This window comes from Pecten maximus, chromosome 2 (assembly GCF_902652985.1).
Source record: "Pecten maximus chromosome 2, xPecMax1.1, whole genome shotgun sequence".
Taxonomy (NCBI): domain Eukaryota; kingdom Metazoa; phylum Mollusca; class Bivalvia; order Pectinida; family Pectinidae; genus Pecten; species Pecten maximus.
The window spans coordinates 19,966,387-20,038,475 of NC_047016.1; the positions used below are offsets into that span (position 1 = coordinate 19,966,387).

At 34.4% G+C, this 72,089-nt stretch overlaps 1 protein-coding gene across 2 annotated transcripts; it reads right to left on the bottom strand.

The window, feature by feature from the left end:
* Nucleotides 1-13,730: 13,730 nt before the first annotated feature.
* On the bottom strand, nt 13,731-30,280 carry LOC117321215 (homeobox protein Dlx6a-like). Of its 2 annotated transcripts, none has more exons than XM_033875683.1 (3): nt 29,651-30,280; nt 26,805-27,019; nt 13,731-14,982 (listed from the first exon to the last, which is right to left on the bottom strand). In XM_033875683.1, the coding sequence occupies exons 1-3, from the start codon at nt 29,946-29,948 to the stop codon at nt 14,527-14,529; spliced, it is 969 nt and encodes a 322-aa protein (XP_033731574.1). In that variant the 5' UTR covers nt 29,949-30,280; the 3' UTR covers nt 13,731-14,526. The 2 variants fall into 2 exon arrangements, with proteins under 2 accessions (XP_033731574.1, XP_033731580.1); XM_033875689.1 differs by having other exon boundaries at nt 14,527-14,982; nt 26,805-26,983; nt 29,651-29,948.
* Between the last annotated feature and the right edge of the window lie 41,809 nt (nt 30,281-72,089).

The window sequence follows — 72,089 nt, forward strand, 5'->3', positions numbered from 1 at the left end:
AAACTGTGTGAATATCTGGACTTAGTGACGAATGACATTTTGTGAGGAAAAGTATGAAAAAAAATCGCTTGGTTGCTGATGACGTCATGATTTTAATTTCCCTAATGTTAATTTTCAAATACATTTATCTAGATAGAAACACGCTTCCCTTACCTACCTTATTACATGTTCCAAGTGATTAAAAATTCATCGACATTTGCCCATTATTTTCGTGATGTTGTGGCTAAATTTATTTTTCGAGAGATCCAGGTTGAAGATCACCAGGATTTTTTACAGGCTACATTTTGATACCATGTTTGGTTATATTTCTACGTTCAATGTTGATATATCAAGTGATGCCATTGTCACCACCTTAGTTCTCATTGTAGTTTAATGCGGACCTAAAAGCGAAAGACGTTTACTCATTCTGAACACCTTGTCCTATTTTCCGTGTATCTGTGTATGAGTTTCCATGTACATGTAAATCTATATTTCGTTTGTACTTTGCTCCCGTTTTGTTGATTTAGAATTACGGTTTCGTGTTAATATCGGCATTCTCTTCATAGATGATGTAGATTACACTCTATAGGACATAAGATTAGTCAAGTCATAAATTATATATATAAACGCTGCTTCTAGTGTAAACAGCAGTTGTATATGGTTTGTCTTTTAAAGCATTACTGGCAACCCTGTGCTATCGCACAAATATGCGAAATAGAAATTTACCTAGATGACAATGCATCTTATCTAAATCAAAAGTAATGAGCACATTATAACTCTTCGAGAACATTTGACATGAGATTAGGTACCATTGGAGTGAGGTAACAGATAGCTCGCCATTTATTACTGAGGATCTCTCACAGTGCTAGCATTGTACACGAATAGTTCAACCATCGACAACAGGCATGATGTACTCCGCCATGTTACATTGAGATAAATTCAATAATTTCCATGTTGATTAAAATAATTCTTACATGTTTTAAAATGGTTTCTTCATAGGCACATTAACCGTCAAGGCTTATACGGTTCGTATGTAAAGTAAATCTGCTTTGTTTTTCGTGTTCAGTACAAACACCAACCATTACATGTTTACGTTCATTACGCATTTAACCATTTTGAAATTCGGGACATCTATGAATGGAAATCGGACATTAATGATATTTTTTCATTACCAATGCAGTCATGATTTATGCTTAATATGATATTCGAGTAACCACCATATTGAGTTTGGATATATAATAAAACCATGAGACGCTTACATTTTAAAATTGTGTCAATCTCGAGTGAATGGATTTCAATAGTCATCATTATTGATGACTATTTCAAAATTCATGTGGCGACGTATTAATGAAAATAACGTAAAACAAAGTATTCGTCAAAGTAGGAATAAAATTCTTGGTTTCTATTATCAAATCTGGTTAAACAGTGATGTGTTATATACAGGAAATAAGTAATAAAACAAGACTGGGTTCTGAGTATCCTCGGTTAGTCATGAGGCATAAGCAACTTGGTTCAAATGGTCTTCTTTTGAATGTTACATTAACAAAAACCTCAGGCTGATATCAGACCTGTGCAATATCTGATGAAGCTATTATGTATAATCTTGTACGAAATTCAATAATTTCCATATTGAAAGATAAACCTCTATGGCGCGGAGGACAATACACTATAAATGATATGTTCTATTTTAGCCGCAAGGAATGGCCTGCTTCCTAGCAATACATAGAGTCTGCCGCGCGTGGAGCGACCAGAGACGTGTGCGGAGCGCAGTAAGGTAGCAATTTTACATTGATCGCTGGAGGCTAATTTTCCCAGAGGAAACGAACGGTAATTTCAGCCGCTGCAGCAGAACAAACAGTGAGTGAACGCAGGATGTATGGGCACTTGACTTAGTATTTTTCTACGAGATGGAAATGTCATTTGGTTTTGACGCCACGTAGTAAATCTCCTCAGTCGTTTATACCGGCACTTTATTGTTTTCCTGTAGTAGGCCAGTATGAACGTTCCTGCGCTGCCACAATAGTTTCTCCGCACACGCTTGTGTCCTTTATTGAATTGTAAATAAAGTTAAAATGACTTCTGATATTCCAACTTCCGAGGTTGAAACATCGGCAATTTCCGCAAGGTTGAATGGTTGGTTGAACGTACATAATACAAACATTGTTAAAGTACTGGCTATTCCAATGACCGTCCTTTCGTTACTTTTGAACCGTAATGTGTAATACTCAATTAATTTCCAACAGTTCTCCACATAATTACAGTTAATTTACAGCATCATAAAGACCATAGCTTTGACTTTTATGACATTTTATTATTTTGTCAATTTGTTTTTGAGATAAATATCAGAAACTAATCAAAAGCTATTACGGAATTAGCCTTTATTTGAATTCAAATGGGATATCTTCTACCTCATATAGGCAGCTTATTCCAGAAACATACGGCAACAGTCTTAGGCCGTATTGTGTTATGTTGGGGTTTTATTTAAGAAATTGTGAAGTACTCATCCGGCCATGCAGACTTTCAATGGACGTGAGCAAGTGAGAATAGCTGATATAAATCTCGTTGAAATAATATTTTGTTAATATTCAAAACACTTAAATGGTTCCTACATTTGAAAGGGATTTCGAAAAGAGATCATGCAGATATAATATCACGCAATGAAAACATGAATTTTCATTAACTTTACACATTTCAAAAGCGTACCTCTGCCAATCAGAAACATGCCTCGCCTTTTGTTGTATCCAGTATCTTCTTTACGATACATATTCACGGGAGTGTCGCTTTACTGATCCACTTACATTGTATATATATTGATATCTTTTTGTCAAATGTATGTATTTATTATATTTCAAGTTCCCCACTAATAAATAGTCATTACTATTTTTTCATCTCTGTATTGTTTAAATAAAAGTCTAAAATGGAGGATAATTATATGTTATCATTTTAGTTTTGGCAACTGATTGAATGTTTTAAACTGGCTAATTTCATTTGTTTTTAAATCATCGCAAATGTAATTTTTGAATAAAATAAAGTGTTGGGAGATAAAAGAGCCTACATTTGTTCCTTCAATCCTGTATTATATTAAATTATGTACTGTTTATATGAAAATAAGATATTGTTTAAACCATATAAAGCGTTTTTCTAGTCGTCAAATTAAGATAGCGAATGGATTTAAACGATTCGCCAATACACCATAATCATGATGATATGATTGTATACATTGTGGAGTATGTATACATGATGCATGACGTAGTATAATCCATTCTCCTAATAAAAGTATCAATAAGCTAATGTCAAAATACCGTGCTATATTGTCCGTTATAGTTTATTTTATTATCAGGTATAGTTCGAGTAAGTTTATTTTATTGTCAGCTATAGTTCGAGTGAGTTTATTTTATTATCAGATAAAGTTCGACTTCGTGGTTTGAGCTTTCAAATTATTTGTTGGTAGAATCTTTCATGGTTTGAGCTATCAAATTATTTTGTTGGTAGAATCTTTCATTGTTTTAGCTTTCAAGTAATTTTATTGGTAGAATCTTTCTTGGTTTTGAGCTTTAAAATTATTTTGTTGGTAGAATCTTTCGTGGTTAGGCCTTGCAACATAACATAACAATAACACATACAACAATGTTCGTTGTATTTATTTTCTTGGTTCCATAGCAGTCACGAAAACAAGATTGTTCACAAGGAATGTTTCGTGTTATACAGTATGCTAAAAGTTTTTTTAAACGCTGAACAGACAGATATTTTACCTATTGTATTTTACGTATATATATCATCAACAGATTTATTTCAAAAACATTACGCATATCAACAAAATGATATTGACCAAGGTATAAATGATGACGCAACCATAATCAATATGTCAGCAGAAAAAGCGATTCATTCAAAAGTAAAACAGTGGTCTTTATTGGACATATCTACAATGAATACACAGGAAAATAAACAGTATGTCTGTATAGTGAAATATGTACACGAAAAAACAGACAATAATATCTGTACAATATATAGCAGAATATTGCATACAAAACATAGCCAATAAAGCTTACCAGAAATGTGGTACACTGCAAAATAAAAACAAAGATTTCATGTATAAGAATTTTATCACTTTAAAAACATCATTTTAATTTCCCGTAAATACTGAAATCAAACGCATCTTATATCATGGCAGCTGTATAATCTACATGATTTGAACATAACATTGTCACAAAAACATAACAAAGAAGTTGGAGGTAGTAAGATCAATGTCTCAGGCCACTGAAACGCAGATGTAGGAAGGCTTGTTTTATACTAACATTACTACAGCAGAATAGTTTTCGCCAGTTCTAAGGTCGTAAACTAAGGTTTATGACTTGGCTTACGGCGAATCTGATATATCTATGCTTATAACATTTCTATAATAAATATTTTAGTCATAATAGCTGCACTAAGAATTGACAGTAAAATTCTTAATCAATTTGGAAAATATGGCGGAAATGTATCAAGTGTATTATGAATACGTGCCGCTGTATTTATATTTTTGTTCAGTCAGGACTGAACATTGAACTACAATTTGGAAAACAAATAAATCTCGATTCTAATTTTATAAGAAACCGACATTGTCCCGGTAAATGAAGAAGTCTTCATATAGTAGTTAACTATTTTCTACAGAATGTGCTCCCCATATCTATATGTTAACTTCGGCATGACGCAATATTAGATTATTACTAGATGTTGACTTTATTTAAATACAATAGATTTTTGTGATGATTCAAGGTTTGTTTATTAAGTTTACAGTTCAGTTTGTTTTATCACCGCTGAATTTCTATATTGTTATTCGCCTAACATCTCGTATTCTCAGATCACATGTGAGAACAAAAATAGAAAGATAAAGAGAATTTCAAATCAAAGAGAATTATTTAGTAGTAACTAGTCATTAAAAACGTGTCTCAAAAAAACGGTCAGGTAAACTACCTCTAAAATAAAACTGGTCGAAACCAATTTATTTTGAAGGAAATATTCGGTTCATTGACTATGGTTATGTCAACACCTCTATTTTGAAAATGTATCCAAAACGTTCTTTGAAACAAACGTAAACAATTTGATATATACCCTTCGCCTTTCAGTCATCAAAGATATATACTTTACTATATAGCTAGTGATGTCCCATTTTGCATCATTGTCTCTGTTTTGCAGTTGTTTTATCTTGGTTTACTTAAAACAGGATGGGCTACCGAAATAGTTTCCCTATGTTTTAACATTGTAATCAATTTTATCTTAACAATTTCCTCTTTCTGTTATAAATATAGACCCATTATAAATGCGCACGAATGAATGTTGTGTTTTTCAGAACCAATATTTATGTTACACAATACTTTCATTATAACATAAAAACCTTTTTGAGATGTTGCCGAGATTAACATCCATATATACTTGATGTTATCAACTAATTTAGTTTTATAGGTACACTGTATAGATATTGACATGGAGATATTTCTTTACAAATAGTCTGTAACATTCCCATTACAATAGTCTTTGATATTCCCATTACAATAGTCTTTGATATTTCCATTACAATAATAGTCTTTGATATTCCCATTACAATAGTCTTTAATATTCCCATTACAATAGTCTTTAATATTCCCATTACAATAGTCGTTGATATTCCCATTACAATAGTCTTTGATATTCCCATTACAATAGTCTTTAATATTCCCATTACAATAGTCTTTAATATTCCCATTACAATAGTCTTTGATATTCCCATTACAATAGTCTTTGATATTCCCATTACAATAGTCTTTAATATTCCCATTACAATAGTCTTTAATATTCCCATTACAATAGTCGTTGATATTCCCATTACAATAGTCTTTAATATTCCCATTACAATAGTCTTTAATATTCCCATTACAATAGTCTTTGATATTCCCATTACAATAGTCGTTTATATTCCCATTACAATTACGATATTTAACAAATATTGCATGGCACTGAGGGCAATATGGGAGTTTATGGACTGGTCAGTCACCCAAATATATGTATATGGACCGAAGCGAAGCTGAGGTCCATATACATATATTTGGGTGACTGACCAGTCCATAAACTCCCATATTGCCCGAAGTGACATGCAATATTTGTTATATTATACCGAATATGACCAACATGACATGGAAAAAATAAACAACAAGTTTCTATCACTGCCAGACGCCATTTCGCTCAGTGTCTGAAATGATGACGTCATAATATGACGACGTCAACTTGGTATTATGACGTCATTTTCATATAGCGTCGGCCCGGAGTCAAGGACTTCGGCCCTTGACTCCGGGCCATATACTATATATGGACCGGAGCAACTACTAGACTCAAATAGGCACTTAAATGAATGAGGTATAATATATATATATATGTAATGTCATGGTAATTTTTTTCCTCCCAACTATAACAATGTGGTACTGGTTTTGATATAAATACGTAATCCCAGTTCCATCTTTATGTGGTACTCATTTTTTCCATTTTTATGTTGTACTCGTTTTACAATCCAAATGTGGTACTCATTTTTTCCATCTATATGTGTCACTCGTTTTTCCATCTTTGTGTTGTACTCGTTTTACCATCTATATGCGGTATTCGTTTTTCCATCTTTGTGTTGTACTCGTTTTTCCATCTTTGTGTTGTACTCGTTTTACCATCTATATGTGATACTCTGTCATCCATCTCATGTAATCGCGTTGGTATATGTATTTAGTTTGTAATTTTCCAGTTGTTTGTATATAAAGGTCCCTCTGTTTAGATTTTTCTTTGCATTGCTTTTTTTTCTGGTAAAACTTGATTAAGCCGTCCTATTGTTGACATTTGCATTGGATTGTCACGTTGTTGACAGTATGTACCTGCATTGTACAGGTAAAATTTCACAGTTGAATCATCACGGCTCTAACTCGTAAACCCATAGCCATTCTAGTTCACGTAACCTATAAGGCTTTTCGAAGGAACAACTTCATATATACAAATTAATATGTAAATTAAAATCTACGCATCGTTAGGAAAACTTTCAAGACTCAAACGGTTACTGCCTTTAAGGAAATGTGATGAAGAGATAGATCCTCGACATGTTTTCTTCATGACGATATATTTTTTTTACATGGTCCTGGTGGTTATAAATTCATATGTCATACTTATCTCGGGTTACCATCTCGGAGTTTTTAAACGCCTAAATTTTGTGTAGACAAACAAACACAGCTACCTGAAATACTGAGCAAATATTAGCGCACAGGTAGCGAGTTAGTGATAGCCTGGATTAGAACAATAAATCACAGTTGTGTTCTACCCGTCTATCTAGACGATTATTATGAGGATTATCTTGTATTTCACGCTTTCATATTGAAACAAAATAGCACAGTAAGTAAGCTTGTTTTTTACCGTTCCTTTGTGTCTTGTGTCGGTTTAACAGGACAGCGTGACGTGCTGTCAGCGTATTATATGATACTCTTGATTCGACGTTATTAATGAGATATACTATCGCTTCAGATGCTATAGACAGACATATAATTCAAGTCGTTTGCTAAGCTTTTCAAGTCTGCATTCCAAGATTATTTTACCGAAAAAGTGCTCCAGTACAGCGTTCCCTATTGTCTTACCATCCAGCTGTGATATCATCAGCGGGTTTATAAGTATAACTTAATAGACAACTACATGTATTACCCAACTGATAACATAGAGAGCTTCATTAATATCAATGTAATTATGTAGATATTTTGTTTTGAATAATACGTTTATGTTGAATTAAAACGAAAAAGTACAATAAATGTTTTAATGACAATAGAAGAACTGATATGAGCGAAACAACAATAAGTATCCCGAACATTTACAAAGATACGTGACAAATGTTCAATATGGAGTACCTACATAATGATCTACCAAGCCAATCCCTAGAACAAATACCATTTATTTTCATTCTGATAGGGTATCATATTTCTACGAAAATTACGGAAACATCACATATACGTATATAAATATCTATGATACCTAATTAAGCGAATAATAACGATATGAAATGACCGGTTTAATTTGTTGTTTTAATGTCGAAATGAAGAGGTATAGCAGTAAAGAGTGCCAAACAAGCACACACCTTGTAGTTAAGTGTTAATTAGGTTACAATAAAGAATGCGTATGTTGACAGCGTTTATTAGGATCTAATTAGAGTAATTATACTATGATCTTACGTATAATGATGAGTGAGAACTCCTCATGTGTTTAATGACTGCCCAACCTGATATAATAATGAAAATATGTTCATCAGCACGCCTTTTATGACTTGAATTATACGCAAAAAAAATTATATTGGTTCATACATTTCCGAATTTTATTCCGAAGTATACCATAAAATACACTCCGGCAAAGGATCTTCCTCTTTGATCTGTATGGTCCTATAATATTGTATTACGTATGTGATCGAAGTGTTGAGGAGAAAGTGTTATAAAATATTAGTCAGTTACCTATTCATTAGGATTCAACAAATTGAGAAAAAAAAAATGAAAATCAGGTAGATTCTTAAGAACATTCAGATGCTAGAAATGATACAAATAAAAATATTAAAAGTCTCCTATCTAATTAAACAAACGTCAATATTGTTATGTGAATTAATTCCGACAGAATCGCTAGCCATAATGAAATAATAAGAGAGAAACAAAAATACACCAAAGCTAAATTAATGGTCACTCCTAAATAAAATGAAGCAGAGATTTGTACATATCCACATCACAGAACGGAAAATTAAAGCGTTAAAGTTGGAGGAGAAGAAAACAAATCATTATTAGTTTGGTTGAGCTGCTGTTACAATGTAGAAATGACAAAGTACTTTAGAATATGAATTGAGCAATATATAATGTACATGCCTATTAATGAGTAAACCCGCTCTATACAGTGGTACACTGATATCTTTTTTCGAATTGTCGTAGATATTAATTGATAGTCTATATTTACTAAAACCATAATTAACCGATAGTTGGTACTTATGGAGATATTATCGGTGATAATTATATTTTATCATACGTATTTTAATTGATCGACTTTACTCTATTCAGACTTCTATTTCACTGGAAGATTTCTATGTTTGCACTTTCATTCGATCTAATTCATATCCAAAGAATCCCAATGCAACCAGTTAGAATGTAATAATTATATTATAACATTATATAATTGCATTTTGTGTGTTACTTGTACTATTGAATCAGTCGCAAATCTCTTTCACAGAACAAAAATACATTTTGTATGTTACAAATTTTTTTCATTTTATAACTTTCATATAGTAAAATATAATTATACTTTTCCTAACAACGACCTAATGATTACAGTGAAAGGCGATTGTAACATTGTACGGGTAAGCACATAGAGCACGTCACCTTGATTTAAAGCAATTTGATGGAGTTAAATAGAAAAATATGTATCGTATCCCAAATACACTAGAACGTTACAAATTCGAATCGATAGCACAGAATTATACTTTGATGATTTCTAATGGAAGTGTATTAATTAATAACTAATATTGCCAATGGAATAAATGGATACAAATTTAGATCGGACATGTTAAAGCATCAATTAAAGCATATGAGACGTAAAAACCTTTTTTATATTTATTTATTTTTATATGCAAGCGATAAACTATTCTGGATTTCCGACATCAACTCTTATTTGATATACATAAACTTCCAACAGATAAGCTCTGAATACATTGTGTAGCTACCATACCCCATACTAAATTCTTCAACCTTCTAAAATATAAACATATGCATATTCACAAAATAACTCGCAAATGCTTCGTGGAGAATCAAATGTACTAAGCATGCTTCCATTGGATGGATGGTATCCCTTGCTGATAAATCTTTGTTCATTAATTTCCCTGTAACTACATGGTGATGATTTTCCCTCAGTCGACAATTTGCTTTCCAAATGAGATTGCATATAGAAGAGTTCAGGATAGAAGTATTGAACACCTTGCCATGTCCTTCTTGAAATCAGGCTTACTGTAATTTTTCTGAGTAATAGGGTTGTCAAGCTAGCCTGTTACTTGGAAAATAATCCGTGGCTATTTTCTAATGTGTGAGAAAAGGAATTTAGGAAATGCTCTGTTTCCTTTTCTCACAATGAAATAGATTGGATAACTTTAAGGATTGTACCATAAGATAACAGCACCTTTCAGTACAAACTGAAAGTCAGATAAAGTAGTGCCAAAACTGAATGTTGACATTATAACGAAACCATAATTCCAATTCATAACCGATAAAACAAGGGGAAATATTAACAAAAGTGTATGTTTGAATAGAGAAACCTGCTAACAGGGAGAATAAGATAAATGTGGTCCGAATAGGTGATGATCGCAACATCCCGTTTATCCAAGGACTGTCAAATTTAGTTCGAGATTGGGATGTCACTGTTACTGTTGTGATTGGCGCAGACGACGAAAATGGCTAACGTTGACAGGCCCTCCAGTGGTAGAATATTCAGTTAAATATTGAAATTAGTAAATGTGGGTATGATGTACTAACAAGTTATTGCTTTCTAATTATTGTGCCTTGTGAACTCTTTGTTACTGACACGCTTCTCTCTTTGAAGGACTGACACTACGTTTATATTGTGGGTGCAGATGATGGATCACCCAAACTTATACTCTTTATGTGTTTTTTTGTTTTGTTTTTGTTTTGTTAATATTTATTTATTTGGCTTGATACATTTTCCTTTATTCATAGTTTCCCTTATTTCCCCCTTGTTTAAGAACTTGTAATTACATTTCGCTATTGTTTTCTCTATATATCCTCTTTCTATTAACCAATACTCATTTGGAATATATAATGTTATCCTGATATTGTTATCTGTATAATACCGTACTACTGTATTGTTTGGCATGCTACAACCTTAAGAACTCGACCCATATTTCCCGCATTAGCGATTCTAGTCCAGTGGCGGGATATAAGTGCTCTGTCGGCCTGAGACGTTTTCTATATCTTGGGAATATGTAAATGATCCTCTGGAATAGTGGTTTGGTGTTACGTAATTGACGGGTTCTATTTGTACACGGAGCACTCTGTGAGCAAGCCGTTTTGAATATAAGTGATACGTTACTTAAATGTTAAAACCCAGTGAATCAGTGTGTTGATAATTCTAAGGTTTAGGATATATTTTAATTTGAATAAACACGTATTATATACTTTCTATTTATCTCCTTGTTTTATGATACCGTGACCAATTAACAGTAAATCACCATAAAGATAGACTGGGGATATTTTTGTTTTTCCATAGAACATTTATATGTGTCCTAACTAAAAATATTGTAAGCATTCTGACACGTATGTTTAAAGAAAACTTAAGATTATATTCTGGATTTTAGAATTTTCAATTTATTAAGATAATAGTTGCTACTTCAATTAAATCTATGCAGAAATTGTAAGTACATGTAGCTACTTTTTAACATTTCGTCTGGCAGTACACTAAGTAGATTGTGTGATTTCTCTACAGTAGAACAATCAAGAAAATGAGCGTTGTTTCTTTTGAGTGCTACATCATATATTCTGTAGCTTTAATAGTTTCGTTTTATTTAATTGCTGAAATATTAGCAAAGCATATATACATCAACGAACTTACGGCATTTATTTATTTATTTATTTATTTATTTATTTATTTGTATGTTTATTTATTTGTATATTTATGTAGAATGTTATACCAAACAATGAGAGTAACCGCTATAAAATATAATACCAAACAATGAGAATAATCACTGTAGAATATCATATCAAACAATGAGAATAACAGCTATAGAATGTTATATTAAACAATGTGAGTAACCGCTATAGAATCTTTTATCAAACAATGTGAGTAACCGCTAAAGAATGTTATATCAAACAATGAGAATAATCGCTATATTTGTTATACCACACAAAGAGAGTAACCGCTATAGAATGTTATATCAAACAATGATAACCGTTATAATTGTTATATCAAACAATGAGAATAATCGCTATATTTGTTATACCACACAAAGAGAGTAACCGCTATAGAATGTTTTATCAATCAATGATAACCGTTATAATTGTTATATCAAACAATGAGATTAACCGCTATGGAATGTTATATCAAACAATGACCCATAAGAGAAGAACCAGTATAGATCATTGTACCATCACGTGACCTTTTTGAGAGTAACAAGTATAGGATGCTGCATCAAAACGTGACATTTGCAAGAGTACCAGTATAGATTGTTATATTTGACCTTTGTGAGAGTATCACAATGAATTGTTGTATCTAAAAGTGGCATTTGTGAGAGTACCCAATATGGATTGTTGTACCAAAACGTGATCTTTGTGAGAGTACCCAATATGGATTGTTGTACCAAAACGTGATCTTTGTGAGAGTACCGGTATAGATTGTTGTACAAAAAAGTGGCCGGTGTGAGAATATTCAATATAGATTATTGTACAGAAACATGTCTGTTTTGTCTCAATACAATTCTTATTATACAAATGTGTATTTCTGGTATATACACCATGTAAGTGTATACCGTTTGGCATTTTCCATTGCTGAAGTGTTTAATAAGGACAGCCATATTATGCGGTTTATATTCATTACTCTGCACGTACATTACATAATCAAATTCATCTCTAAATGTATCTGCTTGTCTCTCTCACAATCTTCCGAAAAAAGATTGAAATAAAACTAAAAATGAAAATATTTTTGTGCAAGCAATGACACTGAACACGACGAAGAAAACTACTTTTTTCTTATTGTTTTAGTTTAATTTGACTTGCTAAAATGTTAATGTTTATACGCATACTCCGAAGACCATCAATGGTCTTCCATCAAAACGTCCTGGCAATAATGATATGTGATTTTGTTTAACTCCATATGTTACGAGCTAAATGTTATGTGGATATCTTTGACGTTGTCTGTTTCCTTCTGGTTTTTTTCTGGTCCATTTTTACCAGATAGTTTTATATTTGTGCGACTCTTAGCAATGTTCTTTCACTTTCGTTTTCAGAAGCTTCACAAAAAATGGACATTAGTACATATTTGCATTATGTTATTTTGCTGTTTTTCGGTTATACTGTCGTTTCATGTCTGTACAGTGGACCCTTTATTTTGTCGTGTCGTTAGAGTGGGCCCTTTATTTTGTCGTGTCGTTAGAGTGGACCCTTTATTTTGTCGTGTCGTTAGAGTGGACCCTTTATTTTGTCGTGTCGTTAGAGTGGACCCTTTATTTTGTCGTGTCGTTAGAGTGGACCCTTTATTTTGTCGTGTCGTTAGAGTGGACCCTTTATTCTGTCGTGTCGTAGAGTGGACCCTTTATTTTGTCGTGTCGTTAGAGTGAACCTTTATTCTGTCGTGTCGTTAGAGCGCACCCTTTATTTTGTCGTGTCGTTAGAATGCACCCTTTATTCTGTCGTGTCCTGTCTCTACAGCGATATTCGTCATAGATTTGTTGCATACTTTATAACATATTAAGTATGTACTATGTCACGTGTGTATGTTAACCAGTAGCTCATCCGGTTAGAAAGTTTTGCGATCAAACAAGTTTGGATGCCTGAATCCCTGCGGTTGTACCCGATTTAGTGACGTCAATATATCAATATCAAAGATGATTCAAAAAATCAAAGTGATGGTCCCCCTGTGATTACTCAGCCTTCACATACATACAATTTCATTACTTAGATGTACATATGGCGAAATATATATTCTTCATTGATGTATAGTGTAGCGAAGAAAAAAACACATGAAAGCACAGGATGTTTGTGTTTGAACATATGAACATTTAATGGGACTAATAAAAATCAAGTTTGTTCAAATTATAAATAAATCATATTGGTTACAGGCAGACGAAACATACTCACGAACAATGATTTGTCATGTGTACCAAATATACACCAAACACGGTACCACTAAGTGAAATACAGAACACTGCTGTACGCTTACAATATTATCACATTATTTTCTTATTGAAATTATTTACTTATTTCGTCTGTCTGTTTCCGTTATTGCATGTAGATATAAACAATAGTAAAATGCTTTGTTCATTATATAACCATATGCCATCTATTTTGAGCATTTTCATAACTCACATCAAAACAATAGTTACTTTTAAACATTAACTTAAAACATAAATTATATTTATATTTACACATGGCAAAAGTTTGTCAGTGGCTGACCGCGCATGCGCACAAATTCATTCACATATATTACACAAATATACCACTGAATCAATTGGTCCTGAGGCGGTTTAGAGAGTTCGGGGCATGCGTAGTTTGCATGGGAGTTTCACGTGATTTTAAGACACATCCAGGTGTTTGGCAACATGCTTAAATAATTGACCCGTGACCTTCAGGCGAAGTTTGAACAGTTCCAAAGCGCACGCCTTGACAAACTTCTGAAGGAAATGAGACATATGATGCCCAGGTCACAAAGTCATATGATCACGCTAACATTTGCGCCTTTTCAGTTGGCTAGCTCTCGCTGATTTGGCTGGTCATTTGTAAACCAATACCGGAAGTGACATATATAGAACTATGAGTAATTTGAAGCACGTTATGTGAGACACGACTGTTGATTCATGGGAGGCTGTGCGTACCAGGAGTGGTAATGAGACATGGCTCCGGCTGGCATACCCGTAGACATGGCGGACATTGAAGACATCGCCATATAAGAGTTCGTGGAGGTTTGATTGTTGACTGCATCCATTTCTGTCCATGTAGGTTGTGGACTGACAGAGGACGATGGAGGTGATAACATAACTGAGGATTGTTGTCCATTGTGTGATTGTCCATTTTGTTGAGACGCGGGGTGCGCGTGAGGTGTTGGTGTCTGTGGAGGATGTCGAGGCGCGGGAGGTGAAGATTGTTGAGGAGGGTGTGTTGTTGGCGAAGTTGTCACTGGCGCCTGACCTTGAGGCTGACCGGAAGTTGGGTTGACCTGGCCGGGATTTACAGGAGACTTCATCACCTTCTTGTACTTGGAACGCCTGTTCTGGAACCAGATTTTCACCTACAACATATGAAAAAATGAAAAACATTAAACAATGCTGAAATTCATGTTTGAAATGGCCCAGAGAAACCTTAGTATAAATGCATATACAGTCAGGCTGTTTGTGAGAATCGATATAGGCAGACAGATTTGTTTTCGCCGGTAATGCTTAGGTTCTTGTCTGAAGAGGTTTGGTTCGTGTATATTACTTATCGTGAACGCGCAAAGGTTAGAAAAAGAAGTCATCAGAAATAGGAAACAGATAGCAGCTGTCTGTCGGTCTATTGAACAGTAAAATTGAGAGATGGAGAACAGGGTACAGTTGTTTGTCTGTCCAACTCTCTCATCCAGACTTTTAATTTTCTTTCCAAACCATACTAAGATTGTCCTCAATATAATGACAGCATTTGGTAGTTACGGATATATTAACATATAAAATAAAAGATTATTATGTTATATAGCTCTGTATAGTATTGTATTCTGTGTGGCATGCAGAATCATTTCATTCTTTATTGGACTGGATAACTTGTCACTTTGCGTATGAAATCTGATTTATTAAACAGACTAAATTCTAATATCCACTACATATCTTAACTAGTCCTATAATTCGTCCTTACAACTAACACAAAGTGACTATCATTCTCAATGTTTTAACAAAAAGACCATCAGAGAAGGAATGGTATACAGGCTGACATATTTCACCTTTACAGGCTCTGTAATAGGCAATTGAATTTAAAGGTCTTTGTGCTGTTTGAATGAGGCTCGGCTTGAGTACATTTCCTAAGCACGGGTATAAACCCTCTATTACGAAGTATTGAGTAAACGCCATAGAATTGCCCATGCTTGTGGTGACTGGTGAGAGAGTGGGCGTGACCACCAAGACTTGACACAGATAGAACACAGTGTAGGACTATCTGGCTACTCAAAGCTGAGGTTGTACATTTCAAATTTAAAAATCTGAGGAGAAGAAATGTAATTGAATATTGTAGGTTTCTTTTGATAAAAACAATAAGAAAAAGGAATAATAAATAACTGTTTTAAAAAGTCAGTTTTTTTGCCGTGAATGGGTAGGAAATGTGAATGCAAGCTTTATCCTGCTTCCTTCGTCAGATAGGCATTGTTAATGTGTCACTATCTCCGTGTGTATATAAATAGTATCAAAGAAGGTCAAAGTATTGGATTTATTATACCTATCTTAATTATTAAAACACTTGTTCGTGAAACAAGTTATCTATGTATAACATTTTATTGTGACAGTTCACGGTAGGTAATACATGGATCGCTTTTAAAATGCGCTGTATTCAAAATGATATCCAACTATTTCGTATTAGCTATTAACAGAATACTTTCATGTCCGTACTTTGGTGTTTAAGAAAAAATATCTGCAACATGCTACACCCAAACGAAGTGAATAATATAATACTACGGCCACACAAGGAAAAATAATGACGAAACCTATTGCCAATCAGTTTCGTTTACGCCTATTTCACCACAGTGACTTTTGCTTTTAGGGAAGAAGAAAGCGGTTGGTTGAGAAAGGGGTAACGAGGAGGCCACAGACCGTCATTAGATTTTATCAGCAAAGTGAAGGCAGTCCTCTGCGACAGTGATCACACGTTTTATAGAACTTTCCTCAAAGTTCAGAGCTGACAAATCTATCAGAGCAACAATCGCGTTCGCCCAAGTGCAGTGAAGTATGTGGCCATCGGTAGCCCGAGGCAGTATGTAGCTGTGTAGGCAGAGCATGTAGAATCATTGTGTATGTCTTGTTAGGAAAATTTTGTTTCAATTTTAAAGTTTGAGTAGCTTAATGTTGAAGCAAAAATTACAATTATTAATTGTTTAATTGCTTGATTTTATGTATTTGACATCTGTTTATTATTGCATTATGATCTTCGTAGGATAATATATTGATATATAAGACTATAATAACACATTTCTGTTAGTGAAGCTGTTTCTATAATAGTAAGCACCTTAGCTGCAGGTTATAGATATTTTCCCTGAGAACTATCATCATATACCACATAGGTATACCCAGTTCGTAACTCTGTTGTCATGGGTCCCTGCTCATTTACACCTATCTAAAACGTATTTCACACTGAACAGACTGAGGTGTATTCTAGGTAAGGTGTAATGTATCTGTACCCGACTCACAAGGAACACAATATATATCACCACAACAAAGCGTTTTACACAACCAGATGGCTGAATCTACCTATTTTCGGTATCGACAGCGACACAAACATGACGTCATACTTTTACTTCGGTATTTCATTCAGTGTAATATTGAGAATGATTTTGATGAGACTTTAGATTTGATACATCTATTTGTTCCTTTAATGAAACATGATTTTCTGCTGTTTACTTATTTTCACCTATAATCTATATCGGCAGTGTTTACAAGTGTGACGTCATGACAAGTCTACGTGTTATACGTTAAAGGCGTGAAGTGGTTGTGTAGAGATTTCTATATTACCCCTATATTAGCCATACAGATCCGACACTTCAACAAAGTGGCCATCCTACATTGTGTTTGAATTGTCAGACGTCTATGGAAAATGTGTTTCTCTCGACAAACATATATAATTATGTAGCCAATCTTATCCCGGCGATGCACGTACTAGTGCGTAGTAAACACACTTATTAATGAAATATTAAAATGAGGAGATGGTAGCCGATCACTGACTACCCCGATAAAACGGTAGTTAGCCCCATTCAAACCTACCCGTGATAAGTGTCCTTTAGCAAGGCTTGCCTAATCGTCATGTCAATACCAACACACATTTTAATATGTGGTTGTATTAATCTCATCTGTCGAAGAAGGTCATTTTACGCTGGTTTCGGCAATTTTTCAATTTGATTCGCTAGGCATCCAATTAGCAATGGAGAACCCCACTTGCTCTTTTTATGTGTGAAACTGATACACTTAATTCTAGACTTTAGCTGGTAATAAGAAACAATTTGAGGAGCATTTCAATACATTCAGCACTAACCGGGCCAGTCTGTATCTGTATAAGAACGGTTGTTGTAAAGAGTAGCCGACATTGAAGGTGGTTAAATCCTGCAGGTTCATGAGGAGTAGTGTTCTGATATTTCTGCTACAAGCTGAGTTTTGTTTATCAAACTGAAGCGATTCGATTGCCAATCATATGATTGAGGATAGCGTAGCAGTGTTTTACCATGATATTTGGCAAGCATGAAACGTCTTTAATTCGCAACCATTCGAATAGATGTGACATATTCAAGAAAATCTATGACAGCTAAGCAGTCTTCATGTAAACCAGACAAATGGATTTCTTGTGTGGAACATAATCCAACATGATATGGTAGATTGGTTGAAGTTTCTTATGCAGTAAATATTCAAGAAATAAGGCGTCTATGAAGAGGATACCAAGCAGATTCGAGAGAGGATGATGGTGGAGGGTTGGCCATGTTGTCTGGGGGGTTGTGTGTGGTTTTCAACTGGAGAAGTCGTTACATTGTAGACAATGGACTTTGCCCAGTCACAAAGGAAGGGCTACAATTACACGTTACAATGTTCATCAGCGCTAACGGGACGGAGCAGACGATATTATTTTAGGTTCGTCACGTGGCGCTAGGACTCTGCGTGGGCTCCAGGCGAACGAAGGCGACATCTATGGAGGAGGGAGGGACCGAACGGCTTCCTGCCTCAAAACTCAATGACAACGACTCCGCCCCGACGTCAGAGCAAGAGAGGCGCCCTTGGGGAATCCATTTGTTCCATTTCACAATGAATGAACATTGTAAAGTATATGGATACCATCAAATGAGCAGAATACATTTTCACAAGGGAAGAGAAACTATAAAAACAGGAAGTTTGGGTGTTGTTGATAGTACCCTACTCCTTGAAGTGTATAGTGACTATGTGGTAGTCATTGTCACTGTAAACTGTGACACTAGTACACGTTGTGAAGGTTTACATGAGAGTAAAGTCATGAACTGTTCATTTTTAACAAGCCGCCACTGCTAAGACATCGAAGCCCGCCAGACCGGCGCCACAGTTCGCGGAGTAGGAACGTCCCATTTTACATCGTCTAGCTTTGCCCCAAAATAAACTAAAAGGTGATAGCTGTAAGAGATATATACACCGGGTACGCTTGTAACGATGTTCCTCCGTTGAACAATACCTCTACAAGGAAAGCTCTTAATCCTCTACAGTGATTTGGTAATGAAACCAATGGTCCTGATAATGTTGTGTATCTATCGGCCGATACGACGGATCATGTTAACACTAGGTGTCCACACACAGTTGATGAACAGATAGCTAAACAATTAAAACACTCGTGCCAGAGAATAACTGATCATTTAATTGTAAATACGTTTAAGCGTGTAAACGTTACACCAAGTCAACATGGCTGTCGTTTATAGTCATCGGGGGAATTGATTTGAAATCTATTAACGTGAAATATGACCAAATGGAGAGAAAAAGCTTAGCTTTACAGCACAAACGTTCACCGTGTCAATGTAATGCACTTTATAGATTGTTTTACAAATTGTTTATTTAAATCAAATACAGAATTCAAATTCTGGGAAGATACTTTATGTATTTCGTCATATATTTGGAACATTCCTTTAACAAAAAATGGCTTTCCATAACAAAGAATGCAGGTCTTTATCATAGCATTGTACACAAAGAATTTGTTAAACATCGCCGTCACTGTCAGACGAATATATGGTAATGAAGCGAGCCGGTTTCTGTACTGTACCCGGTTGCCTCGTTATCACTGAGTACTTTAACAAGTGAAAGATAGTTCATCTAATTTGTCTGATACAATCAACAGATCTGTCAGATAGTACCCCAAGGTTAGGGGGGTCGTACAACCCAACATTTTCATATTCCTCAATAACTTTTTCATTTCATCTCCGTGCAATAAGAGAAGTGTGTGACGAGCATCATCACGTGCGTTTAATATCACTTAATGTTTAGGAAAGTAAAATCCGGGTGTTCAGGTTCATATATTGAAAGTAACGCTGATTGCATCAGAGTTGTTAAAATGTTTTAATGCGAGCTGCCGAAATGTAAAGAAATCTAGGAGATATTTGAGAAGGTTGAAGAAGAAAATGAAAAAGTGTAAAATTCTACATTATCTTGATTTTTAGAAAGATGTTGCAGGTGTGCGTTTTTAGACGTTGATGGAAAGCGTTTTATTCTAGGACACAACCCTGTAACAGTGTCGATTATATCTGTACATAGACATCACTTCTGGTAGCGTGGGCCACATTTTAGATTCGTTGGGGTATCATACATATCCAATATAATACCAGAAAAAGTCCACGGCAAAAACATAATAAGCTTCTCGAAAAGGCAACTGCATTGATTGCTATTCTGTTCGTAATTTACACGTTTCTTGTGTAATTAACTTACTTGACTAATTTATAATAAAAGTCATTTGATTCTATTACAGGAGTCATTTAATTCCGATGTTTAGTTTCATTCATTTTTATACTGATATAATCTTATCTCGCACAATATCTAACCTTGTTAGTAAATGATAATAACTATATAAAGAAAAAAATATCATAATTCCTTTGTATAACAATTTGAATGTGTAGTTTTGTCTTATGAGTGACTGCTTTACAGATATTATTGTATAATTAGTAAATATTTGATTGAACTATCTGGGTCACCATGTGAATTTTGTTAGACGCGATATGTAAATAAGGTTAAATCTGGCAGTGTGTTTTTGTGTGTCGACATTGTATGTTAATTCCTATGGTGTGTTTGTAGTTGGGGTGTGAGAGACGACGGGAGTGTACAACTCGACACCCACCGTAGCTATATTCACAAGCTAGAGTCCTGTGTAATGCTAGACCCTCTCTATTGTTGTAGATAGTAACCATCTTATACAAAAGCTTAATAATAAAAACTAATTTCTGTACGGAGATTGTAAATGGGAAACGTTAGCCGCCAGGTAGAGTTACACCGGACAAGACCCAACCTCCGGGCACTTCATCTCTGGGAATTTAGCAGTTTCTACGCTGGAACTATGTCAATAGGAAAATGACTGATTTATTTACTCAAAACTATTATTTGCTTTAGAATGTTTTCATTTTAGAAGTGAAGTTAGAAAGAATATTATGTAATACAACGAAACAGTGGAAAACCCCATACAGCACATTGTGGCCAGTCCTTCAATAGTGTTTAAACTCGTAAGAAATAGAGCAATATACAGAGAAAGAAACGAAAACATCACATTTGAAAATGACTTCAAATGAAGTTATAACATTACACAAATATTAAGATGGATATTATTTCAAGATTTCCAAGACGAATGTGAAGTAAACATTTCTTTCACGTATATGAACTGAACCTACGAAATCCTGAGACTACAGCTTGTGTGGTATTAAGCTTACACTCTCGTGTTTTCATTGATAAATGAGGTGATGGATGTTTTGGCAGATAAAATATTACATTGTTATCCGCGTGAAGAGTGTAGCCATTTGGATATTAATTTAGCCCCTAGAGATGTCCCTTGAGCGTCTGATTGACGTTGAGAAGTCCCGTGACGCTCGTATCAATTATATGATTAAGTGTTCGTTGTGTTCCCACTAACACTGCTAAATTAATTATTTACACAAAACACATTATCAATTAACAATGCATTAAATTGATATTATCAGTGGTCACAACTTTTGTGGTAAAAAGAGAACAAATAAACTTGTAAACAAAAAGGCGAGAGAAAACCAGTAAATGTGTTTAAACAGACTATTATTTAATATTTAATTAGCAGCCCTATCTGTAGAAATATTAATAAACCACTTATGTTTAAAGTTGAAACGTTTAAAAGTTAATTAAAAACATATAATATAATATGTGCAATGAGTTATGATGTCTGCTTTCCATAAATTATCAATATGATAATAATCAAATATGAAACGAAAAATGAGTGAAAAAAATGTTAAAAGAACAGTAGCAATATCTAAGATCAGAAAGTAAGCAACACCTATTATAACACTGGTAATTTGTTTGATGTGTGCACTTAATAGAGTTAAGGCGATAATCTGTTAAACAAACAAAGCAATTAGCGTCACGTTCAATCATTCCATTGTCCGCTAGTGGACCAACAGGCGTCATCAACCAAACAACTTATACTTCAAAGAAAGCGTAATTATTTTTTGATATTTTTTTCACAGATACTTGACCGCTTTCAAGCATGTCGACATACTTTTAACTTCTTGCGCGCAAATTAAATTAAATTCTAGCGCGCAAATTAATACAAACTTGTAATAGCATTTTTGTTCTTTTAACTTATTTCTAAAAAAAAAGGCATTATGTTGGAAAAGGAAATGTATAACATAAACCTCACTGCAGTTCTGTTCAATTAAAATACGAGGTTGTATTAGAGTTAGAGAATTCTAGTATTTTACAAATTCTGACAATTTTATCGCGCGTGTAGGTGAATTAACAGTAAGATCTAATTTCTCGTGACTAACGGTTCTGATACATTTACGATATTCGGCTCCACTGAAAGTTATGTACACTTATTTTATTGTAAAATAAATAGATTGTAAAATATTAAATATTTAAAAGTACTTGATAAGATCTTGCTGTATAATTTTGATCACACACAAGGAAATGCATCATATAAATCTTAATTGAAATAAATTGGGAGTAGTGTTTAAATTGGACGACAAACTCAATAGAGCTACGGAATATTAAATAGGATACACATTGTCATACAGTAGTTATTAGATGTATCTATACGAATAATTTTAAATGTTTTGTATGCACGCAGATTGTATGTTTTGCGGGGTGTATGACAAGTGTATTCGCCTCTGACTTAGTTAAGTTTGTGATTTATGTTACCTGTGCAAGAAATTTGAATAAATAAACTGATAAATCTGAAGTTTACAATCGTTCAATGTGTTCATTGAGTACGATGTCTAAAACTCGTCAGATTTCATAACTAAATTTAGAATATGTAAATAGCTGAAATGCATTAGTAGCGCTTCTCCGCGGACTGTATCCGTGATCCTACTTCTAGAAGATTGCGTTATCGGGCCATATCGTTCACCTTCACTGCTATCAAGGAAGATTTATGCATTCTATGTTTTTATATGTATGTATGTGTGTGTTGCTGTATTGACATGTAGGACGTTCTCTGTTTTCTGTCGGTGTTTATGAAATATTCTAGGCTTGAATTTAGTATCTTTCCTAACAGACCACCAAACCTGCTGTCCGCCCGTCCCTCCCACACCTCTATAAACTATCCCGATATACTTCACACCATGACACCACATGTCCTTGGCTCCCAGCTGCCAGTAAAATTTTCCTTCTGCAGGAAAATATGAAATTTATCAAAATGAAATGTAATATGGGATCGGTGTAGCCTTCCCTGGTTCCTATAACGGGTGTAAGGGCTCGAGTTTCACGAGAAGGGACTTCTCGTCTCTGACACGGGTAGACACCAGGACCATCGAGCCCTTTAGGGCTTTGTAAGGGGTACACGAGATAACATCTCTCATATCTCGCTACAGAGAGGTCAGCATGCGTGTTAACTAGAGCCGTAAACACGGCGACAATATAAATTCACCGACTGACAGAGAAGATCAGAAAACTATTTCATTGTTTTCATCTATAACTGAGAGTGTGTAGGTGCCCGGTATTCACGTGGTATTCGTGTACACGGGTAAAACGCTGGTGGTTTGGCTATGAATTTTAATGTTTTGCTACAATTTGTGTATACATTAAAATCTGGAAAAAAAACTGACAACAATAAACCGCAGTACATGTACATGATATCAGTGTTCGGATGAAGACAAAATCAGATGGAATCTTCGGTTGTGAAAACAATCTCAATCAAGAAGCGCTAAACTAATTGCCCACCTCAAAGTGAGAATATATATTCTTGGGAACTGGGGAATGTTTTCACATCTAACCGTTTATCCTATACACTAACACCTTAGCATAATGTTTGCGTTATGTTTCAAAGCCGAATTACAAGATATACTATCTATTTTACCTGAAGGTTCTACCTGTGTAATATCTCAATCAGAAGGACTACCTCACCTACGGCTAACTGTTTCCGTGCCTCAATAGACAGGTGGCAGAACGAAAACCAGATAACCAAACTTGTATAATTAATTTATCGTTACAAAAAGCATACCCGACGATACATGGCCAGTGTCGAACCAGTATTGGTCACTCTCAACGTGTCCCTAACACCCTGAACAAGATAACGAGATGTTTGACCATGTATGGCTGCAGGCTCTGATTAACTGATACTTGTGTTCCACACGTTTATCGTATTCCAAATCTAAGGTTAGAGTCCCATTGACCCGGTCGAATTGTCCGGAGTCCAACAGAACATTCTGTACGGTCAGTATAATGTCGATGTCAATAGATGGACAAAAGAATTCAGAAACATATTTTATTGTTACAAATAGAAAAGACTTTAAGGTGACCCAGGGTATATGTAAAGGGGCGTATAAAGTTGAAGAGTTCTAAAGCTATCTGCTATTTATCGCGTTTTCAAATACTGAAATACAGGGGGGAAGTTTTTGGGAAAAAGCGTCACAGAAAACTTAGAAATTTAGAATCAATACATGCTGGTTGGTTTATGAACTTCAAAATGCCATCATTTCACAAAGTTCTGAATAGTTAGGAAAGAAAACTTTTGAAGATTGTGCTTATACAAAGGATTGTCATTTATGAGAGGAAAACTATATAGAAGGTTAGGAAACCCGTCATGCAATCCCGCCCTAACGTCTTGTACCACGAAATTTGTTCTAAAACGAATCAGAGAAGAAGAGATTGGTACGTCAAAATCCTACTGTTGCCTCTCCATCACTAGGATACGGTATGCTATAATGTTAAAGCCGACCTCCGGATCGAGGACTGGCGCCTGACGGTAATCACGTGTTATGTGGACCACGTAATGTATGACAGAGTGATATAACTGCGAAGATAATTCTACAAAAATGGCGAATTATTTCTAATTTCCTAATCAATAACACACGAGGTATTACAATCGATAAACACTGGTAGCCGTTATACAACTATGCACCAGCTTCCGCTTCCATTGATTCTATGAAATCACATCTGAAAAACCGATATTCGATAAAATGAATGAAAATAACACTTAATTTGCCCAAATTCCCTATCATTACTAAAAACCTCCCAATTTTCTGCAAAAATCAATGCGTGTATTGTAGGATAAACCGTTATTTGTCTCGATTCCACGGTAAATACCCCCTCTTTTAGGTCCCGTAGCCTGGTCTCTTGTCAAATAAATTAACTATGAAATGTTAAAACAAGTAATCAGGGTCTATTACGAAATTTTAAGCCTTGGCATTGTAGAAAATTGCATATAATCAAGCAAAATTTTGCTGTTGACAAAAGTAATAGTTTTGGTGTAATCGAAAATGCTAAGTATCGGCTGCCTGTTGAAAATAAGCGTTCTGAGGTAAATTGGCCAATTTTAGTCTAAGATATAAAGAGTTGGGGCCTAGTCCAAACCTGCATCGGGACCAGTGCACGGTCTGGGTACTACACGCGCCCTTCCGCGCGGTCTACATTCCTAAAGCACCCTTATCGCCTACCTGTGCATGCCTCTTGGATGTTTGATATTCTAAGCACTGAGGAATTTGTATTCTGTCTACGTAATTATTTATTCTAAAATCTTAAGGATTAAAGTACATATGTGAAAAATACATCACAAAAGTTTGGTGAAAAAACACATTGGAATATTGTGTGAAAGCTGGATAGAATATTCATTTTTGGAATTTATTTCAACCTGACTACCTGAGCTTTCTTCAAAAAATGTGGTTTACATAATGAAATGTTCCCAATTTGGATAACGGCAGTAAAGGAACCAATGGGATTTCTCCATTTCATAAGTTAATTTAAAATACGGAATGTGCCCTGAGGGATTTTCTGTGGTACGATCAATTTTGTTGCGTTTCGCACGTTGTGTTCTCATGCTGTCTCCGAGATTTTGTAATTGTATTGAATAGGTAAGATAAACAGATTGTTATGTGTATGGGAACGTTTTATCAAAGCGAACATCAATTTAGTTGGTGAATATAATTAAGTGTATGAGTAATGCGAATTTTTTGTCAATTGTTTCTGTTATTTTCCAATTGTTGGTTTTTATGAATGTATTCATAGACCTTTACATGCATAGATTACAATTTTATATCTTAAATATCGCTGTTATAAAAAGTTAAAACTCTACAAAATTCTCTGCGGAGAATATTCCTTGAGTTGAATTGTACACTATACACAATATTGAGAAGAAAATCCTTTCAAAAGGCTATTCTTTTATTCAAAACCTTAAGTGAGCTTTGTGTACATTGCGGAAATATTTCTATTCTTTAAATTCAAAGAATTGTGCATCAAAAGATTTTCTTTTAGCCAACATTTTGAAAAGAATATTTGAACAATTTTTGAAAAGATTATAGATACACATTATGAGCATTACCTGATGGGAAATTATACAGTAGACCAATATAATCTGTATTATTAATTAACATGTATTTAACGAATTTTATGTATAATTTTTAATCATTTAATACAAATGAAATTACTTAATTGTTTAAAAATTCAGTATCTATCGGTAAATTATATACAAGATGAATATCAACTGAATAAATAATGTTTTAATGAATGGAGAGAATATCTTAGTCCTAAACTGTCAAAAATCAAATAAAAATATTAAATGAAATAATGAAAAACATTAATTAATAAAAATGAAGGAAAATGCTCATGCTAGGTCGATGGGTGGATAGACAGTGAAAATATTGTTAATGGAAAATGTTCCATTATTATTTCAACTCGAATGTTAGTAAAGTTTATTAAGTTGATAATAAGTGGTGCCTACCTGTGTCTGGGTTAAACCTAAAGAGGCGGCCAGTTCTGCCCTCTCGGGAAGAGCTAGGTACTGTGTCCGCTGGAATCGCCTGTTCAGCTGCTGTAGCTGAAGGCTAGAGTATATGGTCCTTGGCTTTCTCATTTTCTTTCCTTTGCCATTTATTCTGAGTTCCTCCATTTGTGACTTATCTGTAATGTACAATGACACCATATCGCCGTAAAAATCTGACAAGAGAAAAGAAAAAAGATATGATTAGATATAGGTACACACAACAGTCAGGGTACAAAGTGGGGTAGAGGCCACGGAGGGACAACGGTGAACATGGGAATCGCTCAGCTGTGGACGACATCCCGGAAAATCTTGAGATTAAATTATGTACAAGTGAAATAAACACTACAAACAAAACAAACTACAAATATAATGTATAAAACAGGGCAAAACAATTATATTACTGAGGTTTTACTAAAATATAAAGCAGCATCTAATATCGAAACAAATGTTTAAGTTTCCCATATATACTCGATTGTTGTTTTTTTTTAATTTGTATTTAGTTATTTTCTCTGAATTATTGAGAATAGTAAATTGATAAATAGGTTATATATCCATCAACACCCGTGAACTGTTTTTTGATAAATTCCTTTAATTGGTAGACATCTGGATATTTATGTAATTATTGTTTCCTGTAGCATTCATGCCTTACTTCTTCTCAATTTATTACTTGACTTGATGGCAATGCCGTGAAAATTAATTGTTGGCGTAATATATATATACTTAAATATTGTATAGGTATGGATCTAGCTAAGAAGTTACTTAGTTCAACAATGGCATATTAAAATGACATTTATCTCTTATGTAGATATTTATGTAAAAAGTAATCTCAACAAGCATATGTATTTATGAGACTTAAAGAAATATATCACATAGAATTGTTTATCAATATAATTAATGAATTCAAAGAAAGTTGAAACTTAAACTTGGTGATTTCCTATTATTACAATTATTACTATTAACCCTAAGGAAGGTTGTCAAATGTTAGAGTAATGTGTAAACGTTACAATTAAACATTATTTCATGATTGTTTTGTATTCATTATTTAAATAAGTAATTTAGCGATCTATATAAAAGCAGTATTAATCACGATTATTTATTCAAAGAAGTAGAATACGGCACTTGTTTTTAAATACCCGTTCAAAACTAATTAAGTATTCATTTAATGAATTAATAATTACTGATTGAATCGTACAAACACCGACAAGTAAAAAGTCGTTAATATTTCATTGGTAGATTAAAAACACATATGTTGGACTTGTGCACGCGATGTTATTATCTTATCAGTTTTAAAAGAACACGTAAATTTATTCAAATTGGGACCAAAAAAGAAAGTTCCACGTGCGAATGAAATATTTAAAAACATCATGATTGGTATGTTTATGGCCGAATTTTGAAAATGAATTTTCTGATAAAAATCCTGTGAAATTTTTTAAGTGATTGTTCAACGTATTACCGGGAGAGACTTTCGATTGACAGAGTTATTTAGTTTAAATTTTAGTGGCGGTTGGTGTTTAATGTCCTTATATGTCTAAAATAAGTTATTTTACTCAATAAGAAAGAATGTTTCACTTCCGCCAAGACTAGGAGTTGGGGACATTTCTGTGTGGGATCATTTGATACCGGATTCAGCATGTGCGCCTTTACTATAAATGTGTTCACTGATCGTTTTAACCTCATACAGTTCCTGGGCTGTCAACATGTCAGAATTTCACGGTGTTTGTATTACTGTGTGAAACTTGAGTTAAGTTTCACAGGCCAGGAAAGTATCCGTGTATCTCACACAATCCTTATAAAAATACAGTAGGCAGGCAAGTGATCAAAGAATGAGTTTTAAAAGAAGTCTGGCGTTTCCGAACATATACAGCTGTTTCCGTCAATGTTTATTGTCAATTCATTGATTCAAATATGAAATTATTGTACGCTTTATAAATTAATGTCGTGTAACTTTTAAACTGTCTACCCGGATCGGCTGCGGTTATAGATAGGGTGCAGTGACGGGTCAAGTTATGATATAAATAAAACCTACCCTATGCAGAATGTCATCTTGAATAATTTTTAAGGCAATATATCTTGCGGAAAAAACACCAGTATCTAATATATACTTGTAAAAGATAGTGATAATTTTATGTGAAAGTCTAACACACGTACTACCCGAGGGGAAACATTCGTACAGGATCTAATCTTCATTGACATACTAGTAGGTAAAAACTTGGTATTCACTTAAAAGCAGGGAAAACATCTTATCGCGGAAGAGATCTGAACCAGCAGTCCTCCTAAATGTGGCTTTTTGTTGTCGCACGAAGTAAACATAGTAAACGATACAGTCATACAACCTCTAGCCGACTGCTGTTAAATTATTGTAGTTGAGGCGAGGGAGACAAAGAACCAGGTACCCGAGTTACAATAGTAAGGGTTAAAAACTAAAGCCCCCTATCCATCGGATGGGTACCCATCAATAAAAAACGTGAGCTTAAGGTAGTAGGGCAAAAAAGGGTTACTATAGATAAGAAAAATACCTGGTGAACATTTAAACAACGGCGTGAATATTTAAACAGGTAAATCTACATTTGTTGTTATAATAATTTATTTTGAGGATATCAGGAAGGATTATGACGATCAATTTGATTGGATTATGATTACCGATTAAGACCTACTGGTGTGGTATAACTGTATCGGAGACCTGTTCAGTAGTAATCGGCATAATTAGCTAATTAACGAATCATATAGATCAATGTGAAATAGGATAATTACGGAACAAAAACACGTAAAAAATAATAATAATAATCGGTAATAATCGGACTTACCTTCCCTTGTCGGTGAGGGGCTCTGGTACGGTGGCATGGGGAAGGGGTGAGCCGCGGGGGGCTGGTAGGACGAGGGGGACATGGTGTTCATATGGAAGGGGTAGAGGGGTCGACCTTGGGAGTTACTGAAGACACTGTCTCCGTGCTGGCCGCCATGGTGATGTTGATAAGACGAACGGATGGGGTAGGCCGGGTGTCCCATTCCGGGAGGCATACCCGCCTGCTGCTGTAGCTCCATGAAGGCTGATTTTCCAGACATGTCCTGTTCTAGTCCGTCCACTCCACCAACATTCAACATTTTCAGGTTGTAGGGTTGTTGAACTTGAAAATCCAGAATTGCAGTTTTGGTAGGTCCGTGAAGTAAAATAATAGGCTAGAAACCTTCTTTCAACACAAAATCAAACCAACATTAGAAATATTGTCTGTAAATGTTTTCAAGTTGATAAAAAATTAAGTATATCAATCACACATCGATCTAGTACTGTAGTTTCCTGTCAAAGGTCCAATAGTCTCCTTTACAAACGATTAAAGGTAATTTAGAGATAATACAGGGGAAGCCGTGATCATGTGCTCGCACTCTCTCCAACTCACTATTTAACTGCGATTACCGTCAGTCATAACCCTACAGTTAAATCAACAGACGGTCTCTAAACACAGCAATACATACATCAACTCAGATAAGCCCCGCCCCCACCCTCAATACCTCACTCCGATTGGCCAGTTACGGTCGAGTTGACGTTCACGGTGACAGAGAAGTGTGAAAGGACAATAGCGACTCCGTCTGACACAAGGTACTCAGGATTAAAGTCCTCGTTATGAATAAAAAAATACTCGGGTATCAAACTGTGATTTTAAATAATGATTTCTGCCCGTTTCACTTATTAGGACTCCAGTTTGAAGTACTCTTTAACGGCACCCAAGCTCGGGGAAGAGGGTGTTGTTATTATTATACACTTCTCATAGTGATGAGCTAGTTATGTTTTGATCAATCATATGCTAGATGATTCAAGTGTGCAACTTCAGCATACGAGTTTACACAAATTAGCCAGACTAAATGTGTGTAGATCGGTCTCCACCGATACTTTATTGAAGGTCGACATTTTAAAAGTTGTGTTTTTGGAGTATGTAACAAGGTCAACATTACAAGTAGACTCAGGCCAACAAGGAAAAGTTAGATTTGTCAAAGTAGACAGAATGTTGAGGCGACGAAAGGGTTCATTTCTTTTGTTGTTTTCAGTGTGACATAGCTGATACCCGCCTCAGCAGACGTACATTCACGCTGGCGTGGCGCCACAGCCCACAAACCTTCCTCCTGATCAGAGAGTTACACGCGATACGAAGGTACGGCCAGTGTACGACTGGCTAGCTCTAGCCGAATTTTCACATTTTTATGTCTGTAGAAATACCGCGTGCGCCAATCTGCCTTTTCTGTCTGGATACCTAACGGGTATTTGAAGTCATAAAACAAATACGGGTGGCTTTTCACACACAAATCCTAAAGAAAAGGGAAAAAAATATTTAAAATCCCTGTCGTTTATTTGATTGATAAAAGGTTACGGCTTTAGAGGAAACGTTCCATAGAACTTTCTATCATAGCTCCTACACGCACTGTCCAATCCGTAACATGCTTCTTAGAGAACTTCACATAGGCATGACTGGACAGAATTATGTGGGAACTGGCAACTGGTAGAAATTATGGGGTGGGTACCCATCAATGATATTGAAACCGTTATCATATATGATATTGTTGGATTAATACTAAGATGCCGCTGTAAAATTATTATACATATAATCTTACCATGTACATCACAAATACAAGTGTCATATCAATATGTTAAACGATAATTAATTTTGACATTTTTTTTGAGTCGTTCAGGAGTAAATCCAATTTAAACCGAAAACCGTATCTGTTCTGTGAAATCTAAAAAAAAAAATTAAAAAAAAACAATCAAGAAGAAAAATGTTCAAAACTGTGCTATGTTTATCATTGTCCATAATGTGTACACGTAGGAAATTACTTGATGTGGACTCCTACTTGGTTTTCATGATAGCTCTATATGTCAAGGTGTTTCTTCTAATAAGTGTTTTTGATAGACACCATCGTTATTTTCATCAATATTATCGTCGCATTTCTAGATCAAAATGTGGATCTGTGAAAGGTTTACCTGAACTTTAAAAACGACATTGTAAAAAGATGTTTGCCCAGATACCGAGAGTATTCATATAAATAAGTGTACCATGAATTCTGGTTATAAAAGCAGCGTCATTTTCATCGAATATGTCACTTTCATCGCTTAAAAAATGGTTGAAACTTGACAACGAATGATGTTTATACACTAAATGTTTTGTTGCACTCGTATTATGATATTTGACTGACATCACCTACCGACCTGGTATAAATTACCTCCGATCAATGTACAGGGGTTTGTGATAAGCTACTCATAATTGGTTTATTGCGCATGCTTTTACACAATTCTAATATTCCTGGTTATACTTTCATTGTCTATTTATTGTAAATGCGATGTAATTACATGTAGGTATTGTATTGAACATGTACGTAATTATGTAAGTACATGTAGGTATTGTATTCAACATGTACATAACTATGTAATTACATGTAGGTATTTGATTGAAAATGTACGTAACTATGTAATTACATGTAGGTATTTGATTGAACATGTACGTAACTATGTAATTAAATGTAGGTATTTGATTGAACATGTACGTAACTATGTAAGTACATGTAGGTATTGTATTGAACATATACGTAACTATGTAATTACATGTAGGTATTGTATTGAACATATACGTAACTATGTACATGTAATTACATGCCGATACTGTATTCTAGTTGTAGGCAGCTATATAATAATATGTAGGTATCGTATTGTAATTTAGAAGTTGTTTTTAACTATGTAATTACATGTAGACATTACGTTGTATTTTACATATGCGTAACTATGCAATTACATGTAGGTATTGTGTATTAGATTACAAGTTGGTAACTATGTTATTACATGTAGGTATTGTATATTAGATTACAAGTTGGTAACTTTGTAATTACATGAAGATATTACGTTATATATTACATGTGCGAAACTATATAATTAGACATGGTTTATAGAAATTCCCATGAAAAAAATTGTCTATGCATTTTCTCAATGATAAATATTGTGTGTAAGTATTGAATGTAGATAACTTTATATGATATGATTGTGTCTGCACTTTATTAACTGTAAATATTTTGCCCATAAAACATTCTAGCATACAACCAATGAAGAAACTTCAGGTAAATTCAAATTGTATTTTCTTAAATGTAAAATTACAATGTGTTTTGCATGTGTATCAAGCCTGAAATAATGTAATGCATATGTTAGGTATTGATATGGTATGCTCAATATCTTACAAATAAGCACATGCCTGCAAAAATATAGAAATAATCACATAATATACTGAAAAAGTCAGACCGCACTTGCTGTAACATACCACACTTACTACTACTACACAACACACTTACTACTACACACCACACTTACTACTACTACACAACACTTACTACTACTACACACCACACTTACTACTACTACACATCACACTTACTACTACACACCACACTTACTACACATCACACTTACTACTACTACACAACACTTACTACTACTACACAACACTTACTACTACTACACATCACACTTACTACTACTACACACCACACTTACTACTACACACCACACTTACTACTACACACCACACTTACTACTACTACACAACACTTACTACTACTACACAACAGTTACTACTACTCATCACACTTACTACTACACACCACACTTACTACTACTACACAACAGTTACTACTACTACACAACAGTTACTACTACTACACAACACTTACTACTACTACACAACACTTACTACTACTACACAACACTTACTACTACTACACAACACTTACTACTACTACACATCACACTTACTACAACACACACACACACACACAACAGACTACAACAACACAGGACAATCACACTTACAACACACACACTACAGACAACATACACCACACAACACTACTACATCACACACACGACTACAACACACACACGTACTACGACTACAAACACAGTACACAACAATAACGACACAGTACACATACACACGAACACTACACACAAGAACACAACACCACCTTACTAACACACACCACACTACTACACTAACACTACACAACACACGTCACACCACACACGAACTACTACACAACACTTACTACAACAACAACCACTTACACTACAACAACAACCACACTACGACTAACACATAACACTTACTACAACACACACCACACACTACTACTACACACCACACTTACTACTACACACCACACTTACTACACACACACCACACTTACTACTACACACCACACTTACTACTACACACACAACACTACTCATACACACACAACATTACACTACACCCACCAAACACTTACACAAAAACACCACACTTACTATACTACACAACACACACACAGTTACTACAACAACCACACTTACACTAAAAACTACCACAACCACTACTACTAACTCCAACAACTACACAACACACGGAATACTAACACACACAAGTAACACAAAACACAATACAAACTCACATACGACTACACGACAACACGAACAACAACCACTACGGACAACACACACAACACACACACACACGGACACACGACACACAACAAACACACAAACTTACAAACACACAACACCAACTTACTACTACAACAACACTTACTAACAACAGACACACACGTTACTACTACAACAACACTAAACTAACACACACACACTTACAATACTACAAACACCACACTTACTACTACAACACACACTTACTAACACACCACACATACTACACCACCACCTACTACTACAACACATACACACAACTTACTACTAACACCACACTTACGTACTACACACACACTTACTACAACACCAACACACAATTACTAGACACCACGACACAACAACCATACTACTACAACAACCACACTGACTACACACCACACTACTACACACCACACTTACTACTACACACCACACTTACTACTACACACCACACTTATTACTACACCACAATTACTACTACACACCACACTTATACACATACACAACTACTACTACACACACACTACACAAACACAATCTTACAACTAACCCACACGTTACTACAACAACACACTTACAGACAAAATACGACAACCCACTACTTACACAACACTTATACAACATCAACTGACAACACATACCACACTACTACACACCCACACACTACAACACAATACACAAACACCACCTAACACATACCACACTACAACACACCCAAACTGACTACACACACCAACAACACAACTTACTACTACACACCACACTTACTACTCACACCAACCAATAATACACACCACACTTACTACTACACAAACTTAACTACACCACACTTACTACTACACACCACACTTACTACTACACACCACACTTACTATTACACACCACACTTACTACAACACACAATACTTACAGCTAGACACCACACTTACTACAACATACCACACTTAACACACCAACACTTACTACCAACACATACAACAAACAACATTAACAACACACACCAACAGACAACTAACACCACACTTACTACAAACACACCACACTTACTACAACACACAATACTTACACAGACACCACACTAGTACAACAACCACACGACGACAACATACCACACTACAACTACACACACCACTACGGACAGACACCACACTACTACTACACTAACAACACACACACAAGACACACACACTTACATACACAACCACACTTAGACTACAACACACTACGACGAACAACCACACTTAACGACCAAACAACCACACTAACACACAACGCTTACAACTACACACCACACTCACTACAACACACCACACTTACTACAACACACAACTACAGCTAACACCAACACTAATACAAAAACACACTTACCAACAACCACACTACACACAACAACAAACAAACCCACACTATACACTACTACACACACCACTAACAACACTACGACACCAAACTATGACTACCACCACAATTACTACACACAACACACTAAAACAACAACATTAACACACACAACACGATACAAAATACACAACACACACAACACGATTACTACGTACAACCACATTACGACTACACACACAACAACCAACACAAACACACACAAACAACACCCACACGTGACATAACGACAACATACAATACTACACAAACACCACACTATACACACACAACACGGTAAACACACACCACACTTACGACTACACACAACCACACTTAACAAACATAAGACCACAACATTACTACTACACACCACACTTACTACTACACACCACACTTACTACTACACACCACACTTAGTACTACAGAACACTTATTACTACACACCACACTTACTACTACACACCACACTTACTACAACACACAACACTTACTACTACACACCACACTTACTACAACATACCACACTTACTACTACACACCACACTTACAACTACACACCACACTTACTACTACACACCACACTTACTACTACACACCACACTTACTACAACACACCACACTTACTACAACACATTACTACACACCACACTTACTACTACACACCACACTTACTACTACACACAAACTACAACTACACACCACACTTACTACAACATACCACACTTACTACTACACACCACACTTACTACTACACACACCACACTACTACAACACCACACTTACTACAACATACCACACTTACTACTACACACCACACTTACTACAACACACAATACTTACAGCTAGACACCACACTTACTACAACATACCACACTTACTACAACACCACACTTACTACTACACACCACACTTACTATACACACCACACTTATTACTACACACCACACTTACTACTACACACCACACTTACTACAACTCACCACACTTACTACTACACACCACACTTACTACTACACATCACACTTACTACTACATACCACACTCACTACTAATACCACACTTACTACTACATACTACCAGCTTCTGACTTTTATTTTGATTATAAATTTTCGTTGATATTGAAATTTTATTGGGTATTTTTATTTGATCATTTATTTATTTTATTTATTTTATTTGTAGACAAGTGAATGTACTCACACCAATAAATAGCTGACTAATCGTTACATATGACCTAAACAAGATACCTACTCATTAAAGTAAGATTCCAATCAATTCCGTATTCAGAGTTAAAAGCATTCACATTTTAAACTAAATATCGTAAGCCAACGTTTTCACGATAAGATTATTATATATGTGTGAACAAAAACATAAATTAAAGTTTGCTCGAGAGCAACAGAATTTGATAAAAATTGGTTAACCTGTTGAAGTTCTTTCTTCAAACTAATTAGAAGAGAAGTTCATCTTTTAGAAAAGTTATGCGTCTCCATCTGAAAATAGATACAGTTTTTAATTTTTGTCAGTCATTGAAAATCTGCTTCTGATCGTGTTATAGATAACTATTTTTGGAATCATTGCTTCATGTGTAATTTTATGGTTAAATTCACAGTAATCTGGAGGTCTCGGTGATTTTTATCGGAGTGAATAGATTTCATTTAAACACATTTCATATGCTTCGTGAATAGATGTTTCATGTTTGCAATCTGACGAGGTAAGGTTTTTTTATTATATAAATCAATAATCCTGAGAGAGTTAAAGAGAGATGGCGTTATACATTGAAGTCTGGTGATTTTTTCCCAATATTTATCAAAATGTGTCACTGAATTACAGTTCGTACACAAGGTCATTTTTCTATTTCCAAATGGATATCATTGATTTTGATATCTTGTATGAAGTCAGACAATATACATAAATTTGGATTTGCATTACATGTACTAATGAGTGAGTCTAGATGTTCCTCTTCTTGTAAAATATCTATAATGTCCAGTTGCCAACTATCACAATCTTTGTAATATTTATTTGTGGAGAGGGCTTTTATAAGTTCTTAAAATCTTGTGCCCAATCCAATTGTGTCTAAACAATAAATTACGTTCAAATCAAACCAAAACATGTACTTGTTATTATATTCACGAGCCCCTTCCCTAAATCACCTACCTTATCTGCATATAATATACTGTAATATTTTCCGAATAATCTAGATAACTTGAAGAGTTAATATATATATTTCTTAAATATCAACTATCAAATGATCATAATATATAACATACTGAACATCATTAGTCCATAAACGTATTACTATATTAACTAAGCTTGTGTTGTTGTTGGGTTTTTTAAAATTATATGCCTAAAAGATTAGAAATTATATTCCCCGAATTACTGATAATAAATCTAAATTAGTATATGTCCTTTTGTGGTTGTTTACTTGTGACCAGGCTCCGGAGCTTGTAGCATTCTGTTCAAGGACATCTCTATCATTTCTATATGTGCTTGCATGCTCATTGTACTTTTTGTTCTAATGAGTAAATAATGGAAAGATTAAAGCTTTGCTTACATAAAATTTGTAAGCACTAATTCCAATTAGTCCTCATCAAAATCATCTGGGCATTATTTCCCTGGAGACAACAATGTATTTATTTGGTGTATAAAACATGGCGGGGCATGCAGCTGTTGGGGAAACTCTCCAGGAAAAAACTCACCAGGAAATGCTCGTAGATGTTAGTTTTTACTGCTGAAGAACCGTGGGAAGTTTCAATCATTAAAGCTGAGTTAAATCGAGTTTGACACCATTAATAAATATTCACATATCGGTCGATCAGCTCTTAACGAGAACCTAATGATCAGTATCTTATTCAATTAATTCCCATAATAGGATAATGATATGTGTAAAAGTTATTTATATTTGTGAGAATCCACAGACGTACACACACTACTGTGATGGGTGACATGTGGAGTCGTGACTTACCCATTCAGTAAGTCATTGTTTGATTGAGACTTAATAGGTTAATTATTAACCAATCAGAATAAAAGTATTATATGTGATCATTTAAGGTCGTGAAACTCACGTGTAACTACTATATATTGGTTGGAAATTACAAGATTAGCAGACACTGGTTTAAACATGCCATAGCTGTTGATGAAAGGAAACTTCATCTTGTTTGAGTGGTTCTACGCTTAACTATAGGTAAATACTCTATTAATTGTTTTAAATTAATCAATCGCCTCTGTTAAACATGTTTTGACGCATCCCTCGATTTTAACACGCACTGTTTTACGACAATATTTACATATTTTACCGAGAAATGTTGATTTATAAGAATGACTCTTTTAACTGGATTTGTTTCCTTCGAACTTGAATAATATTCCTACATAAATTACTCGTGAAATAACAAAGAACTGACCAGTTGGAGTACACGAGTATGTTTGTTAGCATACTAATTAATTCCTAAATAAAACCATCTATATCCCCTCAGCAAGATGCCAGATTCTTTTTCTAAATACAACCAGTATTCTCCTTTCTATTTGCTTTATTATTATTTACTTTCAGTATCATGTATAAATATATAAAACGCTAGTTATGTTTACAAAGATGTCTAACAACATAGTTCACGACCTTTTCATTGGTGTCAGATCCTCACAAGTTGGCATTAGAGTAGGTCTAGAACAGCTTATTTTATATACGCCATGCTAAAACATTCTGACAAGTTTTAAAACGCCCGGATCGATCGATAGTGTCCCGGAATGACGGACAGACAGTTGGTTCTGACTGTTGTACATTTCCCGACAGAAAGCATGTCATATCTGTGGCTGTGTGACTCCGTGACAGTCCCTTGGTTGTGTGAAGTAACGTAAACACGTCGCATTGTAGGGCATTTTATTGATTAAGATATAGCTGGCTACATACATATCGACATACATAGATACTCATTATAATATTTTCTTTGTACATATATTAAAACAATATCCGTTCATTATAGATAAGTTTCTTTCTTTCTTTCTTTCTTTCTTTCTTTCTTTTTCTTTCTTTCTTTCTTTCTTTCTTATGTTTTTTTCACGTACGCATGTGATCCTAATTGTTGCAGGGACGTAACGTTCAAACGAAACCTCTTTATTACCGAATACCATTATTTGACTTTGTGTATAAAACCAATCATTGCCCAATTAATCACCTGTATTATAACGACAAACGACGGTGATATCTTACACAAACATACAAACAACGGTCCTCATTGACTTTGATTGGTTAAGTAGAGCATGTCAAAATCCACACGTAACTATCGGAGTGTATATCAATAATTGGGTATGTATAGAGCACTTGCCACTAATCTATCGCCCCGTGATAACAATCAGACTCCTTAGGGAGCTACAGTCGCAGTTACCCGATTATGACACCCCTCCTCACCGCCTCGCGACACCTAGCCACGCAGAACCCCACCCCTACTCCCAAGCTGTCGGTCCTACAATACCACCCCGGGGAAGTGTGGGTGCACACACACGTGGGTAGGCGTAATTTGGTACTAATTAGCGAGGTCGGGTGTCGGTAAATCTAATTAGCAGCTCATTAACGTGAGAAGCAGTGGAACTAAGTATTGTGACGTGTGCCCAGTAAATATGATCGGTTACATCCAGAGGAATATCTGTGTTATAACACTAACAATAGAAACCTATTTTATTTGAGTGCCAAACATTACAATACATTTAAAACACAATACAATTTCATACAATACCCTACTAAGCGATGTCCAGCCTATCCGGCTTATGAGACACTATTTTACATAGCTAATATAACTTCTTGTAACGTTACTTTACCACAAAACCCCGAAAATCTACATTAGTAAGACCTAAAATTGTCGTGAAATAATACACATATTCAAATAGCAATACTAATACTATCAACCAAGAATTTTCGATAAAGCGATTGCCTACATCTCATTATGTACACCACAGCGAACATGGCATTTTAAGTTCGATACAGTCTCTTTCTCTGATGCAATCTTATATCACTCGTAACCATTGCCTTTCACTGTGAAAATAAAGGTACTTGTTACACATCATCAATTCAGTCATCAACTTATAAATAAAACCCGTTGACTGTTTGGTGACTACGGAATTCAACATTTAATGTACAATATTCATATTAAAAAAACTGTAATGATATTTATACAGGAATACTAACAAAATATGTTTCTTTAACGATGATTTGATTTGAAGCACCGAACATTCTAGACCTCAACATCCATTCGTTGAAAACGCCTTCAGTTTTTCTCCGTGTAGAAATAATTTTGTTATAGTTTTGAATAATGTTTCATAACCTTGAAATTCAAGATTTGTTGTAAAAGCTATACATCTCACAGAAGGAAGTAAAGATGACATAGATTGACTACGTCAAGAGATTAATATACAGGCATGAGAATTTTCAGATGAAAGTCTTATTTCAGATTTCTTTCTCACGGTGGCTGTAATGTTAATTTTAATATTTCATCATAGAACGAACACTACCAATTGGGATTTCAGATTTTTTCTATAATCAGCTGGTTTCATTCCTGAATATATCATAGTTTTCACTGAACATTTATTTATTTTATAAGCTATGAGGATGCATAACAAGCACCGTATCTGTTTGCCGACATTGTTTGCCGACTTTGTTCGATTGTCATTACAATATCCTCTGACAAACTATATATTAAATATTGAACCATAATCGCATCCTTCTCAGGAAAAAGGTATTTTGATAGGGCGGAAATTTTCTATAAATCCAGAACATAGAAATAAAATCTTTTAAAATTAAATGTGTAGGTAAATGAAAACACAGTTATTATAATACATCCGATAGAGATCTTTGTCCTGTAGTAAATTGACAAGCCTCTTCATCACGGGTCTGTAATAAGTTCCGCTTGATATAACTTTTTTTATGATGAAATGTCCACTTGGCAGTATACATTAGAAGGTGTTAATGTATCTGTGTCAAGGTTTTCCGATAAATACCTTTACTATAGGAATGCTGTTCGTTAGCGGAAGACAAAAACATTACACGAAATCAGATTTTTCTAAATGAAGGCTTTAGTATACGTACGCAGGACAATTGTTTTGTAACGAACTAAAATAAATAAAATCATAACTGGATTAACACGGGGAAAATAATATAAATTTTTGCAGAAAAAAAATAATGATTAATCACAAGAAAATTACATTTGAATATTTACAAAATTTATTCGGTCTCATTACACAGTTATACAGCACATACCGCTATATCGTAAAATTGCATCAATACTAATTTATATTTCAAACCAACCGAGGCCCTTTATAAACCTTTACACATTCTGTAATATTGTTTTCTATGGGCAGGTCTTGATTACAAGATATTAATATATTGGTTATTATTTCATTCAAGTAATTTAACAATGGGACTCAATTTAAGCATATGAAGTGGATTATTTCGATGTCAGAATCAATTATATTAATTATCATAACGATAACCAAGGCAATCGAGATGTTGTAATTATCAGGGGACTGTATATAAGATAAGATAAGATATATTTTATTTAAGTGTCACACATTTTAAATACATAAAAGTACATAATTAACATATATATAATACATTAAAATGTCCAGCCTTATCAGACGTACGAGACACTAAAAAACATTAACATGTCCAATATTATGCATAAAACCCACTTGCCTTTCACAGGTCATTATATAATATTTGTACAGAAATAGCATTATTAATCTGTTCTTATATGTCACTCTTTATAGAGATCTCTACATGTTTAGAGTATTATATAAGTTATATACATGAAAATCCCCGAAGTCACATTTTGCAGTGCATTATATTAAGTATGAACATATAAATGTATACATTCACATTCCACCGTTGAAGATAGATGTATAAAGATTCAAGTTATTTGTTCCTTACACTATGTTCATGCTGTACTGATTTTCCTAGAATATATATATACATCTTGTAGGAGGAGAATTCCCCCAAAATTATTATCTACCATTGATATTTGAGAGTATCGAGGACACTTTATATATATATGACTGTACTCTTTATCATTTTCTTTATCAAAATACATTATGTAAACACATAAATAACTACATGTAGTTCACAGTTCAAATGACATATTATTCAAGCTATGTACTTTTCAAATCGAGTAAACCGTTATAGTTTATTAGCATCACTATATATTGAAATATAGTAACTGAATTTGTTATATAAGGATATAGGCATTTAGTTTCAGGAGGATATATATTAACCTGAACTGTACATACATATATCGTTTCGAATTTTCTTCATTTTGGTTTATACATACTTTGATGATAAAATTATGCCAGGATTAGGCACAAGTTATATCTAAAAAGGCCCTTACAACAATATACACACCTGCCTGGTATACTGAAACATAATGAATATACACATCGTATGATCACAACAAAAACCATTTACATAGGTATCAACATGAAGATGAAGAGAGTAATTAGGTATCGCATTAATCAAACCAGTTTTTCTTCAACATACTTCATCGAATTTAACTGGGATGTTTTTTTGTTTAACTGCTACACGTTTCTAGTAACCCTAAATTGACAGAAAACACGAATATAATTAGTGTTCCTAAGACGCGGGATGTGGAGGATAGATTATTTTGGTCCCGAAAAATCTATTATTCTGTTATTACAGATAACTGGTAAGGGAAACACATTTTGGTAAACTGTGTTCAGTAGAGTATCAGCCAGTGATACCGGTATTATTTCTGAGTAACATTTAAACAGTTTTTTCTCTGTCCTTTTGCCGGGAAGTCTTTCTAAACCGGATTGTAAATATACAGATTTATTACTGAGCATAGGAGGAAAGAAATGTGTATTTCTTACGTCACATTTTACTTACCTATATAATTCACTATGACAGCCGGATGATTTAACAATTGATCCAGATACAACTATCATATGAGCATACATTGTACATGCAAAAGCAATACCTGTCGTAGATCTTCCTTTAGGCAGATTTGCTACTTGACTACCTGTTTTAGCAATATTTCCTAACACATTCCCGAGTAGGTATTAAAGATGACGAATTTGTCAGTTACTAAGTTTCTTTGAAGTGCATGTCCTCAAGACTGTCTTCTAGTCCTGCTCCCAATTCTATGTACAGTAAGGTCCCTCTACCGCTGTGGTAGAAGTTCAAAACTCAGTAAAAGCTTCCAAGACAAATTCACATGGGTTGGGATTACCTGAATTGTTAATTAAATCTATTTGATTTTCCCCTCTTTTATTGCATCTAGGAGTACATTCCTTTTATTTAACACTGTGTTTACATTACTATAGAGAACTCTGATATGTGTGTGTACTGTATCTAGTTGTAATGCTGTTGAAACTCCTATGATAGTATTCACCTACGATATCAACCTTTTCTAATTTAAGTGTAAAGTGCTTAGTTGGAGGATTGGATATTAGATTGACTGTCTTTGACCGTATCACTCTTGATTGATAAGATTTAGGTGTGCTGGGGTCGTTAATAACTTGGACACATTATACATTAGGTCTTTATTTTCCTTCCTCTGCTTCGGTGTGGAGTCTCTGGAAACTACTACTGTTCTAAGGTGTTCAGTCTCTTAGAGCTCTTAAATTTGGCGCCTTTCGCAAGAGTCCATTCTTCTCCTCTTTTTCTTCAACACAAGTTTCACAGGACGAGTTTTATCTTTGTGCGGCTTACCAACCCTATTAATATGTTTCGGTGCCACGAGTTCACGATTCCTAGAGATTCCGTTATTCTATCAAGCTTTTGTTTTATCATCGATGTTCCGGGCATGATTGTTTTCCTAGTCTGATTCAGATAAACTGTAAACCATAAAGTTCATAAGAAATTTTCTTCATGACAGAGCTGTATATTCATAATACTGGTTACTGCTACAATGTAATAATTCACAGCCAATAAGCAATTCAAATTAACCATTTAATTCTCATGCATTATTGATTAATTCATTTTTTTTTTATTTCCAACATTTTAATCCACTAACCAGGTTAGTCCTAATTTAAGGAAGTCTTTGTTTGGGTAAGTAACTATTCCACTAGTGACTACAGGGTATGGGTAAATTGACCACAGACAAAATGTTTAAAGGAAAAATGCATATAACTAATCCAGGATTGAATCGAATATTAGCATACAAAGCTGCTGATCAGATAGTTTATAGCTCGCTCAGTAGCTCATGGATTGTAATTTAATAAGAAACTATACATGTCATGTTAAAAAAAACACCTTAAACTTTCTATTATCGTATTTCCCATCATTTAGTTTATCATAACATTTGTTCGCTTACCCCGAAGTATTTCAATCCGAATCTACTTCCGTAAAATGTAGACAATTCGTACACAAACTATTTTAGCATTAACTTTAAACCTCTAGCCCTAGAAAAATAAACATGCTCTGTTCTGTCCTATGAAGATATACCATAACTACCGAAAATTATGATTTATTACACAGGAAGAAAATTCGAAAGGTGAAAAAGAGAGAAAAGGAAATTTTAGGAAATATTATGAGTGTATGTTACAATAATTAATCTAAAAAATATCCCCAAGAACAGAGACAAACAGGATAGATAATATGAAATTGCATATTCTACAACTTGGTGGACATGTTGGCTTTGACCTAAAAAGGCTGTATGCCATCTTCAGATTTCTAAATAGTGCAAACCACTAGAATGTACATGTTAATTAAATTAACTCCGGGTAATTGTTCTGTCTAAAAGAAATATTTATGATATCCCCAGTGCGCAGGTTCGGGGGTTATTTGCCTGTCTAGGACGCTACATGTATGATCACTCATGAAGACTACCATCTTTATATGCGTCTAGCATTATTTTAAAAATACACATGTATTCATATTTTTCACAATCCTATACAACACGAGAACAACAGAAAATATCGAGCTTGGCGGAAACACGAGCCAATCATTAATACACCGTCACAAATAAACTCCAGCAGTGCTCCGATAGTACCTTCCCGCGTGTACCTAGTCAAACCTCCATCTTACCAAGCTTATCTGATCACGTATCAGTTTCCAGAGCTATTAATGTTCTCATATCCTTTGTTTCGTATAAAACCCGCGCTATATCCGCTGTTATACTATTACATTTTCACTTTACATTTTTACTGAAAGGCAAATATAACCGATAATGATATATAAAAGGAAACGGCGGTACTCCTGTCCATTGATAAAAAAGCTCGTATTCAGTTTCATAAACTCTATTTGTGAATTATATCTACAGATAAAATCATTTATTGATAAAGTTATAATATTACCAAGCTTAGCTCTATAAACAATACGCATGTAAATAATCCAGAAAGTCAAGCATGAAATTGCCAATATGACCTTGAACCCGAACCGACATCTGTAAACTTTTTAAATTATCTCCCTTTCGATTTAAATCTGGCCGTGTACTATTTAAGTGTAAATCTATTTTTTAAACGCCAGTGGACGGCACGTGTTAAGTAATGTGGCGACTGTGTTCTATCCGTGTGTATATATCAAAATGGATTTTTAAACATAAATCTGTATAACGTCTCTCCCTAGCTTTGACCACTTTCGGTTGATTAGACCTTTTGTTTTACTATATGTAGGTACACCCTGTACAGATACAAAGCGCATACTGTACTAATAAAATCATTGTTTAATCAAAAACAAAACATCAAAGTCAAAAGATCAAAAATATTTAAATACTATGAATACTCTGATATGTTCTGAACAAATCTAAGTAAACACGTTACTACATAGCCAATGTTCTGAGCATTATTTAAGTTTAATAAGCCGCTCCTCTCTTTCTGAACTGTGAGGTAAACATGTGGAATTGGTGTTAATCACCATCAAATGGTTGTACAAAAACACAACGAGAATAATGATTTGAGATCAAAATTTAGTGAAAGTACAATATTAACACTGAAAATAAATAAATCTACTTCGTACTGCTGCTTCGCCTTCCTGGAACTCTCCTGTGATACATGTACGAAGGATGGGTGGATCCCATAACGGAAATTAGGAAAAAATTAGAAAAATAAGTGTACCCAAATGTTACATCAGAGAAGGGGTGAACAAGTAACCCGTTAAGGTAATCCATAACTTTTAGATATTGTTTTTAAAGAATATCAAATATGTGTGCATGTTATGAACCGGTATAACTATTGTCAGTCTTCATAAGGACTGAGGCGTGAAGGGATAATAACCATAGGGATAAACAACTGTGTATATTGTATTTACGTAATTAAAACAACTCAATTATTGAGGAATGTATGGTCTATATTAGAAAAACACCAACATCTTGGCAATCAATAGCAACCATAAATGATAGTTTCAAAATCATTATGTTTTCGGAAAGCAATATATATATACATGTATTCGATTTATTTAAGATAACTTTGTCCTTCAATGATGACGAAAATGTGAACAAGAAACTAGGACAACGATGATATAAGAAACAAAAGGGAAACAGTATGAAATAGGATATTTTTATTGGATACAACATTTTATGTTTACAGCACACATTACTTACATACTCTTGCCTCTCTTAATAAAACAATCCAACTTATTCTGCATGTTTTACCTCAGCAGTGTCTACCACCTGCATTTACATAGGATTCTACACATGTCACACAAGATAGCACATGTAACACCTCTCAGTACAAAGTCAGAATTAGATAGAGACAGACTGAACTATCACACAGCTGGTTCGCCCTTCCATGACTCGCCAGTAATGCTAACGCCTAAAGTGTTGATACCTATAAAGGTGAACATAAACTCAAAATACATATGTAGACGTGAAATAATGCCCCGCTCTTGTTAGGGTGGTGCATTAGACCAACAATTCATTAAATAGAGGATATGTATCAGTGTCTTCAGCAATACCAAAGATATTTATCGAGTGGGACTGATGTTTTTCACGAGTGCATAACACAATCACTTTTGTAGAATATATAATTTTCGATTTTTCACTGGTAAAAATGTAATAAATTTCACTACAAATGTATTTTCATTACTAGATTTCAGAAGAACATCAGGTACATCATTTTTATGTCACTATTCATATGAATTGAAATTTGAAATGAAGATAAAGGCAAACCTCGGTGACTAAAAATATCCGCAAGCAGTGTCTACAGCCTTCAAATGATTAGACATAACACATAAACATATTAACACATTTCAATACATATTGAGAGGATGTAGGTACAGTAGAACGAGAAACGAATTAAACTGCACCATACAGCTGTTTCGTCCTTTTAGGAATCGACAGGCATGTTAGGGACATCAATAGCTTATTTCGTCCTTCTAAGAATTGTCAGGGATGTTAGGGATATCATACAGCTGTTTTGTCCTTCTAGGAAACGTCAGGGATGTGGGGACATCAAACATCTGTTTTGCATTCTAGGAATAGTCAGGAACGTTAGGGACATCATACAGCTATTTTGTCCTTCTAGGAATTGTCAAGGATGATAGGGACATAAAAGAGTTGTTTCGTCCTTCTAGGTATCGACAGGGATGTTAGTGACATCAATATATGATTCGTCCTTCTTGGAATCGTCAGGGCATCTGTTTTATCCTTCTAAGAATCGTCAGGGATGTTAGGGACATCATTCAGCTGTTTAGTCCTTCTAATAATCGCCAGGGATGTTAGGGACATCATAAAACTGTTTTGTACTTCTAGGAATCGTCAGTGATGTTAAGGACATCATACAGCTGTTTTGTACTTCTATGAATCGTCAGGGATGTTAGGGACATCATAAAACTGTTTTGTCCTTCTAGGAATCGTCAGTGATGTTAGGGACATCATACAGCTGTTTTGTACTTTTAGGAATCGTCAGGGATGTTAGGGACATCATAAAACTGTTTTGTACTTCTACGAATCGTCAGTGATGTTAGGGACATCATACAACTGTTTTGTCCATGTAGGAATCCTCAGGTATGTTAGGGAGGGACACCATACAGCTGTTTTGTCCTTCTCGTCAGGGATGTTAGGGAGAGCAAAGTGAAAAAACCCATACTCCAATAATTTTCATCATTCTTAATATTAAATTTCTAAGAACATAAAATATATGTTACATCTACATATTCTAACCGTGTCACTATTCAAATGAATTAAAACGTGACAAGCAGGTTAATGCTAAGCTCGGTGACTAAATGTCCACCAGCAGTGTTTACCATCTGTAATTTTCAAGGATTGCATAAACGACACATAACGATTTTAGTACCTTTCAATACATATCAGTTCATTCTAAATAGTCTATAATATTGTACCAGACAATCATACTTTAAAAGCAAGGGCGGGCACTATGACTGAGAAATAATAGTAACAGGGTAAGCGAACTACATGTATGTATTAATGGTAAGACTATAGTTCGGTGTTTGGTATGTTTCTGTAGGATACAATACATGATATGTAAAATATTTAAACCCCAGTTTTTTGTGTTATTGCTCAATAACGTAAAAACAATATTACAGTTAACCCTTATAATTTAATTAACAACGATAAGAAACATTTTCATTAAGTTTAACATGTTTATTTTGCTCCAGATATTTAAAAACACATCGATAAATACAAGATCCCGTGAACAACGATTACTCCGCTACTTCCGGTATAACTGAAAGTAGTTCCTTTTATTTTTTTATGTTATGAGATGATAACATAATGTTTTGAGCCAATGAAAATGCTTGTTACAAGCAAAATTAAATTATACTTATATATATGTATGAACATTGGACAATTTTACTTTGATATGTATTTTGTTCATAAATGAAATTGTTTTAAATTCACTAATCTTTTCCATATTGAAAACCAATCCACTTTCAATACACATGTGTAACGACTATTCACTAGCCTTTAATTTTACTATTATTGTTGAAGTTGAAGTTGCCAGCGCAAAAGTAAAAAGTAAAATGTCCATACTAATGATTCATGCTACATGTATGTAAAGGCAAAAAGCCAAGACAAGTGTATTAATCAGTTATACCATACATTAAGATAAATTGTGAACGAATTAACTCATTTCTGAGAATGAGGTAACGTAGAATAAACCTTAAACTTATATTATGTACATTTATTTCTTTTATCGTGACATAGTTATCCATGCACTCAAGACAATTTTCCCAGTTCCAAAAATTTCATCAGTAGATTGGAATCTATAACGATCATTAATATTTTCATATCTGAGTCAATAAGTGAAACAGTGATTCTAAAAGCCAGGTAATAGCAGATTAATCGAACACATTATACAATACAGGTAAGACTATTTTGATTGAACACATACATTATACAATACAGGTACGACTATTTGTTTGAACACATACATTATACAATACAGGTAAGACTATTTTGATTGAACACATATATTATACAATACAGGTAAGACTATTTTGATTGAACACATACATTATACAATACAGGTAAGACTATTTTGATCGGATAAATTATACAATACAGGTAAGACCATTTTGATTGAACACATACATTATACAATACAGGTAAGACTATTTTGATCGGATAAATTATACAATACAGGTAAGACCATTTTGATCGAACACATTATATGATACAGGTAAGACTATTTTTATTGAAGACATTATACAATGCTGCTATACATATTCGAATGATTTCTAGCGCATTCTTATCCATATTTGGTGGGTAATGTTAACGTCATCTATGGATTGCGATTGATAGTTACAAATTTTAAATGTATATGTTTTGCAGTCAAAACAGGCAATGAATAATACACTTTCGATTGCTAAAATACATCACCAGCTTTGATAAAATGAAAAGACCATCAATGAATTATTGGCTGTAGTGAAAAGACACAGAGGACTTTTGATTTGTACATGGAACTGTGTGTTCAGCAAAGCTAACCAGGCATAGGATCCATTTGCCCAGACAGAAAACATGGCGATCCCGACAGGGAGCTGTCCTGGACGCCGGCCCCTAACCAGGACAGACCCCAAATAAGGGGCCCGACACAGGTCCGTCTGACAACCCGAAAGGACCACATGACAAACCGCATACCACTAAATCAACAAACAACACGGGCTCAACCCAACAAAGGTGTAACGGATCCGCGAACACTGTCCTGTGTCAACAGATCTACCCTTTGAGAGGCTGTAACAACCGTTTTGATTGGCTGAGAGACGTCAAGACAGGTCCGCAACACAGTTACTGCGGCGCTACTGTCAGTCATTGCGGCAAGGCGAACACGTGTTCCGCATTCCGTACGGGGACAGTCTGTGGTTGAAACAGAGGGAGAGAAAGTGGTTGGACGGCATAATTATAGATTGGGTGATTCTGATGACGTGAAACATTACCCTGATAAATGACACACTCCGATAATGACATCATAGTCACGTGATTTACGTGCGGTACTGTTTCTCTTTGTTCTACCGTTTTTCGTAATGAACGCATACATCCGTACCCTAGATACATTACAAATGAACTATCCATGGAGTTTGTTACCATATGTATATATCAAATAGATTAAAACCAAGGATCAGTAAACTATACTCACTACTAGCAATTGACTATATAGATTCCGTAATCACTTCATACTCACGTCCCTTTATACAAGCTATATGTCATATATGTTTCGCTATCACGTTCTACCGAATCCGTACCTTAATTATAAACATCTATAAAAACATTTAAAAAAAAGATGAAAATAGATTTTATTTTGTACATTAATGAAATCTATTTTCTAGTCATCCGTTTCACTGGATGTTACCCATTTCCATGTTATCCGGGTTATTATCTAAATGTAATCCATTTCCTTGTCATCTTCCATTTCCTTGTCATCTGGAGTTTGAGCTAAATCTATACTCCTGTAAACTCATTCCATTCCTGGACGGCAACATTCCTGTAAACTTATTCCATTCCTGGACGGCAACACTCCCGTAAACTTATTCCATTCCTGGACGGCAACACTCCTGTAAACTTATTCCATTCCTGGACGGCAACACTCCCGTAAACTTATTCCATTCCTGGACGGCAACACTCCCGTAAACTTATTCCATTCCTGGACGGCAACACTCCCGTAAACTTATTCCATTCCTGGACGGCAACACTCCCGTAAACTTATTCCATTCCTGGACGGCAACACTCCCGTAAACTTATTCCATTCCTGGACGGCAACACTCCCGTACACTTATTCCATTACTGGACGGCAACACTCCCGTAAACTTATTCCATTACTGGACGGCAACACTCCCGTACACTTATTCCATTCCTGGACGGTAACACTCCTGTATACGCACCCCTTTCTCGTACGGCAATCCAACGGGACTCTCTGAAATCAAATTAAATTTGTGTAGTACATGTTTATGGTTACCACATCGTTATCAAAATGTACCTATCCATTAAAAGTGCGCTACTACAATATCGAAACTATTTGTCGATAAATATTGTAATCATGGTTAAATAAGAACTGTCCTGTATACATTATACTTGATTCTAGTGTATATTTTATCTGAACACAGACTCTTATCAGAATATGTTCGATTCTTAAACATATACAGTAAAACCTGGCTATACTGTACACTGTTCTTCTATCAAATAAAGCGGTTATTGTAATTCACGTTTTGTTATTCACATCCAAAAACATTCTCTGTCAGTAAATAGCATCCAATACACCCGTTGGCAGATCAGGTCAAAGTGTGAAACATCGTCAGTATAAGAAGCCAACATAAAGTTGTAAAACATCGTCAACAAACGAGGACAACATAAAGTTGTGAAACATCGTCAACACACGAGGACAACATAAAGTTGTAAAACATTGTCAACAAACGAGGACAACATAAAGTTGTGAAACATCGTCAACACACGAGGACAACATACAGTTGTAAAACATCGTCAACACACGAGGACAACATACAGTTGTAAAACATCGTCAATACACGAGGACAACACACAGTTGTAAAACATCGTCAACACACGAGGACAACATACAGTTGTAAAACATCGTCAACACACGAGGACAACATACAGTTGTAAAACATCGTCAATACACGAGGACAACACACAGTTGTAAAACATTGTCAACACACGAGGACAGTATACAGTTGTAAAACATTGTCAACACACGAGGACAGTATACAGTTGTAAAACATTGTCAACACACGAGGACAGTATACAGTTGTAAAACATTGTCAACAAACGAGGACAACATAAAGTTGTGAAACATCGTCAACACACGAGAACAACATACAGTTGTGAAAGATCGTCAACACACGAGGACAACATACAGTTGTAAAACATCGTCAACACACGAGGACAACACAGTTTTTCAACATCTTCAACACACGAGGACAACAAACATTTGTTTCATGGCTTATTACTTGTAAACAGCAGCCAAAATTATACCCCCTCGGTGACAGACCTGATGGGTTGTTTTTGGATGGTTCCAACACTCCCGGGAACTGCTGTTGACTGACTTAAAGGCATGGGTCAAATGTGTTGGTACATGAATAACCCAATCAGATAATAAAAAAGAAGACCCTTGACTGATATATCTTCAAACCGCTAAAACGGGAGGAAGATGCGGGAAATGATAACGTTTGCTTTACTACAATCTATGGCGGTACAAGTGTTGGCTGAGAGGACATTGCTTGTTCCCATGGGTATGCCGTAAGACAAGTGTTGGCTGAGAGGACATTGCTTGTTCCCATGGGTATGCCGTAAGACAAGTGTTGGCTGAGAGGGTCATTGTTTTTCCACATGGGTATGCCGTAAGACAAGTGTTGGCTGAGAGGACATTACTTGTTCCCATGGGTATGCAACGGGTTCTGCTTTTATATCCAAGAAAGGTGAAAGATTATACAAACTACATCAATATGGTGAACTGTTTTGTTTTGTTTTTTTTTTTTTTTTTTTTTTTTTTTGTTGTTGTTTTTTTTGCGATATGCATTAATGCAAGAAATCGAAATTGACGATATCTTCGTTTAGTTTAATTAGAAGTTTTTGTTTTTCAAAATACGTGTACTAATAAAATATCAAAAGTAACAACTTTATTATAATTTTTTTTTTCATCCTTATCCAAGGCAAAAATCGGATCTAAACAGAACTTTGACCTTTGTGAACCTTTTTATTTTACATTCAGATACATATAATGCGTTTTCGTTGCGTTACGTACGTAACAAAACAGAAAGTGATAACATCGAAACAAATTTACAATATGATGAATGCAAACAGCTTACCTGTATGCTATTTTATATTGACTCTATACCATTCAAGGGTGTGTAATCAGTATCAAGATTTGTAGACTGACGACTGACAACCGCACACTGTACACAAGTACTCTGATGAAGACTGTGGTTATAAGTTCACTATTGAACTTGAACTTGAACTTGAACTTTGAACTTGAACTTAATTGGCGACAGTTGTCAATGAAGCAGAAGATGCACGTGCAGAACATTAGGATCTTTTCCTTATAAGTCATCAATGGTCTCTGTGTTAATCATATCTGTGTTATAATGCCCTTCTTGTTGATGCATCGACTTTCCTAATTTTGTTTTTTTAGATGTACTGTAACCCAGCCGGGGTTTGGCCACCAGACTTAAATGCAGGAACTTACGGTCTTGATTATGTGGGGACTGAGGACTCGAGTATTCTATTATTTTTTCTGTTATTGTTGAATTGCTAAACCCGTTGTGGCCCAGGTTCGAGTTTCCGTATACTGGTAGATCATAAAACTCCAGATATCATCATAACTTATTCTAATAATGGTGATTTGAATTAGTCCTACTCGCTAAGCTATGCGCTGTAGTTTTATCATTGTCTCACAATGTGTTAGTGAAACCTGTGACATTTTAATTGTAGGGGACACGAATTAACAGCGATGTATAACGGTACCTAAGTTTAGGAAATGTGACGATAATCACGGTAATTGACGAGTTATCTCCCCTCATCATGACGATAATGTCCCCGGTTATTGTCTGACCACTTATCTCCTCTTTAACCGCCTTCGTCACACGAGTATTGTTATCTCCACACTTGAAGTCAGTCAGTTATATAAGAATGCTTTACGGAAAGTGAACATCTAAGCTAGCAACGGTTTCAGACTTCAATTATAATTTTATCTCTTTTATAGGGAGTCTTTGTATATATGGAAGCAACTTTTCATGACGTTACTAGGGAAAATAGATTTATCAAATCAGGGATAATATAATATAGCTCTCATTTTTTTCTGAGAAACCAAGAAAGTATGCCGCCATTACCACCGTGTCACAAATGGCTGGTATTTTATTAACTATGTGTGTGACCCCCTCTGTGGTAGGCGGACATCGATTTACAAACCTTTATCTAACAGATCCAGTCTTATTTACACAAAGTAAACCACAGGAATCTTTGTTCATCACCTGACATATTTATGAAGTTTTACTCTTCTGTGAAAATAAATTTACGACTGAGATTTATTTTCTAAATTTTCGATAACGGATCTGTAAATGGACGACCAAGTCGTTTGGTCGGAGACATATCACCTGACTAACCCTAGCTTTAACACCCGTTATTGCTATTCTGCTGTGAATTCGGGGTACAAACGGTAGCGCAAGTGTGCGACTTTATCTACATTGTCACAAATATCCGATTAATATTGATCTACGCGACCCGTTTTTATGTAGGATGTAAGCGGTCACGCTATTGTCGCTTAGGCCCCATCTCGCCATGGTGGCTGGTGGCCCACACCTGTTGCCGTGTAGATGACAAGCAGAAGTGATTTCAACAGATGTAGGCCATCTGACACAGACGTTACCTACGTAGCTGCTAGTGTCTGTTAATAAACTTCAAACAACAAATGATGATATGACATTTCGCAATGCAAAGATTCAAACGGTAACGCTATTTTTTTTTTATTTTTTTTTAGTTTTGCTTGTTTAAGAATTGGATAATCAGATGATCTCACGAAAGACATTTGAAGATGTGATTGTCAAGTTATGCATGTCCCTGGCGTCCAAATTTTCTTTCCCTTGTGACTATACACATATATCGCTACCCGACTGAAATGTTATGTAGCAAGTACTGGATGCAGACAGAATACAAGCCCAGTAAATAAAAACAAAAATATACTGAAACTATAAAAACGATGGCTTGGATGTCAATATTATATCATTGATAATTAAATATGGGAAGCTACAGACTTACCATTTTTGTAGATGATCACATCAATATACTATAAACGACTACACAATTCATTGCTTGAAGGTGCTTAAAACATCGCAGAGACAGTATTAAGAACTTTCTTTAATTCTAAAAATATCAGAGGGATTTGATTAACATTGAGAGAGAAACACATTAAGACCGACTAGTAGTTGGAGGCATCTGAATGGTGACGCGCGGAAGAAGACATAAATCGATGTTATTAATTACACTACCCAAAGTTGCCTCTCCAGTTTCGATGTTCCGAGGGCAGCCATTATTCTCTGCAAATATCATCATGGCATTTTCACAGAGCGTTACATATTGACAAAGCAATTATGTAGCGTGCACACAATCACAACGAGACGTTTTTATGAGGAAATAAATGAACAACTAAGTACGTCCTGGTAGCTGTAGTTGTTTTAATGGAAACAGTTTTGACCTCCTCCTTTCATGAATAACTTGCTGTCAGTCCATGTTCCCGTCACTCCGATTCTAGTTTCAGTAGTTTTATTTGATCAGACAGATTATAACTACTTATAAGACATCCTCCCACACGCAACAATATACAGTGGTGTTAATTACAATATTGATTTAATTAATAATGCAGAGTAATTGATGATATTTAACACAATGCCGAAAGTTTTTAATTAATTGTTGAATTCATTTGTAATTTTGGCTGGATCTTACATTATAGAATATTAACAAAAGTTAATGTACAATTAGTAATGATGAATATATTTTTGTAAAATGAATAATGCTGAAACTAAGGTCTATGATGAATTAAAAAGAAATGTACTTTTGTAGAACCGGAAAAGGAAATGGGACACTGCATTATGAAACCAAACAATGGCATTGCTATCCGGATTTCCGCATTCTATATTTGTGCTTTTTATGACACACTTGATCATTAATTTGAAATTTGACGGCTAAATTCAAACTTGTGGTATTCCACAGATGGGCGACTGTGGTGAAAACTGAGAACTAATTTTGGGTCTCGGACTCGTGCCGATAGTTCATGGTTAACGAAACACCTATACCGTAGCCTGGTAGACTGGGGTCATCCGGTGCATATTTCTGTTGTACACTGTTAATGAATACTACCGTTGTATTCAATAGATCAGTGCTCATATAGGAAAACACGTCTTGTGGAGCATTAAACTAAATACCAAAATACAAATTATTAAAATACGTATTGTTTACGGAGTTTAAGTGTTGAGATGATACGGCTTATAAGACAGTTGCTTAATATCACTTCCGACCCATTATTCCTCATGTATGAAAGGAATCGTTTGGCTTAATATGTATAACTTCTAAAGATTTCATCTAGACTTTACATCTAAACTAGCATGCAAAATAAATAGCACCACTAATATAATACCAGATTGAAACAATGAGATAATATTGTCAACGCAAATAACGAGAGACAACTTGCATTTAAAGACACTAAACAAACGAGACGGGTTTTATTGTCTAAAAACACAAACACCGTTAGACTGCCAAGGTTAGTGAAACAAAAGCAAAAAGTTGTTGAAATTATTTCGAAGTTTGATGTTAAGATAGCCACGGTAAAAATATATTGCTAAAAAACAAAACTCTCTACAAAGAGCCAAGGTGTCACTTCAGCAGATATTTCCGATTTTATCAAAAATCCTTGACTTCTTATAATTATTCTGCAATTATAACTTGTCGACATATCATGTGACAGCAGATCTAAAGAAAACCTTTTCTTTGTAATTTCTTCTGACACTTACAGTTGTTTACATGTTTAGTCCTGTTCAAATGTTAAAATATATTAAAAACCCAATAACAAGAAAAAACGGTTTCCACATCATTACCATTATGAATGAATACCAACGTTTACCATGTTGTTGTAACGCTGACTCGTAAGGTGTAATGTGTGTTCTTATATCAGTATGAACAAAACATGTGTATTTATTAATGTGTACAATGTATGTGTTTTTATTAACGTGTACAATGTGTGTGTTTTTATTAGCTGTACAATGTATGTGTTTTATTAATGTGTACAATGTATGTGTTTTATTAATGTGTACAATGTATGTGTTTTTATTAACGTCTACAATGTATGTGTTTTATTAATGTGTACAATGTATGTGTTTTATTAATGTGTACAATGTATGTGTTTTTATTAACGTGTACAATGTATGTGTTTTATTAATGTGTACAATGTTGTGTTTTTATTAACGTGTACAATGTATGTGTTTTTATTAATGTGTTAGTGTACAATGTATGTGTTTTTATTAATGTGTACAATGTGTGTGTGTTTATTAACGTGTACTATGTATGTGTTTTATTAACGTGTACAATGTGTGTGTTTTTATTAACGTGTACAATGTAGGTGTTTTTATTAACGTGTTAGTGTACAATGTGTGTATGTTGATTAATGTGTACAATGTATGTGTTTTTATTAACGTGTACAATGTATGTGTGTTTATTAACTGTACAATGTATGTGTGTTTATTAACGTGTACAATGTATGTGTTTTTATTAACGTGTACAATGTATGTGTTTTTATTAACGTGTACAATGTATGTGTTTTTATTAACGTGTTAGTGTACAATGTATGTGTTTTTATTAACGTGTTAGTGTACATTGTACTTTTATCAATGTGTTCAGTGTGTACTTTATCAGTGTGTTTAGTGTGTGTACTTTTATCAATGTGTTCAGTGCGTGTACTTTTATCAGTGTGTTCAGTGTGTGTTCTTTTATCAATGTGTTCTTTTATTAATGTGTTCAGGGTGTGTGGTTTTATCAATGTGTTCAGGGTGTGTTCTTTAATTAATGTGCTCAGGGTGTGTGGTTTTATCAATGTGTTCAGGGTGTGTACTTTTATCAATGTGTTCAGGGTGTGTACTTTTATCAATGTGTTCAGGTTGTGTGGTTTTATCAATGTGTTCAGGGTGTGTGGTTTTATCAATGTGTTCAGGGTGTGTACTTTTATTAGTGTGTTCAGGGTGTGTACTTTTACTAATGTTTTAAAAGTGTATTATTTCATCACTATGTACAAGGTCTGCATATTTCATTTTATAACGAATGCGCTTTAAAATAATTTGTACAAAGTGTCAATTAGGGTACAAACTGTAATGTAACCGGTATGTTACCTGTGTGTAACCTGTATCAACATTATTAAACATGTTTACCTTTTTTAGAGATTACAATGTGTATGTATAAACATAATTCCGTCAATACAATTAGTAAGTGTCAGCTTAAGGAAGAACTTCTCCAGTTTTAAAAGAAACACATTTTACCATCGTTTTGGAATTATCTACTATCATTTGATAATGTTGATATTATTTCTGATTTTTTATTTCTCTACTTAGGTAAATGTGAGGAAAATATGCCAAAATACAATAAATTAATTTTGCAGTGAGTGTTGGTTTTCCCCCTTTATGACGTCACAACCTAACTTGTATATATATTGTAATTACTGTTGCTGGGGATGTGAGAAAAGCGGAAATATTGCTTTAGACGCAAAGGATTTCGATGTTTCATTTTAGAAAGAAAGAGCTTTTTTACTCGATGTCTCGGTGATGCCAATTACTGTACTTACTATAGTTGATTAACGTCATGGTTTAGTTCTATACACATACCGATGATACAAAGGTGATTTGTGTTGCTTGGAATAATTAGATATATTAATGTGTCTTATACATTGTAGTTGACTTGATTAATTGACAGATATGGTAATGTTCTAAATGTTCTGGTTTGTTCAATTATTCGTCCACAAAATCATCAGTCCATTATCATTTAGCACGGTGCCCCATTAAGTATAAATATAATTACTTAAAGCGTTAATACAAAGTTGGGTAAATTAAACACACGTAAGGTGACTTGTGTATTTAACACTCTGATTGAATAGAACCGTAAATCATCGCTAATTACTGCTTTTTGTCAGTAGCCCGTATCTGTTACTGTATAATGTATTCAAGTAATTACATAATTCCATATTGTTATATATGCGATTACGCATTAAAACAATGCAGACTACAGATATAGTTATATACATATATACATACTGTAATTGTAACTCCAGTTCAGGATAGTACACGAAAATCGTTAAAATAAACGTCATTTGACATAGGTTTAATCATATCAATTATTCACTTTTCTCCATTCTATTTGTTTCTGTATAAGAACGCCGTTACTGTACATGTATTGCGTTCAGCATCATATGGAGTAAAACATACTAGTTTGTTTTCATTTTTCTAGAATCATTTTTCCTATGTTATGATTTGTGTGCCTCTTCTATCTATTAGTTAACAATAACCACGATATCTACATATGTACGTCCTTGTATATCGAAGATAGTACATATAAATCTTGATTAATTTTCAATTGTACTTCACTGGACGTAAAGACAAGGTATCATTATTTAATTAAAGCCTGCCATATAGTTGGAATTTTTCATTATTTCATTGTTAAAATGGACATCATCTGGTGTATTATAAGTACAACAAGGGTGGCAATGACAATTGTTTATTCTCATTAACAGTAGAGTGCAGAGAATATGAACATTAACAAATGGATAACAATGATACATGGTAAAACAGGATGGACATCATATTGTGAATTAATTATTTCATTTATATCAATGATAGATTTAGTCAATGAAGTAAGTTCATTATCAGTTACGTCATTGAATAATGTATGAAACTTAAATGTATTTGGTCTATCATAATGATATCTAGACATATATTTCTGTCTGCTATTGAGTATAAGTTGATGTTCACAGTTAAATAAATAATGAAATTGGTCGCCTATTTCTCTTAAATTACATAAAGTGCATATTCTATTTTCAAGTGGTATATTAATTTTGGAACATCTTCCACTTTCAATTGGTATTTTTGTATTACCTGTTCTTAATTTACAGTAAGCTTTAGCTAGTTTGGGAGGGAGTTCTAGTAAATAATTCTCTAAACAGAGTTCAGTCTTATAGATTCTTAAGAGGAAGTAAAAATTTCATTCCTCCAGTTGGCTAAAAAGTGCCTTTAGTGTATAAAATATAGTACTCTTCATCCAATTTGTACTTGAAAAATCTGAACTATTAAATATACAGGGTGTCCCAAAAAACATGTCCCGACTTTGACAGGTAATAACTTTTGCAATACTAAACTTTTTTTGAAAATTCAAAATGCTTTGGAAAGCAGGAGTATCCTAATTTAACTTAATTGGGAACACATGTACTGATTACATCATCAGTACGTGTGATGACGTCATAATAGAAATGATGACGTCATCGATGATGTCACAATTCAGTGACTTTCCAGCAACATGAAGATTCAGGCTGAAATTATTGAACTCTGCTATGCGACCGGAAAATCTACAAGATACATTCTTCAAATATATTTTTCACATATTTCAACCAGGACGAGTTATCATATGACACAATTGCTAATAGTTTGTTGTTTAGGTTATTCTGTTTATTTTTAGTCAATTTAGCCAAAATCCAATCATTTTGACTTGAACATTTATATCAAGTGGGAACCGTCCAAGTTCTTCATAAAATTGGGCGTAGACGTTTTAACATTAAGAATATGTTTACAAAATTTTAGGTACAATCGTTCATTACTTTATAGTTACAACAAACCCAAACTTCACATATATAAAACAATAGGTTTGATAGCTTTATCAAATATGTCAAGTTGAAGATCTATAGTCAAATTATGATCTCTACATTTAGCTTTAGCACCATACATGGCTTTAACACCTTTTTTATATCGTTGTTTGATATTAAATTTTGTTAAACCAGTCTGGGTAAAATAAACCCCAAGATACTTAAATTCTTTGGTGTATTCTTTATCGTAAATAAGAGGTGAAAATAACCCATTATTCAATAAATTGATGACTTTGATTTGGAGTTAAATAACGTTAAGTACATGTGTTGATTTTGTACCTTGTCACTATTCAAATGAATTAAACGATTAAACATATAAATACTGACTAATAAAACTCCTCACACGTCACTTTTCATGATTTTATATATAGTCTGTGCTGCTCGATATTTTATACGTTTTCTGCTAACATCTTCGGGGTTTAAAACTTCATCATATTTCTATATGCATGTATGCTAGCCACCAAAGCCATTCCATGGAATATCACCTTGATGTATAATCATAGAAATTAGCATTTTCATCAAAACGTTTTACATGATCTTTCACAACTACAGCAATGCCCATGTATATTTTTATCTATTAATAACTCGTTGTGGACTAACCATACAGGTATAAAAAAAAATTGTTCCGACTGAGTAGACTATGTTACCCTCATCTTTTATTGTCGCTACATCATGTTTTGGGCATGTGTAACTCGAAATTTACTGATGTATATATCAGTCTTGCTTTGCTAGAATCCCTTTCTACCCCTCTGTCCGCTTTCCCGACCAATTTCTTCTCGTACCCTTCTTTCTATTGACTAACCTATGCGCCCTTTCGTGTCAAACCCTCAGACCATGACTGTCCTGACACCCCTTTGGAGCCCCCTTCGCTTTCTTGATTTAGTACTCATACTAACTCGTTTGTAAATTTTATTTCCCTCTCTGACTTTCCTTGCGATGCCCAGAGCCCGGTGTCCGAACACGCGATGGGTCAATCTGATATCCCTGTGCCTTCAGACCCTCCGGTTTATTCCTAAACAATGAGACACATACTCGTATCAATATATTATCGCTGACACAGGATCGGGGGTGGGGGAGAGTCCCTTCCCAGAACGCAGGACAGGAACCGATAAACAAAACACCAGTCGGCTTCACAATAAAACTTGTATTTCAAAATATCAGTTTATAACTTAGCTAGAATTCTGATTTCCCTCATTAAGGTATGTGTCACTATAATATATGTATAAACATATCTATATGAATATTTGTGTTTGTGTTAGATGTATACTTTAATTTAGATTCGTAGAATTAGACTGCCTAGTTAAGCCTACTATGCTGTGTGTCTGAAGCAAGATCGCATTGTGGGGTGGCAGTAAATTAACCCCGAGAGACGGGTTTATCTACCACATACACCGACCTCAACAACCATATAGATTTACATACGGGTGGAAATCCGCTACAAACAACTCTCTCATGACCAATAGAATTTTCCTTTTAATTAAAACATACGAAAACGTGCATGTTAATTTTATCTTTATTATGTTAATATGTGGCAAGTTACGACTTAAGCGATTTCGTTGGGCATTTTTAGGTTCTGAGTCGGTGAACAGAACAAAGCAAATGCACCAGGCATTTTAAAGGTCACCGGCCGGGTACGGCAAGGTGTGAAGTCTACAAATTGTTTTCTTTTACAATGTAGTATGTTTAATTAAATTACTATTCCATTGCTTCATTCCCCTTCAGTGGCTAGGAGGTCTAGGAGTAATTTTTCCTGATATCGATTTATCTTAAATCTTCACTTGCCATAAAAATGGCATGAAAACAAAATATCTTAAACCTAAAGAATGGTAACAAAATAAGAACTTTGAGGCTTGATTTGTGGTGCAGTTTGGAGATCAGAATGGTTTCCTTTAATGGCGTACAATGCATTTAATTTCGGTAGCGTCAAGACTATCGAAATTCAAAAGTCAATGTAAAATAGTAAGAAAATATTGCTTTGTCATTTAAAGAGACATTTTTCACAAACACTATGTTAAACTTGATGAACGTGAACTTAGTGCAGAAAAAAAATCAAACAAAATGTGTGAAAATAATTGAATTTGTTCTATAACATTACACACAGCGATCCCTCTCTCTGTAGCGACACAATAGAGCGTAGGTTGCTTACACCTAAATGTTACTTAAGATATGTCGATAGAAGCAATTAACCTGATGAATCAGTCCTGCCCAAAATAACGTATTGATGTGAACGTCACTTTGTGCTATTGATTCCAAATTAATTTTTATGGTAAGGTTTTCGTCTTTGAAGATGAACCCATACATTGTAGATTCCTTGCTCCAGAATTCAATCCAAGCATGAAACAGGCCGTAGAAATTGCCTGTAGTTTACGCTATTGATCCCGGTTAGACATTTGCCTTCTAAATATACATGTCTACCAACATTTGCACCGAGAAAAAATCGAAACCACCGCCAACAACCTTCTCTGTGAATAAAAAAAGTTGTTGTTACATACTTTATCATTAAAGTGAGTTTTTTTTCAGATTTTCAAATAATTCCAAAATTATAGGAAAGACAGTTTTCAAGTTATTTTATGGGGTGAGGAAACAGCATTGAAAACCAATCTAGAAGTATCTGATGTACATTCCGCAATATCTACACGGAATAGCTCATATTATACTGCAAAGAAATATCCTACATTCCGATAGGTTCACCAATGAATCCACCATTCGTCATCACAATGGCACGTGTTTTTATTTCTGGTATAGACTTTATTCATCATCAAGTATCTACAGCGAAATGAAATTTATTACCTGTTTCCCAGCCTTACCCTTACTAGGATCTATACCTGGGGGTGTGTATTGCTGAGCCAAACAAAGCGACGCTCACCTGAAGATCGTTAATACTTAGGTAATGTTACGTTTTAGTTCCAATTGTGTCAAAAACCACCTTTGAATTTTACTTGATAGCTGACAAAAATGTTTTAAATAATAACATATTTCGAATTTAAATGCAAATTTGACATATACTAGCAAACACCTGTGATGTGATACAGAAATACGATATGGCGGTCCGTCGTCCGTATTAGACATTAATACCATACTGGATCAACCAGTTGACGGTCTGGTTAGTATTCAAGTAATATTTCCATACATACGCTCTCTGTTTCCGCAATTTTTCTGAAATATAATACAAATTATATTTTTGTTATCTGTTTTAGTTTACTGCTAGAACACTTTGTGTATGCAGTGCGTATATGGTGATAGAACTATAGATGAAACCATTATGAGAACGGTAGCCCTTCATCGAAACAACCTGACGACACTGAACTAACCAGGTAAGCAAAATTAAGTGAGAAAGCTGTTACAGAATGACCTTGACTTTAGTGTTCCAGGGGTGACCTAGGTTAATATGTAACAAGAAACAATGAAATTGTAACTGGTTTCAAAGTCACACGCAGAATAGTATTAGATCGAGAAGTGAATAGAAAGATAAAAATGTTAATCTTGTATATCAGTTTTTATGACGTCAATTGTGCATCCCCCTAGATCACACCCTACTGTTGGGGTTTCTTATAGAAGTATAGGTACTAAATATGTGGTAGTGTTTGGTACCATTGTTCCGTAGTTGTTCCTAATATATTGATAAATATTGATTAATTTCTAATTAGTGATGAAAAACTATAAGGTCATATGTAATATGAGAAACAGAAAGTTGTAAAAAGATTAATCAATAAGATTTTGTCAGTGTCACCCATCTTATAACAAATATACACCACGATTAAAATCTCCATAGTTAAACAATTACATTAAAATTAATATAAATATGTGTGATTTTCTGGGCCTGTTTATTTCTCTAGTGTTTATTGTGTACACTGACAGATTTAGAACATATTTGCATTTAAATTATAAAGGTATCAGAACCATGCTTGGCATTTAGGTATTCAGCACCTCGAATAGAATAAAGTGATAAGCAAGTATGTTACATGCCATGAAGTATGTTGTGTAATCATTCTTATACTTTGCAGTTAGTTGATGTACGCACCAATAAAATAGAGTAAATTTGATTAATCGAGAACTTATAAATAATGCAATAATGTTTGGCAACTCAAAGACGCATCACAACATTACTGCTTCATTGCTGTAAGATTTACAGCCTTAACGAACACAATCTATAAAGCACGAGACATATCACAAATTTTCCTTTGTCATTTCAACTGGAGTACCAAATACCACTACAGTGAACAACCAAATACCACTACAGTGAAACAACCAAATACCACTACAGTGAAATGACTAAATATCAGTTCAGTGAAACAACCAAATACCACTACAGTGAAACAACCAAATATCACTACAGTGAACCAACCAAATACCACTACAGTGAAACAACCAAATATCACTACAGTGAACCAACCAAATACCACTACAGTGAAACAACCAAATATCACTACAGTGAAACAACCAAATATCACTACAATGAAACAACCAAATACCACTAAAGTGAAACAACTTAATACCACTAAAGTGAAACAACCAAATACCACTACAGTGAAACAACCAAATACCACTAGTAAAACAACCAAATACCAATTGCTGGTTCAAACTATCAAATAATAAATTGAATTCTTTTGATAACACTTGTAATTTAATTTTGGAAGCAATAAGAGTTTACCTAAAACAGACCGGCATACTTTAATGTAAATAAGTTATATGTAATAGTGAGGAGAGGATTGTTCTCATTCGTGTGATAATAATTACACTTCTGAACGATAGTATCTTTGTTGAGATTGGTAACCAGATCTTCTAACAGACTGTTAGCATACCCGCGGGAATAAACTGTTCTTTTGCAAATTCATTCATTTTCACCTATAGGTATATTTATATCACATAAAACTTGACTGACCATGTCGATCGGATATAGTTCTTATCTTAAGGATACGACCTGACCTAGTTTTTTTTGGCGGGTATCGTCGTGACCTAGATTTATATGGCGGGTATCGTCGTGACCTAAATTTGTTTGGCGGTTATCGTCGTTACCTAGATTTATATGGCGGGTATAGTCGTGACCTAGATTCATATGGCGGGTTTCGTCGTAATCTACATTTAAATGGCGGATATCGTCGTGACCTAGATTTATATGGCGGGTATCGTCGTGACCTAGATTGATATGGTGGGTATCGTCGTTACCTAAATTTATATGGCGGGTATCGTCGTGACCTCGATTTATATGGCAGGTATCGTCGTGACCTAGATTTATATGGCGGGTATCGTCGTGACCAAGATTTGTGTCGTCGTGACCTAGATTTATTTGGCGGGTGTCGTCGATGAAGTGGAATACGCTTACCCTTTCGGAACATATAGTCTTGTTCTCTTTCCAGTGGTCTAATGCTAACCTTTATATTTTAATGATATTTTGCTCTCGTTTTATCGATTTTTGTATAGAATTACGATTTCGTTTTTATGTCGGTATACTCTTGTGTTTGGGCAAAAGATTTTTAGAAAGACTTAATTTTATATTCATTGTACATTATTTCTGTTATTGAATATATCCTCATGTATATTAGCTCTGGCATAAAAAATCTTGATATTTAAATTGGGTTTGCATGAAAACAATACTTAAAAGACTGATTTTGGTAGGTGGCGAATGATACTAAGTTTTCACAGCATGTTATACATCGTTGGTAATAACAGAACATTATATTAAGATATTATCTTATAAGTGAATAATCACCTCAGATTTTGCAATTATTCCGATTCTTTCAAATGATTCATTAACATATAAAAAATAAATATCTAATATGATTTAATATTGATTACCATTTTTTTTTTTATTAAATACGCAATGATTTAGTGCCGTTAAAATAAGTCTTCTATATGTAGATATGCTACTAAAAATCCATAAACTTGTCTATCAATCCTATTTTGTGTACTCTATACTGACGATAAGTTTCGTGCCAAATCTCCCAACAATATTGATTTAATAGATCATGTCAGTTATCATAATCAAAGTCGTCTTTGGATATTTTCATTTATTGATTTTCTTGATTATCATTTCTAATTTGTGTGTTTTTGTGGAGGTCTTCAAAATATCAGACACAGTTTCCACTATTAATGTGGTTCTAAACATCACGTTCATGTAAATCAGGAATTATCGACATATGTTTGCTGCTTATTATGTATATAAAGAAATCTGGTGCATAAAAAATGATGACATCTCTTTTCTGGTATATGGGGGAGGGGGTGAGTAATCATTATAACTGTGATATACAGCGGAAACTCATGGCAAACATTTACAAATAGATACTAAAAATAGTATATATATAAATATCATTAAGTGTAAAGTTGTATATAACAAAAAAGGATATGTCTAGTATTTCATATAACAAAAATTCAAGATTTGTATTTATTTGTATTCAGAACAGACAATCCTGACATATTTACGTTCTTATATAGCATATCAAATATCACAGCAATATAATCATACGGAACAGATATATACTTTCACATTAAACAAATATTGTTTAGTATGTTAGTCAGAAGGAAATTTCTCTGGTATATTTTTCATAAAAATATATTATCTATTACTTTTGTATGTTTTAATGTTGGTACGTCATCATTTAGACGACACTGCTCCATTATTCCTCTATCCAATATCTCCTTGCATGACTGTTTTGCTTATGTTAAGGAAGAGTAGATACACGCGTTGATTTAGACATTCAGCTAATTTCGACTAATGTGAATCTATATATTTTGTTGTATACGTTCCGGGTCTTACAAACATTTATATAGGTTACTTAGGATTTAGATAAAATATTATATTATAATTTTCCTCATTGTTTGATATTGTTGATAGTACATTACATGTGATTTTACCTATCCTTAGGGCGTACATCCGTACACATCAGCGTGTCAAATTACACAAAATGAAATGCTACCATAAACAAATATGTATAAATTGTGCCTTTGAGGTGGTAAAATGTTTTGCAGAAAAGTGTATTGGCTCGTAGATCAATTTTCTTCTTATATGACCTGAGAGGAAATACAGATCTATCGCATTGACGTTCTTATATATTAAAATATTCTTCAAAAGATGTACATTTTAAGCCTCAAGATATAGATTTAAAATAACAAAAATGAGTTATCTCCGTGCCCAACTTTTTTACAAGACTAATGGACAATGTACAGTTGTCACGAGATCACGCGCAATAATGTTAAGGGCTTGCGCATTTATAATATAGTAGCGAAAGCCTGTTTTCCGGCTTGTTTTAGTAACTACAGATACACGGGGTGTGTCATGGCGTTCTCTTTGTTTGATTTATTATGTTATCATTATTCTTTATTTTCATTAATCCAGTTTTGAAAAGGTTTATCTGAGGAGCCACTTCCAAATAAATATTTAGATGCAAAATAAGTATCATTAATTTAAAACGAAGGGAACCCTATTTTTATCATGTGAATTTTTACCATACATCTGTCATCGTTTTGTATCTAATTGACATTTGCCATTATTACCCATATTGATCCCAAGTGAGAAAATTTATATACAGATGTATGAAAATTAGTCTTACAAAAACAGAAAACCGGGTTTTCTTTCCTTCTCTTTTTTATTGAGTTATGACAGTATATGTTTGAAATACAATTATTAATTATCAATTGTTTTTAAGTTAGAAAGTCATAAAGTGATAGGAACCGAAATTCATTCTTTATTTTCTGTTCTCTGAACGACTGTTGTTATGTCACAGGGTGCGAAATCGACTATAGTGTTTGTCTCATACAGGATGAATGGACACCTTTTCTAACCACTAGAATGTTATCACTATCAGCACCTCTTCCTGAGGATAAGGAACGTCTGACCAGCAACAATGGTATTCAAACCGTCATGAAATCAATTTTGGGTCGATTTTTTTTCTATTTTTGAAAAAATGTTGTAACATTTACGTTTATGAGTGAAAAAACAGTATGTTCTTAATACTGTTTACTTGGACTCAATAGGCTCATTTGTGTTATATAGAAAATATATGACTTTCTGATTTGCATAAATAAAATAAAGTCGTTTACTGCATGTACATGCGATATATGGACGGTATCAGTGGTGGTTTGATGTTAGGGTATCGTAGTCCTATTTTTTATCTTATTTTCGTTGAATATATGTATATTAGATATATTAATAATGTATGGATTGTTTAATTAAAGTTCTATTAAAGTAGAATTGAAACATCAACCGATGAAATATCACGATCTTGACAAGTTCAGTAGTTAATCTTCCCCCACAGAGATAACAGACAGACACTGTACTGTGTAGAGGAGTAATTACATCTAAAATGTCACAATCACTCGGACAATGAGTGAGGAATACACTGTATACGACTAACAAGCTCCCAGTATAAAACTCAGGTCAACGAACCGTTTATATCAATTTATATATATTTTTCTCTCTGGTATCGTACACAATTTTGAAACACATGAAATGTCTACTGAGTAACAGTTTCAGATAAAAATTCTAAACCATTCCGGTTAGAAGTTTCTGAACAACACCACTAACACTCCGCATTTGGTATCGCCATTCCTCTAGTAAATTGATGTTGTTGTCAGTTGGAACGCGTTTTATTCCACATTGTACTATCTTTATACGTAAAACACACATATTTAGCAATAGTCTACCCAAGCAGAATACCGAACAAGTATATATCAATTGTAGACTATCTATGTATCCCCGTGATACTAATTTGTTTTCAAGACTAAACATGGCTAATGCATTGGTTTCACGTTCAAGTATTCTAAAGTCATTTGTTTGGGAAAAATGAGTTTCAAAACTAGTTGCATCCCACTTATCCACTGAAATTTTGTTAAATAAACCACTGTTACGGGAAATGTTCATGATCTTTCATGGCTTCATTAGTTTAGGAATCAGTATTGAAACTACCTAGTGCTAGGATAACTGTTATCGTGATATTCAACTGTTACTTTAACAACAACAATTTACAAGTGCCCGTTTCATTTTTGGGTTTCAGTGTAAAATTGATTCTAATATCCAAGGTCTTACCTAAGTATTATAAGTTTGTATATCACTGTTGACTTCCTCTCCTTGATTCCTTTGACTAGTATGATTATCACACATATGTTAATTATGTATTTTAAACTTGTGATTTTTTCCTGTTTTATTATCATTTGATTTTCGCATGTTTTACAGTATACTCAGTTTTACAGTATGATTGCCTTGCTCTGATTACTCGTCATACTATTGCCAAAGAAAGATGTCATATTTTATTGTTTTATGAATATTTGCAAGTTTTTTAAGCTTTTTTTTTTTTTTATTAAATTTACACTTTTCATTAATACAGCAAGAGGGGATTTCTAAACGTAAAAATAAACGAAATCTGGTTTCATATTCACACTCATCACTTAAAAAATTTCAGTACAGATTGATGCAATCTCATTGTATTTGGAGCCTATATTTCTTTTGCTTTATTCCATATTTTATATGTGTAATTTGTCATATTGATAATCTTAAAATAACAATGTTAAACATTGTAAACATTGTTTAGTGAAAATGTCACATAATTTGTCGATTTTGTTGGAACTTGGAACATGATTGCTATCCTGGCAGATGTATTGTCAGTAAGCTAACCACTCTCCACTAACATACCGTTGGTCCCCATTTAAAGGCGCTACTTTCTGTCCGGGTCATCTGCCCAGATCGTAATCTCGACCAAAAGTGTCGCCCGTCCCTCAAGGTTTATCGTGAAATTCGAACCAATGTGCCACGGTCCAAGAGTAACCCGACCCGACTTTCACACTTCAGTACCCGGCGCTTTCTCTCTGTCAATAGAGGACAGATGACGGTGATAAGACCGACAAGGAAAGTTAGCCTTAATTAATGGTGTTTTGACTTTTGTTAGAGAGTATAATCTAATAATCTTGTGATATAGATATATTTGTTGTTTGTTTCCCTGTCATTTATTTGTATGTTTTTGTACTGTAGAAAGTCCCACCTATATAGATGTCGGCTTCTCTACAACGGTAGCTTCCTCGTCGAGCTTCACCTTCCCTGTCAAATTGTTACAAAGAGGACCAGTCTGCTCCACCTGTTTAAATTACGTATCTGCTGAAGATTAATAAAACCGATACAATCAAAGAACTAGATACTTTTGAAGTGGTAGTTTATATCTTAATGAGGACGAATAAAAAGAAATGAAGCCTTTTTTACACATGTTATAGGAATTTTCAGGAAATACTTTATCGTGGAAACATAACAACAACCTGTTGTTTCAATCCTCCCAGAGACCTTAGATAACTGTGATAATTTGCCATTATCAAACCTTCACAAACACTGGCCTGATTCTGAAAACGTCAATAGTACCCAGACATTCTAGTTACTTAGACAGTATTGCATTCATTAATATATTAAGGAAGATACTTTGTCTCTATTTGCAAAGTTTGTTTTCCTCGTCATCTTTCAGGAATAGGTCTAAAACAAAGAAAGTTTGCCCTTATCACTAATAGCTGCACAGATCAATAATCCAAGGTACCCACTTCTGTAGAAGTAGTTAAACGTTGGATGTACACCGAAATGTTAAAATTAAATAGCATGTGTTATAAGAGTACATCGCCCTGATTTAAATATGGTTCCTATTACC

What these genes read in the sequence shown, in the direction of transcription:
- LOC117321215 (XM_033875683.1), bottom strand. Translation starts at nt 29,948, where the DNA reads ATGTTGAATGTTGGTGGAGTGGACGGACTAGAACAGGACATGTCTGGA. An exon ending in CCCCTCACCGACAAGGGAAG is followed by an intron (nt 27,020 to 29,650) that starts GTAAGTCCGATT and finishes TTCTCTTGTCAG; the next exon opens with ATTTTTACGGCGATATGGTG. An exon ending in TAGGTTTAACCCAGACACAG is followed by an intron (nt 14,983 to 26,804) that starts GTAGGCACCACT and finishes CATATGTTGTAG; the next exon opens with GTGAAAATCTGGTTCCAGAA.